Genomic DNA, 57,452 nt, shown 5'->3' with positions numbered 1-57,452 from the left:
GATGGAGAGGGATTGGGGGAAGAGAGGGTGGAGAGGGAGTGGGGGAGAAAGGATGAAGAGGGAGTGGGGATGGGGATTGAGTGGGGATGGAGAGGGAAAGGAGGGGGGAGCCAGGATGGAGAGGGATTGGGGGGAGAGAGGATGGAGAGGGAGTGGGTGGAGAGGGAGGGAGATAGGATGGAGAGGGAGTGGGGATGGATAGGCAGTGGGGGTGGGGAGTGAGGATGGAGAGGGAGTGGGGGAAAGGGAGGATGGAGAGGGAGTGGGGGAAGAGAGATTGGGGGAAGGATGGAGAGGGGGAGTAAGGAGGGAGAGGGGGGAGAGGATGGAGAGGGAGTGGGGGGTGATATAGGATGAAGAGGGAGTGGGGGGAGAGAGGATGTGAAGGGGGGGAGAGAGGATGGAGAGGGAGTGGGGGGAGAGAGGATGGATAGATAGTGGGGGGGAGAGAGGATGGAGAAGGAGTGGGGGGAGACAGGATGGAGAGGGAGTGGGGGGGAGACAGGATGGATGGGGATGGAGAGGGAGTTGGGGGAGAGAGGATGGATAGGGAGTGCAGGAGAGAGGATGGAGAGGGAGTGAGGGAGAGGGAGGATGGAGAGGGTGTGGGGGTAGTGAGGATGGAGTGGGAGTGGGGGGAAGAGGATGGAGGGGAGTGAAAAAATTGGGGGGGGGGAGGAGAGGGAGGGGGAGAGGATGGGGGTAGAAGGAGGATGAGTAGAGAGGGATGATGAGTTGAGAGGGAGTTTGGGTGGAGAGAGAGTGGGGGGGAGATAGGATGGAGAGGGAGTGGGGGGGGGGCAGATAGGATGGAGAGGGAGAAAGTGGGGGGGGCGAAAGGATGGATAGAGAGGAAGTGGGGGGGGGGAGGATGGATAGAGAGAAAGTGGGGGGAGAGAGAGGATGGATAGAGAGAAAGTGGGGGGAGAGAGAGGATGGATAAAGACAAAGTGGGGGGAGAGAGGATGGATAGAGAAAGTGGGGGGAGAGAGGATGGATAGAAAGAAAGTTGGGGGGATAGAGGGTGGAGAGGGAGAAGGGGGGAGAGAGGATGGAGAGGGAGTGGGGATGGGGAGGGAGTGGAGGGGGGAGCCAGGATGGAGAGGGATTGGGGGGAGAGAGGATGGAGAGGGAGTGGGGGGAGAGGGTGGAGATGGAGGGAGATAGGATGGAGAGGGAGTGGGGGGAGATAGGATGGAGAGGGAGTGGGGGGGAGATAGGATGGAGAGGGAGTGGGGGGGATATAGGATGGAGAGGGAGTAGGGAAGGGAGATAGGATGTAGAGGGAGTGGGGAAGGGAGATAGGATGGAGAGGGAGTGGGGGGGGAGATAGGATGGAGAGTGAGTGGGGGGGAGATAGGATGGAGAGGGAGTGGGGGGGAGATAGGATGCAGAGGGAGAAAGTGGGGGAGAGAGGATGGAGAGGGAGAAAGTGGGGGGGGGATGAAGAGGGAGAAGGGGGGATAGAGGATGGTGAGGCAGTGGGGATGGGGAGGGAGTGGGGATGTAGAGGGAGGATAGAGAGGGAGTGGGGGGGAGAGAGGGTGGAGAGGGAGTGGGAGGGGAGACAGGATGGAGAGGGAGAGAGGGTGGGGAGGCAGTGGGGGTGGGAGGGAGAGAGAGGATGGAATGGGGATGGAGAGGGAGTGGGGGGGAGAGAGAGGATGGTGAGGGATTTGGGGGAGATAGGATGGGGAGGGGAGATAGGGTGGGGAGCAAGTGGGGGGAGATAGGATGGGGAGGGAGTGGGGACGGAGAGGCAGTGGGGTGGGGAGAAAGGATAGAGAGGGAGAGAGGAAGGAGAGGGAGTGGAGGGAGTGGGGGAGAGAGGATGAAGAGGGAGTGGGGATGGGGAGGGAGTGGGGATGGAGAGGGATTGGAGGGGGGAGCCAGGATGGAGAGGGATTGGGGGAAGAGAGGGTGGAGAGGGAGTGGGGGAGAAAGGATGAAGAGGGAGTGGGGATGGGGATTGAGTGGGGATGGAGAGGGAAAGGAGGGGGGAGCCAGGATGGAGAGGGATTGGGGGGAGAGAGGATGGAGAGGGAGTGGGTGGAGAGGGAGGGAGATAGGATGGAGAGGGAGTGGGGATGGATAGGCAGTGGGGGTGGGGAGTGAGGATGGAGAGGGAGTGGGGGAAAGGGAGGATGGAGAGGGAGTGGGGGGAAGAGAGATTGGGGGAAGGATGGAGAGGGGAGTAAGGAGGGAGAGGGGGGAGAGGATGGAGAGGGAGTGGGGGGTGATATAGGATGAAGAGGGAGTGGGGGGAGAGAGGATGTGAAGGGGGGGAGAGAGGATGGAGAGGGAGTGGGGGGAGAGAGGATGGATAGATAGTGGGGGGGAGAGAGGATGGAGAAGGAGCGGGGGGAGACAGGATGGAGAGGGAGTGGGGGGGAGACAGGATGGATGGGGATGGAGAGGGAGTTGGGGGAGAGAGGATGGATAGGGAGTGCAGGAGAGAGGATGGAGAGGGAGTGAGGGAGAGGGAGGATGGAGAGGGAGTGGGGGGAAGAGGATGGAGGGGAGTGATAAAAATTGGGGGGGGGGAGGAGAGGGAGGGGGAGAGGATGGGGGTAGAAGGAGGATGAGTAGAGAGGGATGATGAGTAGAGAGGGAGTTTGGGTGGAGAGAGAGTGGGGGGGAGATAGGATGGAGAGGGAGTGGGGGGGGCAGATAGGATGGAGAGGGAGAAAGTGGGGGGGGCGAAAGGATGGATAGAGAGGAAGTGGGGGGGAGGGAGGATGGATAGAGAGAAAGTGGGGGGAGAGAGAGGATGGATAGAGAGAAAGTGGGGGGAGAGAGAGGATGGATAAAGACAAAGTGGGGGGAGAGAGGATGGATAGAGAAAGTGGGGGGAGAGAGGATGGATAGAAAGAAAGTTGGGGGGATAGAGGGTGGAGAGGGAGAAGGGGGGAGAGAGGATGGAGAGGGAGTGGGGATGGGGAGGGAGTGGAGGGGGGAGCCAGGATGGAGAGGGATTGGGGGGAGAGAGGATGGAGAGGGAGTGGGGGGAGAGGGTGGAGATGGAGGGAGATAGGATGGAGAGGGAGTGGGGGAGATAGGATGGAGAGGGAGTGGGGGGGAGATAGGATGGAGAGGGAGTGGGGGGGATATAGGATGGAGAGGGAGTAGGGAAGGGAGATAGGATGTAGAGGGAGTGGGGAAGGGAGATAGGATGGAGAGGGAGTGGGGGGGGGAGATAGGATGGAGAGTGAGTGGGGGGGAGATAGGATGGAGAGGGAGTGGGGGGGAGATAGAATGCAGAGGGAGAAAGTGGGGGAGAGAGGATGGAGAGGGAGAAAGTGGGGGGGAGGGAGGATGAAGAGGGAGAAGGGGGAAAGAGGATGTGAGGCAGTGGGGATGGGGAGGGAGTGGGGATGTAGAGGGAGGATAGAGAGGGAGTGGGGGGGAGAGAGGGTGGAGAGGGAGTGGGAGGGAGATAGGATGGAGAGGGAGAGAGGTTGGAGAGGCAGTGGGGGTGGGAGGGAGAGAGAGGATGGAATGGGGATGGAGAGGGAGTGAGGGGGAGAGAGAGGATGGTGAGAGATTTCGGGGAGATAGGATGGGGAGGGGAGATAGGGTGTGGAGCAAGTGGGGGGAGATAGGATGGGGAGGGAGTGGGGACGGAGAGGTAGTGGGGTGGGGAGAAAGGATAGAGAGGGAGAGAGGAAGGAGAGGGAGTGGAGGGAGTGGGGTAGAGAGGATGAAGAGGGAGTGGGGATGGGGAGGGAGTGGGGATGGAGAGGGATTGGAGGGGGGAGCCAGGATGGAGAGGGTTTGGGGGGAGAGAGGGTGGAGAGGGAGTGGGGGAGAGAGGATGAAGAGGGAGTGGGGATGGGGATTGAGTGGTGATGGAGTGGGAAAGGAGGGGGGAGCCAGGATGGAGAGGGATTGGGGGGAGAGAGGATGGAGAGGGAGTGGGTGGAGAGGGAGGGAGATAGGATGAAGAGGGAGTGGGGAAGGATAGGCAGTGGGGGTGGGGAGAGAGGATGGAGAGGGAGTGGGGGAAAGGTAGGATGGAGAGGGAGTGGGGGGAAGAGAGATTGGGGGAAGGATGGAGAGGGGGAGTAAGGAGGGAGAGGGGGGAGAGGATGTAGAGGGAGTGGGGGGTGATATAGGATGAAGAGGAGTGGGGGGAGAGAGGATGGGAAGGGGGGAGAGAGGATGGAGAGGGAGTGGGGGGAGAGAGGATGGATAGATAGTGGGGGGGAGAGGATGGAGAAGGAGTGGGGGGAGACAGGATGGAGAGGGAGTGGGGGGAGACAGGATGGAGAGGGAGTGAGGATGGATGGGGATGGAGAGGGAGTTGGGGGAGAGAGGATGGATAGGAAGTGCAGGAGAGAGGATGGAGAGGGAGTGAGGGAGAGGGAGGATGGAGAGGGTGTGGGGGTAGTGAGGATGGAGTGGGAGTGGGGGGAAGAGGATGGAGGGGGAGTGGTAGAAATTGGGGGGGGAAGGAGAAAGAGGGGGAGAGGATGGGGGTAGAAGGAGGATGAGTAGAGAGGGAGGATGAGTAGAAAGGGAGTTGGGGTGGAGAGAGAGGATGGAGAGGGAGTGGGGGTGGGGAGAGATGGAGAGGGGGTGGGGGTGGTGAGAGAGGATGGAAAGGGAGTGAGGGTGGGGAGAGTGGATGGAGAGGGAGTGAGGGTGGGGAGAGAGGGTGGAGAGAGAGTGAGGGTGGGGAGAGAGGGTGGAGAGAGAGTGAGGGTGGGGAGAGAGGGTGGAGAGAGAGTGAGGGTGGGGAGAGAGGGTGGAGAGGGAGTGGGGTGGGGATAGAGGATGGAGAGGGAGTGGGGGGAGAGAGGGTGGAGAGGGAGTGCGGGGGAGAGAGGCTGAGAGGAGGAGAGAGGGTGGGGGGAGAGGGAGGAGAGAGAATGGGGGGAAGGAGGGAGAGGGGGGAGAGGATAGAGTGGGGATGGAGAGGGAGTGGGGGGAGAGAGGATGGAGAGGGAGTGGGGGGATAGAGGATGGAGAGGGAGTGGGGGGAGAGAGGATGGAGAGGGAGTGGGGGGATAGAGGATGGAGAGGAGTGGGGGGAGAGAGGATGGAGAGGGAGTGGGGGGAGAGAGAGGGGATGGAGAGGCAGTGGGGGTGGGGAGAGAGGATGGAGAGTGAGTGGGGAGATAGGATAGAGTGGGGATGGAGAGGGAGTGAGGGGCAGAGAGTGGAGAGGGACTGGGGGGGAGAGGATAGAGAAGGAGTGGGGTTGGAGATCCAGTGGGGGTGGGGAGAGAGGATGGAGTGGGAGTGGAGAGGGAGTGGGGATGGAGAAGGAGTGGGGATGGAGAGGGAGTGGGGATGGAGAGGGATTGGGGATGGAGAGGGAGTGGGGATGGAGAGGGAGTGGGGGATAAGATGGAGTGGGGGATAGCATGGAGTGGGGATGCAGAGGGAGTGAGGGGCAGAGAGTATGGAGAGGGAATGGGGGAGGGAGGATAGAGAAGGAGAGGGGTTGGAGAGGCAGTGGGGGTGGGGAGAAGAGAGGATAGAGAGGGAGTGGGGATGGGGAGGGAGTAGGGATGGAGAGGGAGTGGGGGAGAGAGAGGATTGAGTGGGGATGAGAGGGAGTGGGGGGGGGAGAGAGGATGGAAAGGGAGTAGGAGGAGAGGGGATGGAAAGGGAGAGAGGATGGAGAGGGAGTGGGGGGAGAGGGAGGAGATGGAGGGAGATAGGATGGAGAGGGAGTGGGGGGGAGATAGGATGGGAGGGAGTGGGTGGAGATAGGATGTAGAGGGATTGGGGAAGGGAGATAGGATGGAGAGGGAGTGGGGGGGGGGAGATAGGATGGAGAGGGAGTGGGTGGAGATAGGATGGAGAGGGAGTGGGGAAGGGAGATAAGATGGAGAGGGAGTGGGGGGGAGATAGGATGGAGAGGGTGTGGGGGGAGATAGGATGGAGAGGGAGTGGGGGGGAGATAGAATGGAGAGGGAGTGGGGGGCGATAGGATGGAGAGGTAGTGGGGGGGAGATAGGATGGAGAGGGAGTGGGGGGAGATAGAATGGAGAGGGAGTGGGGGGGCGATAGGATGGAGAGGTAGTGGGGGGGAGATAGGATGGAGAGGGAGTGGGGGGGAGATAGGATGCAGAGGGAGAAAGTGGGGGAGAGAGGATGGAGAGGGAGAGAGTGGGGGGGAGAGAGGATGAAGAGGGAGAAGGGGAGATAGAGGATGGTGAGGCAGTGGGGATGGGCAGGGAGTGGGGATGTAGAGGGAGGATAGAGAGGGATTGTTGGGAGAGAGGGTGGAGAGGGAGTGGGGGGGAGAGAGGGTGGAGAGGGAGTGGGAGGGGAGACAGGATGGAGAGGGAGAGAGGGTGGAGAGGCAGTGGGGGTGGGAGGGAGAAAGAGGATGGAATGGGGATGGAGAGGGAGTGGGGGGGAGAGAGAGGATGGTGAGGGATTGGGGGGAGATAGGATGGGGAGGGGAGATAGGGTGTGGAGCAAGTGGGGGGAGATAGGATGGGGAGGGAGTGGGGACGGAGAGGCAGTGGGGGTGGGGAGAAAGGATAGAGAGGGAGTGGGGGGTGAGAGGATGGAGAGGGAGTGGAGGGAGTGGGGGAGTGAGGATGAAGAGGGAGTGGGGATGGGGATGGAGTGGGGATGGAGAGGGATTGGAGGGGGGAGCCAGGATGGAGAGGGATTGGGGGAAGAGAGGGTGGAGAGGGAATGGGGGAGAGAGGATGAAGAGGGAGTGGGGATGGGGAGGGAGTGGGGATGGAGAGGGAATGGAAGGGGGAGCCAGGATGGAGTGGGAGTGGGTGGAGAGGGAGGGAGATAGGATGGAGAGGGAGTGGGGACGGATAGGCAGTGGGGTGGGGAGAGAGGATGGAGAGGGAGTGGGGGAAAGGGAGGATGGAGAGGGAGTGGGGGGAAGAGAGATTGGGGGAAGGATGGAGAGGGGGAGTAAGGAGGGAGAGGGGGAGAGGATGGGGAGGGAGTGGGGGGTGATATAGGATGAAGAGGGAGTGGGGGGAGAGAGGATGGGAAGGGGGGGATATAGGATGGAGAGGGAGTGGGGGGGAGAGAGGGTGGATAGGTAGTGGGGGGAGAGAGGATGGAGAGGGAATGGGGGGAGACAGGATGGAGAGGGAGTGGGGGGGAGACAGGATGGAGAGGGAGTGAGGATGGATGGGGATGGAGAGGGAGTTGGGGGACAGAGGATGGATAGGGAGTGCAGGAGAGAGGATGGAGAGGGAGTGAGGGAGAGGGAAGATGGAGAGGGTGTGGGGGTAGTGAGGATGGAGTGGGAGTGGGGGGAAGAGGATGGAGGAGAGTGGTAGAAATTGGGGGGGAGGAGAGAGAGGGGGAGAGGATGGGGGTAGAAGGAGGATGAGTAGAGAGGGAGGATGGGGGGGAGAGGGAAAAAAGCGAAAGGTGGAGAGAGCATGGAGAGGGAGTTGGGGTGGAGAGAGAGGATGGAGAGGGACTGGGGGTGTAGAGAATGAATGGAGAGGGAGTGGGGGTGGGGAGAGAGGATGGAGAGGGAGTGGGGGTGGGGAGAGATGGAGAGGGGGTGGGGGTGGTGAGAGAGGATGGAAAGGGAGTGAGGGTGGGGAGAGTGGATGGAGAGGGAGTGGGGGTGGGGAGAGAGGGTGGAGAGAGAGTGAGGGTGGGGAGAGAGGGTGGAGAGAGAGTGAGGGTGGGGAGAGAGGGTGGAGAGGGAGTGGGGATAGAGGATGGAGAGGGAGTGGGGGAGAGAGGGTGGAGAGGGAGTGCGGGGGAGAGAGGCTGAGAGGAGGAGAGAGGGTTGGGGGAGAGGGAGGAGAGAGAATGGGGGGAAGGAGGGAGAGGGGGGAGAGGATGGAGTGGGGATGGAGAGGGAGTGGGGGGAGAGAGGATGGAGAGGGAGTGGGGGGATAGAGGATGGAGAGGGAATGGGGGGAGAGAGAGGGGATGGAGAGGCAGTGGGGGTGGGGAGAGAGGATGGAGAGAGAGTGGGGAGATAGGATAGAGTGGGGATGGAGAGGGAGTGAGGGGCAGAGAGTGGAGAGGGACTGGGGGGGAGAGGATAGAGAAGGAGTGGGGTTGGAGAGCCAGTGGGGGTGGGGAGAGAGGATGGAGAGGCAGTGGGGGTGGTGAGAGAGGATGGAGTGGGAGTGGAGAGGGAGTAGGGATGGAGAGGGAGTGGGGTTGGAGAGCCAGTGGGGGTGGGGAGAGAGGATGGAGAGGCAGTGGGGGTGGTGAGAGAGGATGGAGTGGGAGAGGGAGGGAGATAGGATGGAGAGGGAGTGGGGACGGATAGGCAGTGGGGGTGGGGAGAGAGGATGGAGAGGGAGTGGGGGAAAGGGAGGATGGAGAGGGAGTGGGGGGAAGAAAGATTGGGGGAAGGATGGAGAGGGGGAGTAAGGAGGGAGAGGGGGAGAGGATGGGGAGGGAGTGGGGGTGATATAGGATGAAGAGGGAGTGGGGGGAGAGAGGATGGGAAGGGGGGATATAGGATGGAGAGGGAGTGGGGGGGAGAGAGGGTGGATAGGTAGTGGGGGGGAGAGAGGATGGAGAGGGAATGGGGGGAGACAGGATGGAGAGGGAGTGGGGGGGAGACAGGATGGAGAGGGAGTGAGGATGGATGGGGATGGAGAGGGACTTGGGGGACAGAGGATGGATAGGGAGTGCAGGAGAGAGGATGGAGAGGGAGTGAGGGAGAGGGAAGATGGAGAGGGTGTGGGGGTAGTGAGGATGGAGTGGGAGTGGGGGGAAGAGGATGGAGGGGAGTGGTAGAAATTGGGGGGGAGGAGAGAGAGGGGGAGAGGATGGGGGTAGAAGGAGGATGAGTAGAGAGGGAGGATGGGGGGGAGAGGGAAAAAAGCGAAAGGTGGAGAGAGCATGGAGAGGGAGTTGGGGTGGAGAGAGAGGATGGAGAGGGACTGGGGGTGTAGAGAATGAATGGAGAGGGAGTGGGGGTGGGGAGAGAGGATGGAGAGGGAGTGGGGGTGGGGAGAGATGGAGAGGGGGTGGGGGTGGTGAGAGAGGATGGAAAGGGAGTGAGGGTGGGGAGAGTGGATGGAGAGGGAGTGGGGGTGGGGAGAGAGGGTGGAGAGAGAGTGAGGGTGGGGAGAGAGGGTGGAGAGAGAGTGAGGGTGGGGAGAGAGGGTGGAGAGGGAGTGGGGATAGAGGATGGAGAGGGAGTGGGGGAGAGAGGGTGGAGAGGGAGTGCGGGGGAGAGAGGCTGAGAGGAGGAGAGAGGGTGGGGGGAGAGGGAGGAGAGAGAATGGGGGGAAGGAGGGAGAGGGGGGAGAGGATGGAGTGGGGATGGAGAGGGAGTGGGGGGAGAGAGGATGGAGAGGGAGTGGGGGGATAGAGGATGGAGAGGGAGTGGGGGGGAGAGAGGGGATGGAGAGGCAGTGGGGGTGGGGAGAGAGGATGGAGAGGGAGTGGGGAGATAGGATAGAGTGGGGATGGAGAGGGAGTGAGGGGCAGAGAGTGGAGAGGGACTGGGGGGGAGAGGATAGAGAAGGAGTGGGGTTGGAGAGCCAGTGGGGGTGGGGAAAGAGGATGGAGAGGCAGTGGGGGTGGTGAGAGAGGATGGAGTGGGAGTGGAGAGGGAGTAGGGATGGAGAGGGAGTGGGGTTGGAGAGGGAGTGGGGATGGAGAAGGAGTGGGGATGGAGAGGGAGTGGGGATGGAGAGGGAGTGGGGATGGAGAGGGAGTGGGGATGGAGAGGGAGTGGGGGATAGGATGGAGTGGGGGATAGGATGGAGTGGGGGATAAGATGGAGTGGGGGATAGCATGGAGTGGGGATGCAGAGGGAGTGAGGGGCAGAGAGTATGGAGAGGGAATGGGGGAGGGAGGATAGAGAAGGAGAGGGGTTGGAGAGGCAGTGGGGGTGGGGAGAAGAGAGGATAGAGAGGGAGTGGGGATGGGGAGGGAGTGGGGATGGAGAGGGAGTGGGAGAGAGAGAGGATTGAGTGGGGAAGGAGAGGGAGTGGGGGGGAGAGAGGATGGAAAGGGAGTAGGAGGAGAGGGGATGGAAAGGTAGTGGGGATTGAGAGGGAGTGGGGGGGAGAGAGGATGGAGATGCAGTGGGGGATAGGATGGAGTGGAGATGGGGGGATAGGATGGAGTGGGGATGGAGATGGAGTGAGGGGCAGAGAATATAGAGAGGGAATGGGGGGAGCGAAGATAGAGAAGGAGTGGGGTTGGAGAGTCAGTGGGGGTGGGGAGAGAGGATGGAGAGGGAGTGGGGATGGAGAGGGAGTGGGGGGGAGAGAGGGTGGAGATGGAGTTGGATAGGATGGAGTGGGGATGGGGGGATAGGATGGAGTGGGGATGGAGATGGAGTGAGGGGCAGAGAGTATAGAGAGGGAATGGGGGGAGCGAGGATAGAGAAGGAGTGGGGTTGGAGAGGCAGTGGGGGTGGGGAAGAGGATGGAGAGGGAGTGGGGATGGAGAGGGTGTGGGGGGGAGAGAGGATTGATTGGGGATGGAGAGGTAGTGTGGGGGGGAGGGGATGGAGAGGGAGTGGGGGGAGAGAGGATGGAGAGGGAGTGGGGGGAGAAAGGAGGGAGTGGTGTGGGGAGAGAGTAGGGAGAGAGAGCGGGGGGAGGAGAGAGGATGGGGGGATTGGGAGGAGAGAGGATGTGGGATTGGGAGGAGAGAGGATGGGGAGAGGGAGTGAAGGATGGGGGGAGAGGGAGAATGGAGGGAGAGGGAGAATGGGGGGAGAGGGAGGGGAGAATGGGGGGAGAGGGAGGGGGAGAAGAGAGAATGAGGGGGAGAGGGAGGGGAGAGGATGGGGTAGAGGGAGGAGAGAGGATGGGGGAAGAGGGAGGGGAGAGGATGGGGGAGAGGGTGGAGAGAGGATTAGGGGAGAGGGAGGAGAGAGAATTAGGGGAGAGGGAGGAGAGAGAATTAGGGGAGAGGGAGGATGGAGAGGGAGTGGGGATGGAGAGGGAGTTGGGGGGGGAAAGAGGATGGAGAGGCAGTGAGGGAGAGGGAGTGGATGGAGATGGAGTGGATGGAGAGGGAGTGGGGGGAGAGGGAAAAAAAGCAAAGAAAAAAGAAGAAGAGGTGCGCAGTTTGATTTAATTTGTTTTATAAATATTTTTTCATGTGTCCCGGTTTTACATTTGACAATCTGGTCACCCTAGGTCTGGCCCAAGACCAGGAAGGTATCTCACCTACGTACACCAGCGGCCACACACAGGCGTAGCGTTACTCCTCACACACTTTGGGGGGGGGGGGGGCTGTCTTGTGGACAGCGGGTGGTTAGGTGCCCAGGGCAGCCTCATAACTTTGGGGGAACCTCACTGGGGTGTGGACAAGGTGGTGGTGGCTTGCACTGTGGAGGTACTGTGTGGGTACGGCCTTGCATGGCCTTGTTATTATAGTGCTGTGTGTTTATATGTTAGTAAATACGTTGTTATATACTCAGTGTGTGTTTATATGTTAGTAAATACGTTGTTATATACTCGGTGTGTGTCTATATGTTAGTAAATACGTTGTTATATACTCAGTGTCTGTCTATACTGTATGTTAGTAAATACGTTGTTATATACTCGGTGTGTGTCTATATGTTAATAAATACGTTGTTATATACTCGGTGTGTGTTTATATGTTAATAAATATGTTGTTATATACTCGGTGCGTGTTTACTGACTATTGGGTCCTGTGAGGGGTAATCCTACTATGTTAGGATCTCTCTCAGGTGGAGGCGCTGTGTACCAACGAACGTGATCACCCAGGCTCCCAGCGGCGGAGGACCAGGCCTCCTGTTAGCCACGCAGGTAATGGCAGAACAGGTAGTTTCTCTTAGCTACAGTAGAAAAAGCCGAAAAAGGCAGTGCACTGCCAAAAAACAGGAGGAGGCTCACAAGTACATTAAAAAGGTTTATTCCATGAAGGGATCAAACATCATCCCCAGATAGCAGCAAAAAAGCACCACACCAACGCGTTTCGGGCCGTGTGCCCTTTATCAAGGTTTCTCTTAGCTAGGGGTTAATGGGGGATATAGAGATAGATAAACCTACCATACACATTTTAAGTTATGGTGGGTGAAAAAGGCGACAAAAAACCTCCAGCGTTAGCATATAGCCAATAAAGAATATCACTTGTGAGCACATTCACATGTCTCAGATAGGTCTGCAACCCAGCCTTTCAACTATTATCATCTAGCATACAGTGCTCCCACTGCAGCAAGGGATTCTGGGAAATTACATGCAAATGAGAACACAATGTGTCACCTTTTGCCTGAAATCCATTTACATGGAACCCGTGTGTGTATTACATTAGTTGTATAACAGTCTCAGGGGTCATGTCATATCCAGGTTACCTCCTTCATATCAACATTGGCCAAAAGGGAGGAACTGAAGCAGCTTTACTGAGATATATTAAGGAACAAGAGGAGTATACACATCCACATGCAGCAGAAACTATCTTTCCCTAGCACGGTGCCTGGGAAATGTTACTGTCTTGTTTCTAATCCACACAGTATGTGACACGTGATCCGTTTTGAAGTCTAAAACTACAACTCCCATGATCCCCTTAGTCTGAGCATGCGCAGTAGGACACAGAGCTGTGACCCGGATGTAGTCAGTGTCTCCACTTCCGGGAAAGAGAAGCTGAAGAAATAAAGTGGTGCAGGAAGCACACAGGAGCCTTTTCTGTAAGTAACTTACTTTGTATTCAAAGCATCAGAGCAGGTATATGCAAACACGTGGCGTTTCAGGACAGACACGTCCTCTCCTCAGACCATACACCTTACTGCAATAGTGACACTAACAAGTATATATACCCCTAGGGGTTACACATTCACCTCATACCGATCACCTGTGTTTACAGCCGGGCAGCCACTGCAGCCTCAGTACTTTCTGGTTGAAGTCTGACGTCATCGCAGCATCTTTGACACTGATGACGTCACGTCGCCAAACAACTTGGAAAACCAAAAACAAAATAGAGAGTTACACAGAGACAGCTCAGCACACTTGCTGAACTGTGAGAAGTGACATTGCATAAGTTACACTTAAGTAACAGTAAAATTAAGCAACATGTACGCACTGTATTGGTGCCATAAAGGATATTTAATGACTATACATTAGTCTGAAGAGCTGGGAGCTGCCATGCTGATATTTTCTTTCTTAGATGATATTTCTGCCAAAACGAAGGGGTTAAAGCTGAAAAGGAGCAAGTTAAAAGATGGTTCAATTGTATGAGCTTACAGTCAAAAGCAGCATTATTACACACATTTATCTGGGCATAAGATAACAAGGCAATCTACAAACCATTAGGGATATATAGGATTAAAAGATGTAACTCTTATTATAGATAGCGCAGACACAGACACATAGGCATAGCCTAGATCATAAGTGTTATCTAGTAGCTTATTAATAATAGAGTAGACTTAAGTGGGATAAACAGAATAGTAGAATCCATAGCAGTCGTGGGCCAGAGTGACAGACATTTAAACCTGTGTCTCAGGTATATCCACCCGCATATATCTGGGTTAATAGTAGAGGCTGACCTTACCCCAGGAACCAGTTTAGTTAAAGTCACAATACTTACTTCGACAGGGAGATGCTGCTGTTGCCGGAGAAGCCCCATGTGACAGGACCAGGGCTCGGGAGCGAGCACACGTCAGTGGAACGCATATGAATATAAATATATGTTCCACTGACTGCATTACACAGTGATTTAGTGAACTCTCCAGCCGAATCTTCGCTGATTGATCACAGGAGAACGGATCGATCTGCAGCTTAGTTAATCACTTGTCAGTGTTTGCATTGAAGGGTAATTTTTTTTTTAAAGGCAGCTTGAACTGCTGCTTTAAATCTAACCTAGCGGCGAGAAAACATGAAACATGAAAGTACAAGATTTCCCTGAAAAGGATAAAATCCCCATTTAACCCTTTGGGTGCCCTTTTAATGTAGCTGCTATGTCACCGCGTCTGGCCCCATGATGTAATAGCTACGTCATAGTAATCCTGCTGGGTTTCCTATGGGAGATGACATTCTGTGCTCCTGTGCAGGGCAGGACGGATCTATCACTACGTGGGATAGAAGGGAGGGGGTCTCCCCGTCCGTTCTGTCATCATGAGAGAGCGATCACGTGACCCCTCCATCACTCAAAGGGTTAAAATAACTCTTTGTGTATTGTGAAAGAAATCATGTTCTGTATTTGTCCAGGAACATTTATGTGTTTGACTAATGAGGGCATTATAATTACTTTGTTTTCTATGGAAGTGTTATGTTTTTTTGTTTGCTAAACGGGATTTTTAATTTGACAATTCAATACATTTAACCTATTAAATATGCCATTGTTGTTGGTTCACGTTCTTCCTAGGAGGGACTGCCTTTTTAAATACCATTATCTGCTCACGTGACCGGCCCTGTGCTCAAACTAGAAAATTAATGTCGTCTACGCTTCCGCACGCTTGCGGAAGCGTGCGCGATCCCCTGCTAAAGCCGCTCTCATTGCGGCTGCAGGGGCTCACTGCCGAGCGCGAGTGCGGCTCAGCACGGGTCAGGGCCTAAGTGCTGACCATGCCCGTGGCCTTAGGCTACGGCCCCAGTGGTCACTACTGCACGTGCGTCTGCCTAGCGCAGCGTTTTCCAAATGGGGTTCCGCAGAACCCAGTCCCAGGGGTTTCGCCATGGCTCTCCTCCACCCTCCCTCCCCGCCAACCCCTCCAGCCCGCTCTCCGGTCAGCACTGCAAGATCGCTCTCTAGCAGTGCGGCACTTCCGGTGCCTGCTAGAGCGTGTGCGTGCAGCCCTGACCACCTCATGCTGCCTCCTCCCCCCACTGCTGCTTACACCTCTTGCCCTGCTGCCTCCTCACCCCCCACTGCCACGTCCTCGCCCCCCCACCGCCACCTCCTCGCCCCCCCAACGCCACCTCCTCGCCCCCCCAACGCCACCTCCTCTTGCCCCACTGCCTTCTGTAGTGCCTCCTCCTCTTGCCCCACTGCCTCCTGTCTCGCCGCCTACTCCTCTTGCCACGCTGCCTCCTGCCCCCCCGCCTCTGCCTCCGCCTCCTTCGCTCCCCCCGCCCGCCGCCGTCAACTGCAGGGCAGGATACGAGGTAGGCATATTGGTGGGGGGGGGGGGAGATCCATGGTGGTGATGGTTGGGTGGGGAGATCCATGGTGCGGAGGGTGGGTGGGGAGTGATGGGAGATGCAGGGGGGGTATATGAGGATGATGAGGGGTGCAGGGGAGAAATATGATTATGATGAGGGGTGCTGGGGGAGATATGTATTTTAAAAATGTACTGGGGCAGTGGGGGTCATTTTAAAATGTAATGGGGCAGTGGGGGTCTTTTAAAAATGTATTGGGGCAGTGGGGGTCTTTAAAAAATGTTTTGGGGCGGTGGGGGTCTTTTAAAAATGATCCTGAACCAAAAACATTTTTCGCATGCGGCTTATTTCTTTTTTGTTTTTTTTCATGTGCTACGCTAAAAATATTGAAGGGGTTCCATTCTGTTTTACAAAATATAAAAGGGTTCCACGACTAAATTTAATTGGGAAACACTGGCCTAGTGGCACGTGCACGGGTAAAATCTGCGATCTGTGGTCTATGTGGAGCAATGGGATGTGCGGGGGACGTGGCCATGGCGGGGGGGGGGAGGAGGAGGAGTTTCAAGCCCAAATTGACATTGTTACCTTATTAGACTGTGGCTCAAGGCTTTATACTGTAGAAGTGATAAGTTAATTAAATTCAATGAATACCAGGGCAGAATAGATATTTACACTCTGAAAAAGTGTTACAGGAATGGGGTGAAAAGGAATCCCTCATTCAAACCACATGGGGTTAATGTTATCTCTGTCCAAAGAGACTACTAATGCCATTGTATTCAATCTACACATCCTGGATTAGCTCTATCTCTAAGAAATTTGCTGGTCATTAAGGACACTTTTAAGGACAATCAGAGATGTGCGCATCATTAACACCATTCAGGTGTACACATTTCCTCCCACCTTAAACATAATTTCTTACAGAATAGAAGAATCATAATACTGCTCAATAAATAATGATTCGCTTAGCTGATGTGGTTCTCCAAAGCCGCAGTTTTGATCTCTGGATTCGCAACTACTACAATGTAAATAAACTTGTTTTGATTAACAGCATGATTCACTTCAGCCCTATGTCCAGTCAGAGCATAAACTGCAGACCACATGTCTCCTATAATCAAATCGGAGCCGACAGAGGTAATAATAGATAGCAACGGGTAACTATGATGCTTCAACCAATTGTACCAATCAGAAGTAAGCATTTTCTGGCAGCTATATTAACGAAAAGAGACCGGTGTACATGAGTGTACAAAAGACATTGACCAATCACTGACCTTGCTGATAGTCATGTGGTCAGAGGTAAACAATTGAAGTGTACTACACTACTGCTGTAACCGAGAGTGACGCGCAACTATGACGTGACGTCTCGCGAGACCAATCAGAAGTTAGCATTAATCGGTATCCATGGCAACCATTACACTTAAAAACCCGCCAGAATCACTCTGAAACCGCCCCGTTGAAGCCTATCAGGTGAAACATATGTTTGGTATGTCCAGCGTCACTCCCTGGTGCGCAGGCTAATCGGAGAGGTCGGAAGCGATTTCCTGTCAGAGCGTTTCGGAGCCTTCACCGTGGGAAGCACGACGCTCTGACTTAGATCCTATCTCATAATGTTCTATGTACCTTGCAGTGCTATTCCTACCACTATGGATAATATGAGCCATACGACCTAAACTCCACTCACAGGAGCGTTTGGTCAGTGTATGCTGAGTGGTTCACCATTACAGACCTACAGTCTTAGTAACTTCTGCACCTGTCGGTCTGGTGACATATTGTATGTATATAGGGCTGTAGACTAAATATATAGCTGAGGCAGATCTCAGGTCTATACATTACTACCAGTCCACTCTTCATCAAGTACCCCACATACAAACACTTACACAGGCACACAGGGTCTCTACTCTTACTACAGAGCAAGCACTCTCATATAACATCAAACCCTTCTATAGAAAAGGGTTCCATAGTACATCTAGGATCAGATGTCTGACAACTTAAGGTTACATTGAAATAGCCATTACCAAAGTTAATTCAATAGTATAATTGTGGTACACGACAAGGTTAAATAGCTATTTTCATCTCCAATATTAGCGTCTAGTTCTAGCACACCGACGTCTCCTTTCATTTTTAATGTGTTTTCATTATTTTAGTTCATTGTACACTTCACTACATATATATTTTAACTAATTATATTAATCCGATAGGGGTGTCTCTTCAGTGCGACATAATAGGGAGCTTTCTATACCTCTGTGTACAATATTATTCACTCCCAGTCAGCACCACCCCTGCACTAGCTATTGTAGTGAAGTTCTCCGTTACAACAGGATTTTACTATACCCTCCTTGGCGTTGTGCGGGGTACACACCTACCCTTCAGGGGGTACCTCTCCCTCTTTGTGTTTAATACATCTTAAAATTCTAACTTAAACACACTCTAAAAGAATATAAATATTGAGTCCTTGAAAAAAAAAATGTTCGGATAAGACCGGCCTGGAGTATTATTCCCCCCGTAGGTTAACTTGAAGTGGCTGTGAGTGATGTGGGTGGAGCTGGGATGAGCTTCACGTGTGCCATGTGAATCCAGGAAGAGACCTCTGCCACTTTAATTGCTGTATGTAAGGGTCTGGGAGTCACGCCGTCCGCGGCGTGCTCCTCACTCACCTGCAGCTCCGACGGGGCCTCCCGCGGCACGCAGGCAGCCTCTCTCCGGATCGCCGATCACAGCTCCACGTGGGCTCGCACGCCAAAACTCCTCTTCTACTCTTGGGACGGCGGCTACGCTCGGTCACGCGCCCGCAAGCACAGCTACACGGAGGCGCGGCCACACGGAGCCGGTTGTTCTCATCACTCTCTGCCTCCCTAGTCCTGTCTTGTCCTGTCTTGTTTTGCAGTCTTCCTCGTGTACCGAACCGGCTTCCGCTACGTCTACCCGCACCTCTGGCATCCCGAACTCGGCATACGGCAACACGACTCTCCGCACCTCTGGCATCCCGATCCTGGCAAACGGTAAACGATTACGTCCTTCTCTCTAACACCGGACTTGGCAAACAGCACCCTCTACCATCCGTACCTCTCCTGCCCCGATCCGGACTCCCAGACCACTCTACTCTCAAGACGTGCCCTCGTGGCTGTGGGTGGCGTTATATCCTATCCCACCTCAGCACCGCGTACCCGTCTCGTTTGTGGTGAGCACGCCCTGACATTATGCTCAGCCCTACAAACATGGACCCCGCTGAGGTGGAGCGCACTTTAAATGCCCATACAAATCTCTTCACCAGGCTAGAGACTTATCTGGAACAAACTGATAGGCGAATGGATACGTTACAGCAAAGCCTTCATTCCCTTAATGTTCAAGTCCGAGCTCTCAGTCGGCAACCTTCACCCGTGGCTTCCACAGCTTCCGCAACCGCCTTTCCAGCACCTCCGTTTGCTTTGGAACCTCGTATTCCGGCTCCCAAACACTATGCCGGGGATCCCCAAGGATGTAGGGGCTTCCTTAACCAATGCCTCATCCAATTTCGACTCTCGCCCTCTCGTTTTGTCTCTTCTGTCTCCAGGGTCGGCAATATCGTGGCTCTTCTCATCGACGAGGCGCTGGCATGGGCTTCTCCCATCTGGGAACAACAAGGTCCTCTCACACAGGACATCGATCTCTTCGTCGAGGAGTTCCGAAGAGTCTTCGACACCCCTGCACGGCAATTAACGGCAGCATCTTCACTTCATCACATAACCCAGGGAGATCGACCCGTCGCCCGGTATGCTGTGGAGTTCCGCACACTTGCTGCTGAGACGGGATGGAATAATGAAGCACTATCTTCAGCGTTTTGGCAAGGTCTGTCTGAATCCCTAAAGGATGAGCTCGCAGCGCGGGAACGTCCCACTGACCTAGAGGATTTGATCAGTCTGTGTGTTCGAGTGGACCAGCATCTACAGGAGCGGAGAAATGAACGTTCTCGTTACCGTCAACGGGTTTCAAGGCATCTTGCTCCATCGTTCATGGCTCCTACACCCCCTTCCGGGGACATCCCGGAACCAATGCAGTTGGGAGGTAACAAGCTGTCTGCTGCTGAAAAACAACGTCGGCGCAATGCCGGTTTCTGCATGTACTGTGGCAATTCCGGTCACATATTACCCCAGTGTCCTCACAAGCCGGGAAACGCCAACTCCCAATGAAATCCCGGAGAGTTTCGTTGGGAATACTTACACTTTCTCCCATCATCAAAGACGTACTTCCTACCAGGATAATGTTGCCTATAACACTGTCTGGAGAGGGGTTTCACACTCAAGCACGGGCGTTCATTGATTCCGGTTCCGCAGGCAATTTCATCGATGAGACTTTTGCTAGACGGAACAATATTCCATTTATCAATAAGAAGACGCCAGTAGGTCTGGAGGCCATTGATGGTCGACCTCTACAGCTGGCATTCATCACGCTACAGACGATGCCTCTCCTACTACAGTTCATCGACATTCATACGGAGATCATTACCCTCGATGTTATCAACACTCCCTCTGTTGAGCTGATTTTGGGTCTTCCTTGGCTTCAACTCCATAATCCTCGCATCGACTGGACGGATCGGGAACCTATCCAGTGGAGTGCTCCTTGTGCCAAGACATGTACCAGGATTTTCCAGAAGATTGGTGGGTTGACTACCCTGCCAGAGAAGGTCGACTCCCTACCTTCTGTGTACTGGGAATTCCGTGATGTGTTCGACAAAGCACGTTCCGAGGTTCTACCTCCGCACCGTTCTTTCGACTGTCCTATTGACCTACTACCCGGGGCACCTCTTCTCAGAGGACGATCCTATCCTCTCTCTCTCCCAGAGACTAAAGCCATGAACACTTACATTGCAGAGAATTTAGAGAGGGGTTTCATCCGAATGTCTTCCTCTCCAGTCAGAGCAGGCTTCTTTTTTGTCAAAAAGGACGGTTCTCTTCGTCCATGCATAGACTACCGGGGTTTGAATAACATCACACGCAAGAACCGCTACCCACTGCCCTTGATACCGGAACTCTTCGACCGTCTCCAGGGAGCAACTATCTTTTCTAAATTGGATTTAAGAGGTGCCTACAATTTAGTAAGGATACGTGAGGGGGACGAATGGAAGACTGCTTTTAACACCCATGACGGCCACTACGAATACCTGGTCATGCCGTTCGGTCTGTGCAACGCACCAGCAGTTTTCCAGGATTTCATTAATGAGATTTTTCGGGACATTCTTAACACATTTCTTATCGTCTACCTAGATGACATCCTAATCTTTTCTAAATCCCCTCAAGAACACATCAAACACGTTCAACAAGTGCTGTTACGCCTCCGGGAGAACCATCTCTTTGCAAAATTGGAAAAATGTCAGTTCCATATCAAGTCGGTGGCTTTTTTGGGATACGTTATCTCTGACTCCGGATTCAATATGGATACAGAGAAACTTAAGGCTATTTTGGACTGGCCCCGTCCGACCACTCTCAAAGCCGTGCAACGCTTTCTAGGTTTTGCAAACTATTATCGACACTTCATTCGCTATTTTTCTTCTACGGTATCTCCCATAACTGCTCTCACGAAGAAGGGTGCAGATCCTTCATCATGGTCTGAGACCGCCATACGGGCATTTAATCTTCTGAAAAAGGCTTTTGTGTCTGCCCCTATCCTCACCCACCCAGATCCTAAACTTCCATTTACCTTGAAGGTAGATGCCTCAGACATCGGGGTTGGGGCTGTCTTATCCCAAAGGACCTCTCCCTTAGCCAGACTACACCCATGTGCCTTCTTCTCAAAGAAATTTTCGTCCGCAGAACGGAATTACGATGTCGGGAACCGGGAGTTTTTGGCGATCAAGTTGGCATTAGAAGAGTGGAGACACTTCTTAGAGGGTACGGAGACACCTATAACCATACTCACAGACCATAAGAACCTTCTCTACTTAGATGGGGCACGTCTCGACAAGCCCGCTGGGCACTATTTTTTTCACGATTCAATTTTCTTATCTCCTTTATTCCTGGCTCCAAAAATCTAAAGGCGGAAGCTCTGTCTCGACAGTTCCTGGCAGAGGACAAGTCTGAAGAACAGCTAGAGACGATTATTCCCTCTAGATATATTCTGTCCGCCAACTCCTTTGATATTTTGGACAAGATTCGATCCGAACAATCACAAGCTCCGAGGGGGCTCAAGGTTCCGGAGGGAAGACTCTACACGGCACCCCAACACCGCAAAAGGGTTCTCGAGTGGTGTCATTCCTCTAAATCAGCAGGACATCCAGGGATACGGAAAACCAACAACCTTGTTCAACGTACCTTCTGGTGGCCAGAGAGGGCTAAGGATGTGGAGGAGTTTGTTAAAGCGTGTGGCACGTGCGCTCGCAACAAAGTACCCCGGGTCAGACCAGCAGGCCTTCTTCCCTTACCCATTCCAGACCGTCCCTGGAACCATATTTCTATGGACTTCATTGTAGAGCTCCCAGACTTCAAAGGAAAGAATACGATTCTTGTGGTAATTGATCGTTTTTCCAAACAGACTCACCTTGTCCCCTTGAGGGGTCTTCCAAATTCCTCCAGGCTTGCGGATGTTTTCATCCAGGAGATTTTTCGTCTTCACGGAGTGCCTTTAACCATCGTCTCTGATCGTGGGTCCCAATTTGTGTCAAGATTTTGGCGAGCTTTTTCCCGAAAATTGGGTATTTCACTTCAATTCTCCTCGGGATACCACCCACAGACCAATGGCAGACGGAGAGGGCCAACCAAAACCTGTAACAATACCTTCGGTGTTTCATAACCGATACACAGGATGATTGGGTGGATCTGCTTCCTTGGGCTGAGTTTGCTCTTAACTCCCTTCGCAATGACACCACTCAAGAATCTCCCTTCTTCATAAATTGTGGCTTTCATCCTTCCCGTCTACCCTTCTCTCCTCTATCCTCTGGAGTACCAGCGGTTGACAAGCGCATCTCCCGGCTGAAAGACTTATGGACGAGGATTCAGGAGAACTTAAAGGTGGCTACAGGGAGACAGAAACTCCAGGCAGACCGCCTTCGACGCCCGGTCCCGGAATTCGTCCCAGGAGACAGGGTTTGGCTTTCTTCCAGGAATATCCGACTAAAGGTTCCTACCATGAAGCTAGCACCTAAGTTCCTCAGTCCCTTTCCTGTGTTCAGGAGGATTAATCCTGTGGCTTATCGCCTACGCCTTCCACCCTCGATGAAGATTCCTTCAGTCTTTCATGTATCGTTGCTTAAACCAGCATTCCAGAGTCCTCGCTTTTCTAAGACCACGTCTCCCCCACTTCCTCTTCTGATCCAAGGTCAACAGGAGTACGAGGTTCACTCTATCCTGGATTCTAGTATTTCCAGAGGAGGAGTACAATACCTGGTCCACTGGAGGGGGTTTGGACCAGAGGAACGTTCCTGGATTCCCCACCGGGATCTCCACGCGCCTCGACTCGTTCAGGCTTTCCATCGTAAGAATCCCTCCAAGCCATGTCATGGACGCCCGGAGGTCGCCCAAGAAGGGGGGGTACTGTAAAAGTCTGGGAGTCACGCCGTCCTCGGCGTGCTCCTCACTCACCTGCAGCTCCGACGGGGCCTCCCGCAGCACGCAGGCAGCCTCTCTCCAGAACGCCGATCACAGCTCCACGTGGGCGCGCGCACGCCAAAACTCCTCTTCTACTCTTGGGACGGCGGCTACGCTCGGTCACGCGCCCGCAAGCACAGCTACACAAAGGCGCGGCCACACGGAGCCGCACCAACCCCTTAAAGGCACAGCACCTCAAACCATTGCTGCAAGCAAATGCAGTCTGACTACTGGGCTTTATGGCTCCCCTGGGACTCATGCTGGACCTATCCCTGCCGTAGCCTGGCCCTTCCACACACCCCCACCTTGCTGCGCTGCAATTGGACCCTCTCTCCTATATATACCTTACAGTGTCACTGACTCGTTGGCTGAGCATAGAACCAGTTGTTCTCATCACTCTCTGCCTCCCTAGTCCTGTCTTGTCCTGTCTTGTTTTGCAGTCTTCCTCGTGTACCGAACCGGCTTCCGCTACGTCTACCCGCACGTCTGGCATGCCGAACTCGGCATACGGCAACACGACTCTCCGCACCTCTGGCATCCCGATCCTGGCAAACGGTAAACGATTACGTCCTTCTCTCTAACCCTGGACTTGACAAACAGCACCCTCTACCATCCGTACCTCTCCTGCCCCGATCCGGACTCCCAGACCACTCTACTCTCAAGACGTGCCCTCGTGGCTGTGGGTGGCGTTATATCCTATTCCACCTCAGCACCGCGGTCCCGTCTCGTTTGTGGTGAGCACGCCCTGACATTGTAATGGTGGTGAGTAGTACTTTAAATGGGCCTTATCATCTGGGATGAAGAACATTCTTGCATAGGAAATGCTTAATTCGAGTAGGTGCACTTTCAACTTTGACCTGTGCCTAGAGAGACTCAAAAATATATTAGTTGCATACAATACAGTACTTACTAATTGTTTTACTAAGCAGTCAATGTGGACTTGACTCTGCTACAATCTAAATTCCTAAGACTTGGTGCCCCAGCTACTGCCAAACCAATTCATTCCATAGTTAACTCTATTCTGTCTGCAGGCCATATCCCTAAGACCTGCAAAACTGCCAGAATTGTCCCAATCTTGAAAAGTGAGGACAAAAAACACTGTAATAAATTAGCAACTAGGATATTGGTTGCTTGGTCTGCAGCAGAATTAGAATTATATATATATTACACAGTGATTTTGACAATAACTACTGCTTATAATAAAAAGGACACAGTTGGAAAGAAAATGGTTAAAAGATATAAAATACATCACATATTCAGTTAATAGACAAATGATTTTATATATGCCTCCACAGTAATTTCTCAAATGGAATAATATAGTCTCTTTATAAAGTGCCGAGCACACTGCTTGCGTTCTGCCTTTAAAAGACACTCAACATTTTTCATTTGAATAAAAATGATTTCGGAGCTTGTTCATCTGGGCATACCGCCAGCCTGGGTGTTGCGCCAAATGACCTCGAACAGATAAGAACGTTTTTTTCCATAAACTACATAATAATTACTGGATTGCAACACTAGCTCGAAGCCAAAATGCAGCTTCCTCTACAGCCCTAAAAATTACATTTTTATTGCATCCCAAAAATAAAAACAACGGGACATTTGTACCAATAGGTCAGATAATTTATAAACACAAAATAAATTCCAACAAGAGCATGCTACGTTCCTAAACACTTTCCTCTGAACGCCTTCTGAAAGAAATCTCATACTCTCGCAAACTTCCTTCACTACAAATTTATGCTATCCTGTTTCAACTTTGCCGTCTCTCAAGCTAAACCAACCTAGTTTTCTTCATTACTCAACACGCACAAGTCTAACCCACGCCAATTCTTCCTTCATCTCACCTCAGGATTTTGCTGACTATTTTAAGGAAAAGGTGGAATCCATACATCAGAACACCCACTCTGCATCCAAAGCCCTCTCCCGCTTTAAACCTTTCTCACTGACTGCCCCACTCCTCGGGAATGCCCTTTCTCTCAATACCTGACTTGCACCCTCTCTATCCACCTTAAGACACACTTGCTTAAAGAAGCATATGAATAGTACTGTGAATAATACTGGACACATGATACATAACAGCTTGGACCCCTGCAGGCGCACTTCCCAGAATTCCCTCCTTTTTCTTTTTCTAAATATTCCCAAACCTATCCTAATCCTATAGAAATAAACTTGAAATGTGTTTTTACTGGTTACACACAAACAGAAAACACACACTTGGTCTCTTAAGTTACAGAGCTAGTTAACTTTTCATGTCTGGATTGCAAATGCTGCGCATTATTTAAACTGGAGGGGAGGGGCTGTTTCTCTCCTATCTTTGAGATAGAAATCCAGCAAACGGAAAAGAATGTGTCTGGTTTAAAAACCTGATTCGTCTGTCCAGAACGAATAAACCTTTTAAATTATCACCAGTGACAGGGCTGAATATCATATGCCCATTCTTTTTTTTTTCCGCTCTCCACTCCTTCACACTGGGAATAATTCAGGACAAATTCATCAGAGATACAAACAAACTTTTTACATGAGATAGCATTTTTTTTTTTAGCTGGGACTTGCACCCTGAGCCTTCCCGGGCGAACCAGCAGTTCCCTGATTTTCACTCTGATAGGGGCACTTTCTCTGCCAATGGCCAAAATTACCACAGTAAAAACAGGCACTATTATTCTGAGCTCTTCTTCCTGGCTGATTTCTGAGTCCAGCAAAAGATCTCTGTCTATTATGTCTTCTGCCTTGTCTCCTATCATGGTGTCGTCCATTATTAAAATACATTGCCTTATTCCCTTGCCGAGAAAGGGGCACAAAGCAACCTGCCGCATAATCTACAAACGGGTCACAATAATTATCACCAGCCGGAGCAACAAGTTCTTTAGGAGTCTGACCAGGTTTACGCTTGCAAAGGACAACATGTTTAGTATTATTCTTAATAACCTCTGGCTTCCAGAGTCCATTAGTAGCTAATAGAAAAATAGCGAAATTATAACAAATATTAGATATGTAATTAGCATTCTTATACGTTACACAATGTACAAAAGTCGTGCATCTAGATCAGAGATGACAGCGCAGTCTGGTTTTTAGGATTTCAACCTATACTTCCTGACACACACACACTCAGAGTCTGGAATACCTGTTAAACACTTGGGGATCTTTAAACATGTGGAGCAACCTTGGGGCTAAATATTTTACATATTTCTTGTAATAGAGCCCTGAGAAACCATCTGGGCCAGGTGCCTTTGATGGTTTAAGTTCTTTAATAGCCTGGGATACCTCTTCCAATGTGAAGTCAGCGCCCAGGGCCTGTCGGTCACACTCTGTCAATCTTCCCAGGTTCGAGTTAGCTAATAAATCTCTTAAGGCTGTGCTCATTTTTTGATTATGTGCCACTTTTTTCCCATCATATAGGGAACTATAGAATTCTCCAAATTCTTCTATTTTCTGTGGATTGGCCGTACAAACATCAGATTTTAAGCGTATAGCTTGGATGTTAAACTTAGATTGCCTGTCTTTCAGTGCTCGGGCTAGCATCGTATCCGGTCGATTGGCCTTCTCATAAAACTTCCTCTTAGACCAACTCAGTGAATTATCGGCCTTGGAGGTTAGCAACATATTCAATTCTATCTTGGTGTCTTTGATTGCCTGTAGTAATTGTATATCGGGGGTAGTTTTTTTGTTGTTGTAGTTTTTACATGTTTAATGCAATCTTAGCAGGAGCTCCCATCCTCGGGGACATGCTGCGAGCGTCCATATCACTAATACACAAACCTGGCAAAGACCCGCTGGACTGCAAAAGTTACAGGCCGATCTCCCTAATTAACACAGATATCAAGTTATATGCTAAATTACTGGCCAATAGATTATGTCTTATCCTACCCAGACTTATACACCCAGATCAGGTCGGGTTTATCACAGGGAGACAAGCAGCGGACAACACCCGACGAATTATTGATCTGGTAGAATTGGCTAATAAAAATAACACCCAAAGCATGCTGTTAAGTCTGGACGCTGAAAAAGCATTTGATAGGATAGACTGGCCATACTTACAAGAAACTCTCGCAGCATTTGGCTTCGGGGATCAGATGAGTAGGGCGATCATGTCGTTATACTCAAACCCTACAGCTAGGGTTATACATCAGGGCTTCTCCTCACCTTCATTCCAAATCAAAAGTGGCACTCAACAAGCATGCCCGCTATCTCCCCTCTTATTCACCCTATGTATCTAACCACTAGCTGCTAGAATACGAGCTAACCCAGATATCGCAGGGTTAAACGCTTACTCTCAATCGCACAAAGCGGCCCTGTATGCAGACGATATCCTCTAATCATAACAAAATCCCTCACCACTTTGCCCAACCTATTCGACCTCCTGAGCAGATTTTTAAAGATATCTGGATTCAAAATTAACCAATCCAAATCGGAATCACTCAACATTAACCTCCCCAGTCACACGGAAAAGCTGTTGAAGTTGAATTTTCAGTTCAATTGGCAACAGAAACACAAAGTACTTAGGAATCCACATCACCAGAGAGGCCAACTTCGTCTATAGTGCAAATTATCCCAACTTAATTCGGACTCTTAAAAAAGACCTACGTAGATGGTCCTCCAAGAGGATATCCTGGATCGGTAGGATACATAGTGTCAAGATGAACCTACAACCGCGTATCCTATACCTCTTCCAGACACTCCCTGTGCCAGTTAAAACAACAGATATACTCTCGCTCCAAACAGAAATCTATAAATTTATCTGGGGTAGGAAAAAATCGAGAGTCAATCGCTCCAATATGAAAAGACCTGTTGCTGCTGGTGGTTTGGCGGTACCCTGTCTATTAACATACTATAAAGCGGCCCAATTAAGCCAAATTGTTCAATGGCACTCCAACCCCCAATTGAAAAGGTGGGTAGAACTGGAAAATGCCGCATGCTCCCCAAAGGAACTCAGCGGCCTGATTTGGTTACCAAAAACAGCGTTTAACCGCAGAGAGATACCGCTCACCTCAATGACCAACTCTCTATCGATCTGGGAGGCGACCAAATTTAAGAATGCCCTGACATCAAAGCACTCGCTTATGTCCCCCATTTGGAATAACCCAGTGTTCGCAACCGGCATGACTGGGACCAGTATCCCGATGTGGAAACAAAAAGGCTATACACGAATGAAAGACCTGGAGGGAGACGACCAGAAAATCAAGACCTTTGATCACCTAAGATTAGAAAAAAAATACCTCACTCTGAATTCTTTAAATACCTCCAGGTCAGAGCATTTTATAATAAATTTGCCCATACCCCCCCCCCCTGACAAAATTCAAAAAGCTCTGTCGGGCTAACGCCGACACAAGGGGACTTATATCAACAATATACGGGGAGGTAGTCGGTTCTGCTGACATAGAACAACAGATCCCCTCATACAGGACCAAGTGGGAAACAGACCTAGGGGAAACCCTGGAAGACGAGGAATGGAGCACCATCTACTTGGCCTCCGCAAAAAGCTCCATATGTACCACACTTAAGGAGAACGCATATAAGGTCCTCATGAGGTGGTACCTCACCCCACTAAAATTATCTAAATACATGCCGGGATCCTCCTCACTGTGCCCCAAACAGTGTGGCGGATCAGCAGATTTGTTACACATGCTGTGGTCTTGCCCAAAAATATCCCCTATATGGGAAGAAATCAGACATTGGATCCAGAGGGTTTTTGACCTCCCTATTCCCCCTGACCCGTGGCTGTTCCTACTAAACAGACCGATGCCGGGCTTATCAAAAGCAAGTTCCAAGTTAATAGCACATTTTGCACTCGCGACGAGATGTGAGATCGCAGCACTGTGGAAATGCCCCGATATGCCAAACATCCCAAAAATTCGAAATCGCATTTGGTTCATCTGCCAGATGGAAAAGTTAACGAGTTTAGTTAACGACACTGGCGACAATTTTTTAAAAGTCTGGACGCCATGGCTGGCACAGACCGATATCCCGGGGATCGAGTGTACCACAATTTGGCATTAATATCAACAGATGCATTCTCTTTTGGGGGGGACAGTGTAGGCAACCATACACTTAACAGCCGGACAGGGACTATAATTCCTAATACCCTCAAGATCGGCCCGAGGCTCGGATCTCCTTTCTTTCCCCCTCCCCAGCTCTCTTCCCCCCCTTACCCTCCCTCCCCCCCTTCCCTCCCTCCGAGGTTTTTTTTTTATGATTTGACCCCGGTTATTACATTTATTACTTTTATTACTATATGATTTACTTATACGCCGTAAGGCCGATTAGGGTTCGAAAAGCCGTATGATTCCACCACCTTCACCCCTGTGTACAGATGATTTATAATGGTATATGTATATCTTATGTACACAAGACGCCATTCCAAACTCATCTATTGTATTGTATATTATGTATGCTTTTCCAATAAAATACAAGTTATTAAAAAAAAAACACTTGGGGATCTTAACCCTTAATTTCACAGTCACAATTTAACCAAGAGTGGGGGGTGAGATAGAAAAGACCCAGTGGGGGGTGAGATAGAAAACATCAAATATACTCACTACCCTGTGGGAATGTTGCTTCTGACACAATTGTTAGGTTCGTAAACTTAAAATACACCGGGGACCACCTCGGACAGCTAGCTGTGACTGGAAGCAGTGTTGCTTGATCCGGGGAGACTTAACCACGCCCATTGCTGTTGCACCTCAATCTGGTGACGTATGAGCGCTCGAGAAATGAAGAAAGAAACAGAGTGATTCTGATTCTTCATCTCAACTTTATTGCGGAAAAGCAATGCTATTTATACAGAAAAATAAAGTGTTAATTATAGGCGTAACAATATTAGCATATTACAAAATAACAAAAACAAAGAAAGGGATAGTGAGTGATCAACTAGGGACCATACTAATTTAATGGAAATTCGATAATTATCACGTGGGTGCAAACCTGTGAACTGAAGTGAATCAGGAAGGTGGCGAGCACACAAGGCAGTGCACTCAGAGTAGAATTCACTTAGATGCACACCACATACATTTAAAATATAACCTTTATTGACATTACATAAAACATATATTACCGATAATGTAGGTGTAACCAAGATTAAAAATAGATTAAATTAAATTTGACGACTGTCTTCCATCTAATCTAGATATTAAGCCACTGAATAGCAAATAAAGCTAATAATCTAGGAGATACAAGGCAGATACAGCCGTGGTATAGGTAGACCACCTAGGACCAAAACTTAGTTGCACCTATAAATCCCATATATTGATAGTACCAGATAGGTGCATGAAGTTACAATCATAGGTGGGGAGCTCACTAGATAGAAAGTAAGGTATGAAAAAGTCCTAATACCAGACTACTGCTCCTAATAAGGTGGTAGTACTAGGTCAAATACACATAGTGATTGTCATAGATATAGTGTGATCCAGACAGAGACTAGAGGTGTATGCAGCAGAAAAGGTGGAACTCCCTAAGCGAGCAGGTTCAAATGTGGCAAAGCCTAATATCCTGACCCAACACTGCACCAGAGTCACACAGATATCACAGCAGATGTTATGAGCCTTAGGCACCGCACATATATACACAGGCACAGCAAATAAGTGCCAGTTTGTGAAACCCACACTCAAACTATGAGAGTGTAACTATTGGTCAGCTGTAGATTCGTCACTTTTAGAATAAAAAGACTTCCAAGTAGGAGTCTTACAACATCACTACGTGCCCTACGCACGTTTCCCTCCAGCTATAGAGCTTCCTCAGGGACATTTTTGCAAACGAAGAAAGGCAAAGCTATTTATAGGGGCTGATTGCAGTGACACACCAATCGCAGCTCCGCGCATGCGCAGATCAATGGTTAAAGAGTTGTAAAAAAGTTTACCCTGCGCATGCGCATATGTCGCTATATTACGGTGGAAAATCTAACTTTTAAATGGATCAATGCATGCATCCCAGGAGTTGAAAGGCACTGGCAAATAATATCCAATCGCATAGCTCATACAGACTCACCTACTCCGCAATGTTGGTCAACTGCAGACATCGCTATTACAACCAGTGCGCATGCGTGATAACTCAGTCACTGCTGCTCTTGCCTGAGACGTAGTGCGCATGCGTCGCCTGATGGAATAGAAATTGATGCCGAGTGGAGAATAACTCTCCTCCATATACCAAGCATTGCTGAGTTGCCTCTAAAGGTCTTTACGCATGCGTGCCGACATAGTGGTACTTCAGAACAATTGGTCACAGCACGCATGCGTGTGCTGATAGCTGAAAATGCAGTTTGGCTGTGTAGTGGAGGGGAGTGTGGGGGTGGAAATATAATATACCATGATGGTACAGTACTTAGGAACATACGTAGCTCCTCCATACCTCCATTGTTTACCCCTACTCTAGGCCAAAAATAATGCACAATAAATAATCAGCTAACAGTATGCTATAGAGGCTGGGTTGCCTGCTCCCTCTTCTTATTTGCAAAAACGTAATGATGTCAATACAGAGTGCATGTGTAACAGTCAAATGATGCGTGTATAAAATATATCCAATAGACATCTACATAGCAATATAGCACGCATCATATGGTTACATTGGAACAGAATCTTAACATAGGCATTACCTAATGGCAATATAGTCACTGATATAGGAATAATATGCATAAATATAGTTGCAACGTTGTTAATAAATACCAAGTGCGGGGACAGAGCTTAAAAAGAGAACAACATCCAAAAGGGGGGATACATAAAGATATTAAACTATATATCACAGATATAACAGCAAGAACAGGAGTTGAAGAGACTCAAGCCACACAATAATGTTAGATTGATTCAAATAAAAGGAGTAAAGGTGAAACCTTCATTAAGCCCATTCGGGCTACGTCTTTTAAGTTTGTAAATCCATTCCGCCTCTATGCGTAGCAGCATCTGATCAATGTTGCCACCTCGAGCAGGGCATCTAAGATGGTATATGCCCATAAACGTAAGGCACTTCACATCACCACTGTGAAACTGAGTAACGTGCCTGGCAACTGGAGTGTCATTAGCATGTTTGATGGAGTTAACGTGTTCTAATATTCTTCTGCGTAGTTGCCTAGTGGTCTTTCCCACGTACCTCTTCCCACAGATGCAGGTGAAGAGATAGATAACATCTGTGGTTCTACAGTTGATAAAAGAAACCACTTTAAAGTTATAGGTGTTATCGTAATTTGCAAACGTTTTAGCAATAATAACGTGTTTGCAGGCCTTACATCCCTGGCAGCGAAACATACCGTTCACGGGACTCAACCAGTTTTCTACCCTTGGTCGTTGATAGTGACTATGAACTAAAATGTCACGTAGATTTTTGGAACGTCTACTAGTGATTGTAGGTCTCAGTCCTAGGACCTTAGCCAAATCCTCATCAGTCAAAAGGAGATGCCAGTGGCGGGCAAATATCTTTTTAATTGCCCACCATCTCTTATTATAGGTACCGATGCAGCGTATAGTCGAGTCCTGCACTTTAGTTGAGTTAGAAATAAGCAGAGATTCTCTATTACTGTGCAAGGCCCTATGATACGCACGGTTAAGCGTTTTGATATTATATCCGCGACTTAAGAACCGATCTCGTAACTCTTTGGATTGACAGATGAACTCTTGTGTGGTGAAACAGTTCCTCCTTAACCGGAGATATTGCCCTGTTGGTATTCCAGCAATAAGACTAGGTGGATGTTGACTCTGTGCAAGTAGTAGGCTATTAGTAGCGGTACTTTTCCTGAATACCTTAGTTTGGATATTAAAGTCAGAGTCGACATAGATGTTTAAATCCAAAAAGGTGATAGATTCAGAACTTAGCACAGTCGTTAGTCTTAAGTTGAGGTTGTTGACATTAAGGCATTTGACAAATTCCTGAAGGAGTAATTGAGGACCCTCCCACAACAATAGAATATCACCTATGTATCTGATCCATAGAGTAATATGGTCAGTATACGTAGATAATTCATACGAGAATACGTAAATACGTTCCCACCAGCCCAGGTACAGATTCGCATATGTTGGTGCACATGCAGTGCCCATAGCTGTACCCTGGGTCTGGTGGTAGTATTTCCCGTCAAATACGAAATAGTTGTGTGTTAGTATGTAGCGCAATAAGTCCAGGAAAAACTTATTATGTTTGTCAAATCTAGGGCCTCTAGAAGACAGGAAATACTCAACAGCAGCTATACCATTCTCATGGATAATGGAAGTATATAACGATTCTACGTCTAAACCAACAAAAGTTGTATTGGGGGTGATATTGATACCATTAAGTCTGTTCAGAGTATCTTTAGTGTCTTGCACATATGATGGCAGACTAGTTACAAAACACCGAAGGACCTTATCAATATACACACTACTTCCCTCTGTCAAGCAGTTGTTACCTGAGACAATAGGGCGACCAGGTGGGTATCGCTGTTTTTTATGTACTTTAGGCAATGTATAGAATGCCGCCACAGTTGGTGATTTAGAGTACATAAAATCATATTCCTGTCTGCTGATCAGATCCATATCAAGGCCTTTTTGTAATATCGCGAGTAAGTCTTTTTTGTATTGTGATGTTGGACTGCTCGCCAGGACTTCATAACACTCCTATCGCTCAAAAGTCTCAGATTTTCTTTTACGTAAGCATCGGTATCTTGAATAACGATGTTACCACCTTTGTCAGATGGTTTAATTGTATACATAGTGTTTGACAAAAGTTCCTTTAGGCCACTTCTCTCTTTGGCTGTCAGGTTATTTGCTGTTTTACATTGTGTAGGCTCAGCTTCAAGATCCCTGGTTACACACGAGACAAACAGATCCACAGCAGGACAAATACTTAATGAAGGTGTAAAATTACTTTTCTTTTTGAGGTTCGTAAACGGGCCAATGATGTCACTATCAGTAGATGTACTTTGTTCGAGCAGCATAATTAAATCATCCAAATTTTGCCTATCTTGTAAGCTCAAGATAGCGACTTCATCACTAGACCGTTTAGAATGAAATTTGTGTAGTAATAGTCTCCTCCCAAAAAGATTTAGATCCTTCACCCACTCGAACAAATTAAAGTCGGACGTGGGTGAAAAGGATAGACCCTTCTTAAGTAAACTGAGTTGCTCGGGACTGAAAATATGTTTAGACAGATTGAAAATCTGTAGTGAGTCGGTGACAGTATCAGTTGGTGTTACTGGCTGGGAACTAATGGTATTTTCCTTTCTCTTAGGGTTCTTTTTTCCCCTACAGACTCTGCGTTTAGTTGTACCTGGGCTAAAAACCCCACCTTATTTGCCTTAGTGGCCTTTCTACCCCGTCCTCTCCCAGATCCACGCAAGTTGGAAGTGGATTGTTCCCCATCTGATACATCAGTCTCAGAGGTGGAATACTCAGAAAAATTTGGCAGTCTCCTGGATCTAACTGGATATTTATACACAGTATTTGTTTCATAGTCTTCACTATCACGCAGGAATTTTCTATGTTTTCGCTCCTTTAACTCCTTTTTAAATTTAACCATGTTCAATTCTAGTTGACGCTCGTGCTCCTCAAATTCCTGCAATTTGTTATATTTGCTAATATCTTTTAAACTAATGTCCAGATCTTTATTAGTAGTCTCTAACGTGTATTTTCATATTCAATTAGTAAAGACATTAGTTCTTTAGAGCAATTAGATAATGTATCTTCCCATTTTTTAATGAAGTCAGTTGAAGTAATATGATATGCAGGGCTCAGCTTCAATCTGAGTCCACGAGGGATCATATTATGTTGTATGTAATTCTGCAGGCTGGTGATCTCCCACCAGACTCGTGTCTTGGTTCTCAAAAGCTTTGTAACATTTCTAAAATAGTTGACAATATCAGGTTCACCCTCTGGGGCTGCTAATGGTTCTTTGGTGAAAACACTTTTAGCTTCTTCATGCCAACTAGAGGTGTCCATACTACTAGTTAGAAACCCCGCCATGGTATGTATGGAGCTAGGATCAACCGCCAAGAAGGGGCTAAAAGAAGAAACCCCAGTAATAACGACTACAAAAACAAAGAAAGGGATAGGGAGTGATCAACTAGGGACCATACTAATTTAATGGAAATTCGATAATTATCATGTGGGTGCAAACCTGTGAACTGAAGTGAATCAGGAAGGTGGCGAGCACACAAGGCAGTGCACTCAGAGTAGAATTCACTTTGATGCACACCACATACATTTAAAATATAACCTTTATTGACATTACATAAAACATATTACCGATAATGTAGGTGTAACCAAGATTAAAAATAGATTAAATTAAATTTGACGACTGTCTTCCATCTAATCTAGATATTAAGCCACTGAGTAACAAATAAAGCTAATAATCTAGGAGATACAAGGCAGATACAGCCGTGGTATAGGTAGACCACCTAGGACCAAAACTTAGTTGCACCTATAAATCCCATATATTGATAGTACCAGATAGGTGCATGAAGTTACAATCATAGGTGGGGACTCACTAGATAGAAAGTAAGGTACGATATGAAAAAGTATCTGCCTTGTATCTCCTAGATTATTAGCTTTATTTGCTATTCAGTGGCTTAATATCTAGATTAGATGGAAGACAGTCGTCAAATTTAATTTAATCTATTTTTAATCTTGGTTACACCTACATTATCGGTAATATATGTTTTATGTAATGTCAATAAAGGTTATATTTTAAATGTATGTGGTGTGCATCTAAGTGAATTCTACTCTGAGTGCACTGCCTTGTGTGTTCGCCACCTCCCTATTACAAAATAACAACTTAGCTGGGAAATTTCCACTCGTACACATTATCTATAGCAGTGATTCTCAACCAGGGCTCCGCGGAACCCTTGGGCTCTGTGGAGCAGTCCCAGGGGTTCTGCCTGGCCGCCCTCACTCACTCCAGCCCCTGGCTCTCCCCACCCCCCACTCTCCACTCTCCTCCCACCCTCCTCTCTCTTAGGAGCGCGCATGCAGTCCTCGCCTCAAGCATCCTGCTTGATGATCCATGGTGTCGGAGGAGAGGCTGCTGCTGCTTCTTCTGTAAAACTCTGCATGTGAGCTACGGGAGGACTGGGTGGGGGAAGGAGATGCTGCTTCTGTAAAACTCTTGGCTATGTTCTACTATAACTGAAAACAATTCGCAGAAGCTGGAAAATACTGCCTACATATGTGAAGGTCGCTTTTCTGCTTACATATACCATGTAACGTAGGGAAAAGTTCAAGCAGACAAAATGGAGGTCCTGGCTTTTATTTTAACCCTTTCAGTCCCTTTCACTTTGAGACCTCACTAACTGTTCCAATTTTAGGTTTGTAAATTGTGCGAGAAACGAGAAAGAACAGAACCTTGTGGCGTTGCAGTACCACAGGAAAGTCTACTACAGAACCTGCACAGACCTCCCCCCACACACAGATCTCCTGGTCTGGTATGGAGATGAATATGGAAAGAGCTTGGTATCAAGTGGGGTATGCTGTGCAAAAGTAACGCGCCAGCACAAGGTAATCAGGAATATGTGTTACGTTGTTTTTACATCTCTATTGTCTTATTACTGATGTTAAATTGCAAATAGTAATAGATCTGCATACACCATTACTGGTCAACTAGAACTTAATATAACTAAACCTGACTTGAGTCAAAGGGCCAGATGCGTCAAACTGCGGTATCCAATAATGCCATATTACCGGCCTTAAAAATGTGCCTTAATAGCGTGCGATTAATCAGCGTTGTAGCGCCAAAAATAAAGCACTTTTTTTCGGACCTGTTAAAAGCATCATATCTGATACAAAACAGGCATAGAACCACATTTTCAAGTGAAAACTGCCATACATCAAGTATGACTCCCCTATGGGATAATCCTTTATTTGCTCCGGGACTGATCAGTACCAACTTCGCAATCTGGAAAGCTAACCACCTCAATAGATTAACAGATCTGGAGGGTAGAAGAGGCATACAAACATTCGATATTCTGAAAGCTAATAAAAGTATCCCAAATGCTGAATTCTTTAGATACCTCCAGATCAGAGCATTTTACCAGGCTCATCAACCGATAAATCAATGAACAAACTTCGAAAAGCTCTGTCGTTCAGGGACAACCACTAAGGGACTCATATCGCAGTTGTACAAGGAAGTAACGGGTTTGGGCGCAGTAGTGACGGAAAAACTAGGTTACATGACCAGATGGGAGTCAGACTTGGGGGAGGTGTTGGAGCTAGAGGAGTGGACGAAAATCACAGCGGCAGTCTCCAAGAGCTCCATGTGCACGACCCTACGGGAGAACGCATATAAAGTTATGATGAGATGGTACTACACTCCCACAAAATTAGTTAAATTTCTGCCTAGTTACTTCCCATTGTGTCCTAGACAATGTGAACAGCAAGCAGACTTGTTGCACATGCTGTGGTCCTGCCCCAAAATAGTCGGGGTCTGGGAACACATCAAAGATTGGCTGAACAGAATCCTAGACGTAAAGGTCTCGTTGGACCCGTGGCTGTTCCTTCTGAACAGACCGTTAAAAGGCCTACCCAAACACGCTCATAAACTGATAACTCACTTCGCAACGGCAATGCGGGGGGAGATCACAGCACGTTGGAAACAAAATGCGATTCCATTGATAGCGGCAATTCGGAACAGAATCTGGAAGGTATGTCAGATGGAGAAGCTGACCAGTCTAGCAAATGACACAGGCGAAAACTATCTAAAAGTCTGGATGCTGTGGCTGGCCCAGTTAGATATACCGGGGGTAGAAAGGTCCGCAATTTGGCAATGATAGAGAGAAATGCGTTCTCCCTTGGGGCGGCAGCACAGAAAAAAAAAAAAATAGACAGACGGGATAACTCAGAAATACTAGGAGTCGCGCGGGAAGGGCACGGACGAGGCCGGGGAGACCCCAGCCCCCCCCCCTGTAAGAGATGGGCCGGAGGTAATAAGGCTCACAGCGGAACCACAGTGGAAGATACCCCCCCAGCCCACCCTATTTTCTTTACTTTTAGACTAGAGGTGTCTGTCTGTCTGTCTCCCCAGTCTGTCTTCCCAGTCTGTCTTGTGAATAGTTAGACTACATGGACGCTGGACTCTGTTCTGATATTGATGTGGATAAAAATGTTTGCAATGTCTGATGTACATGTGACCCTTCAATAAAATTTAAGTTGAAAAAAAATACAATAATTGTGCATTTGGTTCCTGATTTAACAATGCAGATTTAGCAGAAAGTTGGGTCATCCTATAACTATTAGAGACCTGGTACATGGTGCGGTAACGGGAACACCCGGTGACTGATATGTGAGCTTCTAATGAGACACGTATTCTATTCATTGTACAAATATTTTTGAATTATACCTTCAAAACTGAAACTATCGACTTACTATCTATCAAATTATTTCTGCCACTTTAATTGGTGTTTTTCAGCTAGTGAGATTTCCTTTTAAATCGTTAAATATTATGATCCAATTTAAATGTATAATCCACTACATCTACTCTCCCGGCCCTAATGCTGCACATGTTGTGCTAAACCCTTCATTTTTACAATGTACATCTACAGTTTACTTCCTGAACTTTTGGGATATGCCAACTTACCTCTCCTACATGACCTTTTGTAAGACAGTTTGTGTAACAGTGACTTTTTTGTCTCGTCTAGTACAAAGCCAAGCACCAATAATCCAATGCCAACACTGCAAGGTTGCTTTTAGCAGTCCGGATTACCTCCTCAAACATCTGAAGTTCAAACACCCAAATGAGTATATGGAAAAGATGAGGACAGAACAATCTTGCAACATTCCAATAAATATGACAGAAAATGCATCTTTCAACCAGTCAAGGCAATTAATAAACAATGTAACTGCTTCTCATTCCAAAAGATATATATTAGCAGCTGCCACAGGAAAGGATCTTGGAGAAAGTGAGAAGAGTCTGACTTGGTTATTAGACCAGAATGCACAGAAGAGAACACAGACCGGGGAGAGACCGCATGTATGTGGGGAATGTGGGAAGGGATTTAGTGTGTCATCCAGCCTGGACACACACAAGAGGACACACACAAGGGAGAGACCGCATGTATGTGGGGAATGTGGGAAGGCATTTAGTGCGTCATCCAACCTGAACACGCACAAGAGGACACACACAGGGGAGAGACCGCATGTATGTGGGGAATGTGGGAAAGGATTTAGTAACTTATCCAAGCTGAACACACACAAGAGGACACACACAGGGGAGAGACCGCATGTATGTGGGGAATGTGGGAAGGGATTTAGTGACTTATCCAGCCTGAACACACACAAGAGGACACACACAGGGGAGAGACCGCATGTATGTGGGGAATGTGGGAAGGGATTTAGTCAGGCATCCAGCCTGAACACACACCAGAGGACACACACAGGGGAGAGACCTCATGTATGTGGGGAATGTGGGAAGGGATTTAGTGACTTATCCAGCCTGAGGACACACAAGAGGACACACACAGGGGAGAGACCGCATGTATGTGGGGAATGTGGGAAGGGATTTAGTGTGTCATCCAGCCTGGACACACACAAGAGGACACACACAGGGGAGAGACCGCATGTATGTTGGGAATGTGGGAAGGGATTTAGTGCGTCATCCAGCCTGAACACGCACAAGAGGACACACACAGGGGAGAGACCGCATGTATGTGGGGAATGTGGGAAGAGATTTAGTGCCTTATCCCACCTGTACACACACAAGAGGACACACACAGGGGAGAGACCGCATGTATGTGGGGAATGTGGGAAGGATTTTAGTCAGTTATCCAGCCTGAACACACACCAGAGGACACACACAGGGGAGAGACCACATGTATGTGGGGAATGTGGGAAGGGATTTAGTGACTTGTCCAAGCTGAACATACACCAGAGGACACACACAGGGGAGAGACCGCATGTATGTGGGGAATGTGGGAAGGGATTTAGTGACTTATCCAGCCTGTACACACACAAGAGGACACACACAGGGGAGAGACCGCATGTATGTGGGGAATGTGGGAAGGGATTTAGTCAGTTATCCAGCCTGAACACACACCAGAGGACACACACAGGGGAGAGACCGCATGTATGTGGGGAATGTGGGAAGGGATTTAGTGACTTGTCCAAGCTGAACATACACCAGAGGACACACACAGGGGAGAGACCGCATGTATGTGGGGAATGTGGGAAGGGATTTAGTGTGTCATCCAGCCTCGACACACACAAGAGGACACACACACGGGAGAGACCGCATGTATGTGGGGAATGTGGGAAGGGATTTAGTGCGTCATCCAACCTGAACACGCACAAGAGGACACACACAGGGGAGAGACCGCATGTATGTGGGGAATGTGGGAAGGGATTTAGTGACTTATCCTGCCTGAACACGCACAAGAGGACACACACAGGGGAGAGACCGCATGCATGTGGGGAATGTGGGAAGGGATTTAGTCAGTCATCCATCCTGAGGAGACACAAGAGGACACACACAGGGGAGGGACCTATCTCTAAAGCCAGGCATGTTTAGGGATAACCAGCGACTTAGACGCTCACATATAAGTGCACACGTGTATCTGTGTTACGCTAAATCACAATGAAAAGTGACTTTAGTTTATGGTGCATAAATGAGCATTTTAAAAGGATAAAAAGTTATAACGTTTTAAATGCAAGTTATTTGTATAATTTTTATTGTAGTTTTTTTTAAAGAAACATTGTCCTCTTAATGTTTTATATTTCCATGCTGATGGGTCTAATAAAATGTGCGTTCCCCATTATACTGAAGCGTTCTGTAGCCTCACTTAGCTGTGAATCGGAATAGTTTCACCGCGTCCAATTTGCCCGTGGCATTAGGCCGCAGACGGACCCTCCGCCACCAGCCGCTTCTAATGTAAGTTGTATTACTGTTTTGGGTATGGGGTTAATTTAAGGGGTTTGGGGTAGGGGGTTTTAGGGTAAGGGATTAAGGTGTGTGGTTTTAGGGTAAGAGGAGTGTGACGGCCTTCATAATAAATGTGAAGGGACGGGAGTGTGGGGAGGGCAGGGGGCGGAACTGGAAGCTCCTCGCTCACCTCTGGGTTTTGTTTGGGGCAAGTTCCATTTTTGTGGGAAAGTGAGCTTTGTGTTTCCAGGCAGATGTGGGACAGGACTCAGGTGATTGGCTGGGAGCTGGTGCTGAGCAGGTGGGCAGAGTGCTGTGATTGGGCAGGCCAGAAGGGGTGCGTGGCTAGGGAGTTTGGGCAGGAAAATGGAAGGTACGGTATAGAGAGACTAAGCAGATAGGGAAATTACCTGAGGTTAGGGGACGTTGGCTGCCTCACTCCCCTCCCTATGTGTTATAATTATAACAGCTAGTTATACTGTATATAGCAGTGATTCACAACTTTTTTTTTTTTTTTTGGAGGAACCCTTGGAAGTTTTTCTAATAATCTCAGGGAACCCCTAAATGGCTGACACATATTAGGTTAATTTCACACCTCACGAGCCCCCTCTATTTCCCACCTTCTACCCATGTATTTCTCTCCCATCCGTCTCACTCACTCTCTCTCGCCTCGCATATATTTATCTCCCCTGCGTCTTACTCTTTCTACCTCTTTTCCTCACTCTCTCCCCCCTCTCTCCTCTCACTCGCCCCTACCTTCCGTCAATTACCCCACACTAACTCAATCCCCCCTACAAAATACATATCACAAAACCTCACCCCTCTAAATACATGTAACCCCACCCGCAATACATAATAAAAATACCCGCCCCGCCAATACATATTAAAAATGCCACCGCCGCCCCAATACATTTTAAAAATGCCACTACCACTCCAATACATTTTAAAAAGACCCCCACTGCCGCCCCAATACATTTTAAAAAGACCCCTGCCACCCCAATACATATTTTTTTTAAATCGAGCCACACTGGTAAAATCATCCTCATCTCTCCCCCAGCACCCTTCATCATCATCCTCATATATCTCCCCCAGCACCCTTCATCATCATCCTCATATCTCCCCAGCACCCTTCATAATCATCCTATCTCCCCCAGCACCCTTCATAATCATCCTGATATCTCCCCCAACACCCTTCATTATCATCATATACCCACCCCCTTGCATCTCACATCACCCGCATATAACCACCCCCCCTGCATCTCACATCTCCCCCCCCCACTGTAGCTCATATCTCCCCCCCCCCCATATGCCTACCTCAGGCGGCAGTGGTGGGCAGGATGCGGTGACCGCTAACTACAGAGAACGCAGGACTGCATGCACCCATTCGCTCTAGCTAGCAGCAGGCACCTTAAGTGCCGCACTACTAGAGTGCTCTCCTGCAGTCCTGTAAGCGGGCTCTGGAGGGGGTAGAGCCAGGAGGAGGGGGAGATCCAGGAAAGCCGCTGCGGGGCGCACAGTGAGTGTGAGCACTAGGCGGAACCCCTGGGATTGCTCCACGGAACCCCAGGGTTCCGCAGAACCCTGGTTGAAAAACACTGGTATATAGTGTTTTATGCTGTCGCAGCATGGCGACAGTGGGTTAAAAGTGCTAATGCTTTTTAGCATAATTCTGTGGTTATTGATCATTTTATACTGACTGGGGCCAGGGTAAAGTTGGGCAGTGGATCTGTCCAACACAGAAACATGAAAAAAACCTTCTACTTGAAAAAAGGTTAGTGTCCCTGTCACGGTAGCTTATGACAAGATTTAATGAACACCAAATATCTGGGTTGAACTGAACGAGGCTTAGATATAATAAAATATATTTATTCCTTAAAAAGGTGAACACAGCAATATAGTACAATTAACAGGCAAGAAGGTAACACTTAGGGGGGATGGAGAAGTATCAGCTAGCAATTCTCCAGCAATCCGGTGACATTCCAGGTGGAATCAGAAGAACAACTAAAAACTGTAGGGTTGACACAGTTTATATACCTGTGTAACCCTATTCTTAACATTGAATACAGACTATTGGTGAACAATTATCTGTATCCAATCCCTAACGTGGAGACACAGATTAACCCATGCCCCCCAGCTAATTAGCCCATTTGTACTGGGACTCTATGGGTAGCCCCATAATTAAATCAGGGGCGACGACCAGTCTACCAAATGAAGTATCTGCATTGTTTGTAGGTGTAGACATAACACTTACAAACCACTCCAGTTTATGATTCTCCACCCTCAGGTAACAATTACAGTGGCAGTGTTTGTTTATTAGTACTTGGTCTGTTGATTAGTACTTAGTGTAAACAATCAGGGCAGTTAACTTTTGATCACAGTGCTTAGGCTCAATCAGCCGGCTGCCCTTCATGACCTATTAGCATATCAGATGGCATCTGCATTTTCAGAGCAGATCCAAAATACCATACATATACACTTTAATATCTACACATATTAATAAGTTCCATTCTGGAGGGCTCAGTGGGTCGAAATTTGCCAGTTCTTAATGCCTACAGTGACTCCACACATTGGCCAAATATCAACTCTCTGCGACCTCCAGAACTGGAGATACAGAAATGCACGTTAAAACATTAAAATACAGGATTATAATGGAACAGGGGAACATACATTTTCCTGACATGACAAGGTGTAAGCCACATTCCTGGACCGCAGTCCAGTTAACCCCTTGCCTCCCTGGTGAGGTCAGGGTGTGGCCATATGGGGTGCAACCTCTTTAATACCGGGCCAACCCCATCTCCCTCTACAGTCCCCTTGTAACAGGGTGAATAAAAGACACCAGCCCTATGCATGGCTGACCTATGTTTAGGTCTGCAGTACACCAGTGACCAGGTTAAAATTCAGCTGGGAAGGTCTTGTAATTGTCAGGTTCCAATTGCCTCTTTAAGGGGTTTTAAAAACCCAGGCTGCTCACACATGGGGGGCTGCCTGACCCAGCGAGACACACTGAAACGCTGGAGGAAAATGACTTACTATAAGGTCTGTCTTTCCTGTCAAACCGGTTTGCTATATGGATAGCTACACAAAACAGGGAGCCCCCGCAACAGCTATGATGTACAGTTAGGTCCGGAAATAATTGGACACTGACACAATTTTCATAATTTTGGCTCTGGACGCCATAACAATGGATTTTAAATGAAACAACCAAGATGGAATAGAAGTGCAGACGTTCAGCTTTAATTCAAGGGGTTGAACAAAAATATCGTATGAAACGTTTAGGAATTGCAACCATTTTCATACACAGTCCTCTTATTTCAGGGGGTCAAATGTAATTGGACAAATTAACACAATCATCAATAAAATGTTAATTTTTAATACTTTGTCGCGAATCCTTTGCAGGCAATGACTTCTTGAAGTCTGGAACGCATGGACATCACCAAACGCTGGGTTTCCTCCTTTGTGATGCTTTACCAGGCCGTTACTGCAGCTGTCTTCAGTTGTTATTTGTTCGTGGGTCTTTCTGTCTTAAGTTATGTCTTCAGCAAGTGAAATGCATGCTCGATCGGGTTGAGATCATGTGATTGACTCGGCCATTGCAGAATATTCCACTTCTTTGCCTTAAAAAACTCCTGGGTTGCTTTTGCAGTATGTTTTGGGTCATTGTCCATCTGTAAAGTGAAACACCGTCCAATCAACTTCGCTGAATTTGGCTCAATCTGAGCAGACAATATATCCCTATACACTTCAGAATTCATCCGGCTGCTTCTGTCTTCTGTCACATCATCAATAAACACTAATGACCCAGTGCCATTGTAAGCCATGCATGCCCATGACATCACACTGCCTCCACCATGTTTTACAGATGATGTGGTATGCTTCAGATCATGAGCCGTTCCAAACCTTCTCCATACTTTTTTCTTCCCATTATTCTGGTACAGGTTTATCTTAGTTTCATCTATCCAAAGAATGCTGTTCCAGAACTGGGCTGGCTTTTTTAGATATTGTTTGGCAAAGACTAATCTGGCCTTTCTATTCTTGAGGCTTATGGTTTGCACCTTGTGGTGAACCCTCTGTATTTGCTCTTGTGAAGTCTTCTCTTTATGGTAGACTTGGATAATGATATACCTACCTCCTGGAGAGTGTTCTTCACTTGGCTGGATGTTGTGAAGGGGGTTTTCTTTATCATTGAAAGGATCCTATGATCATCCACCATTGTTGTCTTCCGTGGACGTCCAGGCCTTTTTGTGTTGCAGAGCTCACCAGTGCTTTCTTTTTTTTCTCAGAATGTACCAAACTGTTGATTTGGTCACTCCTAATGTTCCTGCTATCTCTCTGATGGATTTTCTTTCTTTTTTTTGCAGCCAAAGGATGCCCTGTTTCACTTGCATTGAGAGCTCCTTTGACTGCATGTTGTGGGTTCACAGCAACAGCTTCCAAATGTGAATGCCACACCTGGAATCAACTCCAGACCTTTAACCTGCTTAATTGATAATGAAATAATGAAGGAATAGCCCACACCTGTACATGAAACAGATTTTGAGTCAATTGTCAAATTACTTATGGTCCCTTGAAAAAGAGGGGGCTACATATTAAAGATATGTAATTCCTAAACCCATCCTCCAATTTGGATGTGAATACCCTCAAATTAAAGCTGATAGACTGCACTTTAAGCCCATATTCATTATTTAACTGTAACTTGAATTTATTTTGGTACACAGCCGAAATAACAAAACTTGTATCAGTGTCCAATTATTTCCGGACCTAACTATGTAAGTGAGGTGCTTACTAGGTCAGATATAACATATATACACAAAAAGAAACAGATAACCTAGTGACAAAGTACTCAGTCACTTGGATGGATAATGATTTATCTCAAATACTTTTTTATCAAAACGAATATAAAATAAAGGGTTTTAAAATCAAACAGCACTGACAGTAACTGTGATCATAATTACAGTGCTGTAAAAGCCGTGTTGATCAAAGAATTAAGTAGATTAGTGATTAATATTAGTCCTCAATCTGATGCTGGAAATAATGCAGCCTATAAAATGGTAGAATAAAGGGACAACAGTATAACATCTTATACTAGCACTGCTATGGCACAAGGGTAGTCCTCGATGGCAGATACGGGCAAAGAATAGTCTCCTAGTATATTGTATAATGATAGGCTGGTACGAACTTGTGTGGTACGGAGTATCTTAATATACATACTCCTAATCCGTAAGCATGTACACCACATGGGTGATGACTAAAATTATACTGCCTCACTAGGCAGGTGTCTGCTGAAGATGGTCAATATTGATCCGCTGATGCGCAGATTAACAACGATAGAGGCAGACAGTGTTGATGTACAGTTATAGTATATTGTTCCTACCTTCCAAGAAATACTGGACAAATCACTGACGCCTTGCCACTCAAATGTGTAATATAATAGTGTAGATAGATGCACTCATATTGTATGTCTTTATTTATATAGCGCCAAAAGTGTACTCAGCGCTTCACAAAGAATACAGTACAGGGAATTATAATTATACAATAAGTGCAGCAAAATCAGACAATAGGAAAGGAAATCCCTGCCCCGAAGAGCTTACAATCTAAGAGGTTTAATGGGAAATTTACAGAGACAGTAGGTGAGGGAGTAAGGGCTGTAGATCGCAGTGCTTGGTCACAATGGGTGGTAGGAGTGACTGAGTGGGATAATAGCCATGAGGGGAGGCTATTGGGATACTTGATTTGTGGGGTGAGATTTAAGGCTGGTCAGTGTTAAATGAAAATGTTAACACCATTTACAGGGGAATAGATGGCAGGGACGCATGAGTGAGATCAGGTGTGTATGTCTGACTAAGAACAAGAAAGAACACAGGAGCGCACCAAGGTAAGAGAAGTGTATAAACAAGTAGGCAATAAAAAGTAGTAACTTACATATAATAAAACTTTAATGAATCCCGATACAGGCAATGTCTTTCTCCGGCAGGCACCACTTATGATGGTATGCAGGGGTGATGATAGGATCTTCCAGGTAACAGTCCCGCGCGCTGGGGCTGTCTCTGTGACACTGCGACACTGTTCGCGTCAGTCCTCCACGAGTGTGAGCGTGGTAAGCGTGAAGTGCGCATGTGTAGGAATTAAGTCCCCTGTAGTCGTCCTGGGTGCCTGTACGTTAGAAAACTCGTAATAGGGAAAAAAACACTTGTGTGTATGCCAGCTAATGATTGGAATAAAAGCTAGTTACACCCTTCGCGACGCGTTTCGTATACCAAGTATACTTCAGGCATAACTAGGTCACCTTTAGAGGGTCCTTTATAGGTCCATCACCTTCTACCATTGGTCTGTTGATGTAAACCATTCAGCCAATCGTGGCAACACCTGGAGGGGCGGGTGAAATTACAAACCCTCCTCTCTGGTGGCTTGAAAAATCTAGAATATGTTTGATCTTATTATGTGAGCTATTAAATTTTGTGACAAAATAAGGTGTCTTTTTCTTGTTCTTATAATTCTGATGTAAATCTGTAATAGGTAGTATTATGTATAAATAGGGGAACAATAGGTTGACTATTTGGTGGAAAGATTGTATAATAATGTTGAAAAGAAACATGGAAGAAAATGTAATACGATGTTGTTTAAAAATGGTTTCTTGTAAACACACCACAGTACAATGTATATTTTGGTGACATAAATGATGTAAAATGTGAGGTGTGTGTGTCCCGATCGGGTGTGAGGTGGCGGGTGGGTGTTCAGTGCGGGTGGATAGTGAGTGCTGGCTGTGGGTGGGGGTCCCGCTAGGGTGTGAAGCGGCGGGTGAGTGCGGGCGGTGGCTGGTCAGTAATGTCGGTGCGTAGGGGTGTGAGGCGGCAGGCGTGTGTCGTGTGTCGGGTGGGTGAGAGACGGCGGGTGTGTGTCAAGTGGGTGAGAGGCGGCAGGTGTCTGAGTGCGGGCGGTGGCTGTGGGGCGCAGGGGTGTGAGGCAGCGGGTGAGTGAAAGGCAGAGGCGGGAGACGGCGTGAGGGGAAGGCAGGGGCGGGGGGTGAGGGGAAGGCAGACGGGGGGAAGGGGGTGTGTGAGTGTGTGTCAGTGTGTGTGTTGGGGGGGGCTCAAAAACAGATGTTGGGGGATCAAAAACAGAGGTGGGGGGGAGAGGGTTTGGCAAAACCGGTGCTGGTTTTTGAATGTATTTATTGGGTAAGGATCAGTCAGATCAAAGTCAGATCAGGGAACAATGGCCGCTCTCGGGTCTAAGCTCATTTCTGAGCTGCGCTCTGATTGGAGGCTGTGCGGTCATGTGAACGCACCTCCTCTCCAGCAAGCACAGAAACACAGATTTGCCTGTAGCTGGAAGCTGAGCAAGCTTCAGCAAGCAAGCGGAAACTTTCACTCAGAATGGCACCATAACATATAATGGGTCTCTGAATATATGCTCAGCGCGCATCAGCAAGCACTACGCCACTATAAACTCAGCCTTATGGAGGATAAAAATGAACAAATAATCACAGATGTTAAAAGAGAATGTCTCACAGTGGCAAAGTTGTAATGCAGAGTCCAGATCTTCCTCCAATCTTCCCCTCCAATTTCAACTCCAAAATTAACTCTTGCAGACACTTTAGATATGACACTTAAGATGTGACTCTTTTGATGTTACTCATATGTATGGAGGAGTCACCTCGTTGTGGGATCAACGCAAAGAGGAACACTTGAATTAGTTACTACTAATGAAGATAATGAGGCACTGATCTCTATGCACAAGGTAGGTACATAACATAGGCAGAGAGGTACTCACTTAGAGTGCAGTATGTATCAGTGTGCTTAGGATATATTAATAGGGATTTGAAATAAGTCAGACACAATGTGGGACTAGATGGGAAGAACCCCACTATCCCTCAGAGTATCCACCAGCGCTCTAAATTAATACAATTAGTAATGGCATAAACACATTTGTCACATATGTAAGATGGGATTTGCACAATACAATAAAGATATACTTAATACTTAGGAAAATGTCCAAAATCGTGTTCCCATAAAGATAGATATAGAGTCCAGTCTCGACTGAATATATGGGTATGCTGCTTCTTAAGGTCTGGAACCAACCTCGGAACCAGAAGAAACTAGAGATAGGGAAACAAAAAAGAAAAAAAAAAAGCGCAAGGCCCATAGAGTAGTATAGTCTGATTTATCCACAAGAAAAAACGGTTAGAAACACTTACAACAATGCAGTTGTTTTAAAGCACTTCGGTACTGTAACAGACCGCAGGAACAGAGGCACGTAGATAGTCTGATGGTCGGGGTGTTTGAGTCCTAGCCCTCCTCCTCCTCTCGAACGACGGAGCCTGCACTTCCGTGTCAGGTGACTCGCGACGTCGTGACGTCGTGACGTCGTTGTGCAGTGTCGGACGGTGGCTGGGTTGAGGGCGGGCTTCAGTTCCCTCCAAACACGGCACTCCTGAGGCTCTGCAACCTCACTGGCAGCCGGAGCAATGTCAGCCCTACCGGTTTCGAGAACTGTGTTCTCTTCGTCAGTGCTCCGGCTGCCAGTGAGCCCCCACTAAGCTGCTGTAAGGTCGCAGGTTGCAGAGCCTCAGGAGTGCCGTGTTTGGAGGGAACTGAAGCCCGCCCTCAACCCAGCCACCGTCCGACACTGCACAACGACGTCACGACGTCGCGAGTCACCTGACACGGAAGTGCAGGCTCCGTCGTTCGAGAGGAGGAGGAGGGCTAGGACTCAAACACCCCGACCATCAGACTATCTACGTGCCTCTGTTCCTGCGGTCTGTTACAGTACCGAAGTACTTTAAAACAACTGCATTGTTGTAAGTGTTTCTAACCGTTTTTTTCTTGTGGATAAATCAGACTATACTACTCTATGGGCCTTGCGCTTTTTTTTCTTTTTTGTTTGCTTAGGAGATATAATTGTAGCCTTTAGGAGCAAGTGAAATACTACTATCTTAATATATAAAATCGAAAGGTTAGTGCTAGATGCGGTGAATCTGATTGGTTCTCAGCCTCTGGCCAATCAGATTGGTGGCTCTGACGTCACCCAACTGCCACTCTCTTCCCCCTCGGGGACACACACACACACACTCTCTCTCTGTCCTCTCCCCCCCATCACACTCACCCTCACGTGCGCCGCCCTGCACCCGGATGGAGGGGAAGCGCGGCGCGGCCCTCCTGCCCCAGCCGCCAACGCTCACTTCCCTCCCCGGCGCTCACTTCCCTCCCTCCCCTGCGCTCACTTCCCTCCCTCCCCGGCGGGGGGACAGGCAGTGGGCAGGCAGCCTCCGGAAGGACCCTCTTCCTCCTGCAGCTGCCTCGCGGCTCTGAGTGGGTAAGATGGCGGCGCACAGCGGACAGGCGGGGGGTGGTATTCAGTCAGGAGAGAGGGGGGGGAGTCAGTCAGGAGAGAGGGGGGGAGTCAGTCAGGAGAGGGGGGGAGTCAGTCAGGAGAGAGGGGGGGAGTCAGTCAGGAGAGAGGGGGGGAGTCAGTCAGGAGAGAGGGGGGGAGTCAGTCAGGAGAGGGGGGGAGTCAGTCAGGAGAGAGGGGGGGGAGTCAGTCAGGAGAGAGGGAGGAGTCAGTCAGGAGAGAGGGGGGGGAGTCAGTCAGGAGAGAGGGGGGGTCAGTCAGGAGAGAGGGGGGAGTCAGTCAGGAGAGGGGGGGAGTCAGTCAGGAGAGAGGGGGGAGTCAGTCAGGAGAGAGGGGGGAGTCAGTCAGGAGAGAGGGGGGGGAGTCAGTCAGGAGAGAGGGGGGGGAGTCAGTCAGGAGAGAGGGGGGGAGAGTCAGTCAGGAGAGGGGGGGGAGTCAGTCAGGAGAGGGGGGGGGAGTCAGTCAGGAGAGGGGGAGAGAGGGAGTCAGGAGAGGGGGGAGAGAGGGAGTCAGGAGAGGGGGGAGAGGGAGTCAGGAGAGGGGGTAGGGAGTCAGGAGAGGGGGGGAGGGAGTCAGGAGAGGGGGGGGAGGGAGTCAGGAGAGGGGGGGAGGGAGTCAGGAGAGAGGGGGGAGGGAGTCAGGAGTGGGGGGGGAGGGAGTCAGGAGAGAGGGGGGGGGAGTCAGGAGAGAGGGGGGGAGTCAGGAGAGAGGGGGGGGAGTCAGGAGAGAGGAGGGGGGGAGGGAGTCAGGAGAGAGGAGGGGGTAGGGAGTCAGGAGAGAGGAGGGGGGGAGGGAGTCAGGAGAGAGGAGGGGGGGAGGGAGTCAGGAGAGAGGAGGGGGGAGGGAGCCACAACATTACATCACGGGCAATGCCGGGTATATCAGCTAGTAGTATATAAACACAAATGCTGTTTATCATGACCATGCTGGGAGTTCCAGCACAGCTGTCTGAGATGCGCTGGGGAAGGGACAGAGAGACTGGAGACTTTAGGTGTGTGTAGTACTTTAGTTGTGTTACAGCCTCAGGGGTTATGTCATATCCAGGTTACCTCCTTCATATCAACATTGGTCAAAAGGGAGGAACTGAAGCAGCTTTACTGATATATATATATATATATATATATATATATATATATATAGCAACTGTAAATATTACTGTATGCTCATTTGCATGTCTTAGACAGGTCTGCAACCCTGTCTTTCCCCATTATCACCCAGCATACAGCGCTTCCACTGCAGCAAGGGATTCTAGGAAATGAGATGCAAATGAGCACTCAGTGCCACCTTTTGTCTCAAGCTCGTATTACACAAGCAAATCCTCAAGCCAATGCATGCTGTTTTAAACACAGCTTTTAGACAGAGGCTGGGATGAGATGCAAAGCCATTAAACCCACTCAGACTGGTTTACACAGCACTTCCACTGCAGCAAGGGATTCTGGGAAATGACATGCAAATGAGCACACAGTGCCACTCTTTGCTTCAAAAACCATTTTTAACATGGTTCCCTATAGGCTTAAGCTTGCTGCATGGTCACAGCTTTGAGCACAGCCAGGGTTAAGGTGCATAGCCAGAAAACCCAGCCACAGACAGCTTTTTCTTTTCTTTTTAACGTTTTACATATTTACAGAAAGCAAATATAACTTTTCAAAAAAAACCATATAACCAAACATTATACAAAGATAAGAATCATATACTTCAAAATTCTTTCATCTCATTCTTACAACCCAAACCTTAAAACTCAACGCCTTTCTCCGCTCTCTAGTACTGTAATCATCTTTCTTAATTCTTCCTCCATACGTTCCAAACCTCTCTTACTTTTCTCTACCTGGAATCCATGCCTCACATCACTTTCACACGCGTCCCTTACAGAGTTCACTTCCCAATATTTCTGCCCGAATTTCCACCCTAGTCGTTTGTGCAAAACTTCTTCCTTTGTGAGCCCTGCTTCATCCTTTCCTGGGTGCTCCTTCCCTTTCTATCTCCCGCTGAATTTGCTTCTTTTGCCTGTGCAATCCCTTTCTGGCCTGCCTTTTCTTCACTTTCGCTCCCACTTACTCCGCTTACACTCCTCTGTATTTTAGTTCCCTCCACGCTTATCTGATTTTTTTTGTGAGGACGAGCTATTACTCTCACTACTCTCCTTCTCCCTCACCTCTTCCCTAGCCTCTTTTATTTTAACCCACTGTACATGCTCCTTTTTTAGTTCTTCATATTGCTCTTTTTCAAAGCTGTTTTCTTTGGTACATCATTTTTTCTAATCTTTCTATTATCTGTTCCTCACTACTCCCCCCATGCTGCTTTCGGAAAATACCCACCCAAAATAGAACATCTCCCACTGCATCCTCAAAATGTTCCATTTTCTCTTTTAGGATTACTTTCCCTGCTACTTTTCCAACTTTACCCTCTACACCCTTCTCTCTAGGCTCCACTTTACTCTGGCTATCCTTATCTTCCTTTGTTTCTATCCCTTGCCGATTTTTACGCTTTTGAGCTTTTTTTCCTCCTATTTCCATTTCCTCCTCCAAAACATCTTGGGGACCTTCCCTCTCCCTCTGTGAATCTTGAAACTCCATACTTTCCGCCCAGCTAGGTTCCACCACACTCAATGACCGTATTTCCCCCTCCCCCGCATCTTTCTGATGCACTGCTCCCTTCTCCTCCCCTCCCCCCACCTCTGGTTTCTGGGCCAAGGAGTCCAGGAAGAGATCTTCCTCTTTTTTTCTCCCAAGATATCGCCTGTCGAACCCGCCAAGGTTTCTTCCATTTCTTCTCCTGAAGTTTCCTCAACTACAGTAATCTCCTGAAATCCCTCTACATTAGCAGACTCTTGCATACACTCCATTTCAGTCCCAATTTTAGCAACCTGAGCATAACTTTTTTTCAGAGAATTGTCATGCCAAGTGTCCAAACTCACCACACAAGTCGCACTTTTTTGGAATGTCACAATCCGCAGCAAAATGTCCCTCTTTCCCACAGTTCCTGCAAACCACCCCAGTTTTTCCACAATGTTCTTTAGTATGTCCGTACTGGTAGCACTTCCTGCAGTAGGTAGGTTGGCCGAAATAACTCAAAAAACCCTGATTCCCTCCGATACTGAAAGTTGAAGGTGGATGAGCCACACCCCCCACTCCATCTGGATCAGGTTTAAGCCTAATCCAAAATCTCCTCTTGCTGTTGTAGATCCCGTGGGCGTTCTTTACTTCAATTCCACCTTTAACACTTGTACTGTATCGCCTCAAGAACATCACCAGGTCTTCTTTCGGTACGAACGGGTTGTACATGTGTACCGTCACCACTTTCTCGTCCATCTGGAAGCTCGGAATCACTTTAATTCCTTGCATATTCGGGTCTTCCGCCATCCTTGTAACCTTCTCATAGAGATTCAGGCATTCTCCTTCCATATGAAGCGTCACATCATAGATGCCCTGCCGTGCGAAATCCTGTAGGCAGAACACCTTTTCTGTATCCACACCAGCTTTCCGCAGCACATGAACTTCAATCCAATACGATCTCTTTCCTCTGCATCGATCTCGAAACGAACCGTATTCTTGAGATGCGCGCCTGTCGCCATCTTTCTTCTGTCGCCTTCCTAGGAAGCTCGGGATGGCGTGCCCCCCTAATAGCAGCAAGTGGCTTAAGACTCTGAGGAGCCGATGCCACAGGGCCAAGGGGGCACAGTCCCAGCTAGACTGATTCGACCTTAATGGGTCTCATCAGTGTGGGGTTGGTTAACTGGGTATGCAAAGAAGCTAAAGGATGGGGTTTACCATACTGAGTTAAGTTATGGTGAGTAAAAAAAGTGACAAAAACCCTCCACAGCAAAGCAAATATGCAAATGTAAATACAACTGTATGCTCATTTGCATGTCTAGGCAGGTCTGCAACCCCGCCTATCACCATTATCACCCAGCACACAGCACTTCCACTGCAGCAAGGGATTCTGGGAAATGACATGCAAATGAGCACACAGTTTTCTGGCTATGCACCTTAACCCTGGCTGTGCTCAAAGCTGTGACCATGCAGCAAGCTTAAGCCTATAGGGAACCATGTTAAAAATGGTTTTTGAAGCAAAGAGTGGCACTGTGTGCTCATTTGCATGTCATTTCCAGAATCCCTTGCTGCAGTGGAAGTGCTGTGTGCTGGGTGATAATGGTGAAAGGCGGGGTTGCAGACCTGCCTAAGACATGCAGATGAGCATACAGTTGTATTCACACACACACACACACACACACACACACACACACACACACACACACACACACACACACACACACACACACACACACACACACACACACACAGAGAGAGAGAGAGAGAGACAGACAGAGAGAGAGACACACACAGAGAGAGAGACACACACAGAGAGAGACCTGCCTAAGACATGCAGATGAGCATACAGTTGTATTTACACACACACACACACACACACACACATACACTGTTCGACAATTAATGATAACTACACGCCCGTGGCGTGTGAATTTAGGCCGCTGGCGAGTGGATTTAGGCCGCTGCTGCATCTCTATGAATTTCCCCTGCTCGCGCCAATATTTTTTTTTTAAATAAATAAGTAATTCCTCTCCCTGATTGGCCTGCCGCGAGGAAGAGGCAACCCCCCCGCCCCGCTTGCTGCCCAGGGCTGGATGACAAGGTAGGCGCTTCCCCTCCGTCCCACGCTCCTTTGGCACCCGCGCGGGCAGGGTAATAGGAGCAGGGAAGAAGGGAAGCAGCCTGGGCGTGAGGGGGGTGCGCGCGCACACGTTGGAGGGGGGGCGGCACGTGGAGTTCCCGGCCACGATGCCCATCAGGGAGGTTGGTGTGGCAGTGCGGCTGTTCCCTGCTCACCACGTTCCCTGCGCAACTAATGCCCGAATGTCTGGCTGCCTGACCTCCCCCTGACTTCCCTCCTGGCTGCAGCCTGGGCGCACGCGCGGCTTGCCACGTTTCCCATCGGGGAGGTTGGCGGCCGTGCGCCTGTCCGGCTGCCCCCCCCCCCGATCCTCCCGCTGCCCCCCGATCCTCCCGCTGGCCTCCCCGATCCTGTCGCTGCCCCCCCCCCCCCATCCTCCCGCTGGCCCCTGATCCTCCCGCTGGCCCCCCGATCCTCCAGCTGTCCCCTCGATCCTTCCGCTGGCCCCCCGATCCTCCCGCTGGCACCTCGATCCTCCCGCTGGCCCCCCGATCCTCCCACTGGCACCTTGACCCCCCCGCTGGCCCCCCATCCTCCCGCTGCCCCCCCCCATCCTCCCGCTGGCCCCCCCATCCCCCCGATCCTCCCGCAACTCCAGCCTGATCCCCTGGCATGTGGAGCAGCATGTGGAGGACAAGCATGCCCTGGAGGAACAGGTAGGCCCCCTCCCTTCCAATGAATACAAACCCAGTCACCCACCCAGTGAGTGTGTGTCTGTGTGTGTGTCTGTGTGTGTGTGTGTGTGTGTGTGTGTGTGTGTGTGTGTGTGTGTGTGTGTGTGTGTGTGTGTGTGTGTGTGTGTGTGTGTGTGTGGTGTGTCTGTGAGTGAGTGTCTGTGAGTGAGTGTCTGTGAGTGAGTGTCTGTGAGTGAGTGTCTGTGTGTGAGTGTCTGTGTGTGAGTGTCTGTGTGTGAGTGTCTGTGTGTGAGTGTCTGTGTGTGAGTGTCTGTGTGTGAGTGTCTGTGTGTGAGTGTCTGTGTGTGAGTGTCTGTGTGTCTGTGAGTGTGGGTGGGTGTGTGTGTTTGTGTATCTGCGTGTGTGTGTCTGTGAGTGTCTGTGAGTGTTTGTCTGTGTGTGTGAGTGTCTGTGTGTGAGTGTCTGTGTGTGAGTGTCTGTGTGTGTGAGTGTCTGTGTGTGTGTCATCTGTGAGTGTCGTCTGTGAGTGTTTGTGTCTGAGTGTTTGTGTGAGTCTGTGAGTGTGTGTCTGTGAGTGTGTGTGAGAGAGTCTGTGAGTGTGTGTGTCTGAGTGTTTGTGTGTGTCTGTGAGTGTGTGTCTGTGAGTGTGTGTCTGTGAGTGTGTGTCTGTGAGTGTGGCACCCTCTCCCTGTGGTACCCTCTCCCTGTGGCACCCTCTCCCTGTGGCACCCTCTCCCTGTGGCACCCTTTCCCTGTCGCTCTCTCCTGTGTCACCCTCTCCCTGTCGCACGCTCTCTGTATTTGTCTCTCTCTTCTCGTCGGCGTGTCTCTCTCTTTCTCGGCGTGTCTCTCTCTTTCTCGGCGTGTCTCTCTCTTTCTCGGCGTGTCTCTCTCTTTCTCGGCGTGTCTCTCTCTTTCTCGGCGTGTCTCTCTCTTTCTCGGCGTGTCTCTCTCTTTCTCGGCGTGTCTCTCTCTTTCTCGGCGTGTCTCTCTCTTTCTCGGCGTGTCTCTCTCTTTCTCGGCGTGTCTCTCTCTCTTTCTCGGCGTGTCTCTCTCTCTTTCTCGGCGTGTCTCTCTCTCTTTCTCGGCGTGTCTCTCTCTCTTTCTCGGCGTGTCTCTCTCTCTTTCTCTCTGTGTCTCTCTCTCTTTCTCGGCGTGTCTCTCTCTCTTTCTCTCTGTGTCTCTCTCTCTTTCTCTCTGTGTCTCTCTCTTTCTCTCTGTGTCTCTCTCTTTCTCTCTCTTTCTCTCTGTGTCTCTCTCTTTCTCTCTGTGTCTCTCTCTTTCTCTCTGTGTCTCTCTCTTTCTCTCTGTGTCTCTCTCTTTCTCTCTGTGTCTCTCTCTTTCTCTCTGTGTCTCTCTCTTTCTCTCTGTGTCTCTCTCTTTCTCTCTGTGTCTCTCTCTTTCTCTCTGTGTCTCTCTGTGTCTCTCTGTGTCTCTCTGTGTCTCTCTCTTTCTCTCTGTGTCTCTCTCTTTCTCTCTGTGTCTCTCTCTTTCTCTCTGTGTCTCTCTCTTTCTCTCTGTGTCTCTCTCTTTCTCTCTGTGTCTCTCTCTTTCTCTCTGTGTCTCTCTGTGTCTCTCTCTTTCTCTCTGTGTCTCTCTCTTTCTCTCTGTGTCTCTCTCTTTCTCTCTGTGTCTCTCTGTGTCTCTCTCTTTCTCTCTGTGTCTCTCTCTTTCTCTCTGTGTCTCTCTCTCTGTGTCTCTCTCTTTCTCTCTGTGTCTCTCTCTCTTTCTCTCTGTGTCTCTCTCTTTCTCTCTGTGTCTCTCTCTTTCTCTCTGTGTCTCTCTCTTTCTCTCTGTGTCTCTCTCTTTCTCTCTGTGTCTCTCTCTTTCTCTCTGTGTCTCTCTCTTTCTCTCTGTGTCTCTCTCTTTCTCTCTGTGTCTCTCTCTTTCTCTCTGTGTCTCTCTCTTTCTCTCTGTGTCTCTCTCTTTCTCTCTGTGTCTCTCTCTTTCTCTCTGTGTCTCTCTCTTTCTCTCTGTGTCTCTCTCTTTCTCTCTGTGTCTCTCTCTTTCTCTCTGTGTCTCTCTGTGTCTCTCTCTTTCTCTCTGTGTCTCTCTCTCTGTGTCTCTCTCTTTCTCTCTGTGTCTCTCTCTCTGTGTCTCTCTCTTTCTCTCTTTCTCTCTGTGTCTCTCTCTCTGTGTCTCTCTCTTTCTCTCTGTGTCTCTCTCTTTCTCTCTGTGTCTCTCTGTGTCTCTCTCTTTCTCTCTGTGTCTCTCTCTCTGTGTCTCTCTCTTTCTCTCTGTGTCTCTCTCTCTGTGTCTCTCTCTTTCTCTCTTTCTCTCTGTGTCTCTCTCTCTGTGTCTCTCTCTTTCTCTCTGTGTCTCTCTCTCTTTCTCTCTGTGTCTCTCTCTTTCTCTCTGTGTCTCTCTCTTTCTCTCTGTGTCTCTCTCTTTCTCTCTGTGTCTCTCTCTTTCTCTCTGTGTCTCTCTCTTTCTCTCTG

At 49.0% G+C, this 57,452-nt stretch overlaps 1 protein-coding gene across 2 annotated transcripts; it reads left to right on the top strand.

Annotated features, from left to right (window-relative positions):
• The first annotated feature begins 12,427 nt into the window (after window positions 1-12,427).
• Window positions 12,428-40,240, top strand: LOC142475007 (uncharacterized). 2 transcript variants are annotated; one of them, XM_075581102.1, is made up of 3 exons: window positions 12,428-12,595; window positions 35,802-35,991; window positions 38,127-40,240. In XM_075581102.1, exons 2-3 carry the CDS (start codon window positions 35,961-35,963, stop codon window positions 39,989-39,991), a joined length of 1,896 nt encoding a protein of 631 aa, XP_075437217.1. In that variant the 5' UTR covers window positions 12,428-12,595; window positions 35,802-35,960; the 3' UTR covers window positions 39,992-40,240. The 2 variants fall into 2 exon arrangements, with proteins under 2 accessions (XP_075437217.1, XP_075437218.1); XM_075581103.1 differs by lacking the exon at window positions 12,428-12,595 and adding an exon at window positions 21,309-23,110.
• The last annotated feature ends 17,212 nt before the right edge of the window (window positions 40,241-57,452 follow it).

Source organism: Ascaphus truei, unplaced genomic scaffold (genome assembly GCF_040206685.1).
Source record: "Ascaphus truei isolate aAscTru1 unplaced genomic scaffold, aAscTru1.hap1 HAP1_SCAFFOLD_1051, whole genome shotgun sequence".
NCBI classification, from domain to species: Eukaryota; Metazoa; Chordata; class Amphibia; order Anura; family Ascaphidae; genus Ascaphus; species Ascaphus truei.
The sequence above is the reverse complement of the archived record's forward strand: the minus strand, read 5'-3'. Positions and strand labels throughout refer to the sequence as shown.

Bases quoted from the DNA above. Each gene is read 5' to 3' on its own strand.
- LOC142475007 (XM_075581102.1), top strand. From the start codon at position 35,961: ATGCTGTGCAAAAGTAACGCGCCAGCACAAG. The intron at 35,992-38,126 runs GTAATCAGGAAT...TGTCTCGTCTAG, and splicing joins AAGTAACGCGCCAGCACAAG to TACAAAGCCAAGCACCAATA.